Source organism: Akebia trifoliata, chromosome 9 (genome assembly GCF_017979445.1).
Source record: "Akebia trifoliata isolate Shusen 1 chromosome 9, ASM1797944v1, whole genome shotgun sequence".
Lineage (NCBI taxonomy): Eukaryota > Viridiplantae > Streptophyta > Magnoliopsida > Ranunculales > Lardizabalaceae > Akebia > Akebia trifoliata.
In genome coordinates this window covers 17,952,657-18,024,745 of record NC_141383.1, presented here as the reverse complement: position 1 = coordinate 18,024,745, position 72,089 = coordinate 17,952,657, and the positions used below count along the sequence as shown (strand labels likewise).

Genomic DNA, 72,089 nt, shown 5'->3' with positions numbered 1-72,089 from the left:
TTTGCAACTCCTTTGACAACGACACTCTTCTTCACTTCTACCCTAGAAGATGAGCCTATACTAACAAGGTGAAACTCCGAGTGTGACGATACCCTAAGTTACTCACTGATTTCTAATGGAGGATGAGGAAACGGACGTGAATGGTTTAACCAAGAGGGTAAGGTTGTAGCTATCGTCGTAACCGATAACTTTGTCTTCTTCGTCGAGCTTCAATGGTCATTCCTTCTTAATGAATCTTGACGTGAAGAGAAGAAATCCTAGGTTGAGAAAAGGGCTGATTTTTGGGTTCTTTAAAAAAGAAGAGAAATGAAATGAAATGAACGAAAGTCATATTTTTCTTTTATAACAAAGCTGATGGCATACTTGTAATTTCTTTACTATTTTTAATTTCGATCGTAACGTAATTATTTGGACTCGAAAAATGACAAACGAGTATACCATTTCGAATAATTTTTCGTTGTGGTCCTAATGGTGTGGTAGAATCTTCTTGATTCTCGCTCTAACGAAATTTCATTGTTTTGGGGTCCCACTTAACGCAGGATTTGTTAGCTTTTCTACCCGAACTTGAATTCAAGCTTGTTTACAGGCTAAAATATATATTTCGATCATTTTGAAACTAATGCCGAAGTCGATTTTCAATAAAAACGAACATAGCATAATCCGGGTAATTTACTCTAAGTTATCTTTTCAGAATATTCTTCGAATAAGTACTATATGATCTCCTCGAGATACGAGTAAAAAACACGAGGTGTTACATCATTGCTTCGTGGGTTTTCGAATACTTGATCTATCATTCACGAAGAGTTTGTCAAGGATGGACTTGCGACTAGGCCAGCCCTTTCAAGTTAGGAAAAAAATTATAAATATACTATTATCAAAACTAATCCTTTCAACACTTAGTATATAAAAATAAAATAATATGTAATATTATTAATTCTTAGGACATTAAATTACTCATTTTATCGTTAACTAGTTCAAATCTAGTTCAATCACCCATTTTGTCAAGCTTTTAAAACAACTCATGTAATTTTCATATATTTTTTTAAAACTACATCAAATTAATTTCTTAAAAAATTGATGATCTTGCACTTCTATGATTTTTTTTTTTTTTTTTGATTTATTGATGGTCATTTGAAGTCAAAAAGTTTCAATTGTGTTTTTGGTGATATCTCGATCAATGATCGAATTTTCTTTTAAATGGACACACCTCTTATTCGTCTAGTTAGGACATCTCTTTTGATTTTTTGGTTGTCTCTTAAGAGATACTTTTCTTTTTCTAAGAGACATTATGTATCTTAGAATCTTCTATTTTCAAGAGACACCATGTCTCTTACTATTTTATAAATAGGTCATTTCGACCTTAATTTTTTCATTTAAAAATTTTTTTTCTATTGTTTTAACTTGCTTACATTCTGATTTCTCTTCTGCATTCCTTGAGAATATAAACTTAGTGTTCGGATTGCTCGACATGTAGTTTGAAGTGTTACCTCCGCACTTGTGATCTTTGTATCTTGGGAGACAATCGTTCATTGATCTGTAGGCACCAAATTACGGGAACAAAATTGCCTAAGGACATTGTGTTCAACATAAGCCTTTATCAATCTTTATTTTGTTTGCTTCTCAGGTATATACCGAATAACAATTTTAAAATAATTTTTGTCAAATTTTTTAATTTTATGTTACAGTTTAAAAAAATGAATCACTAAGAAAAGCCCAAAAAATTTAATGGCTTGTATTTCAAACGTTGGCAACAGAAAATGTCATTTTAAGTTAGAGTTTTCGAATCAACGTTGTCTCAATAGATTTACCCTTGCTTGTTAAGGTTTTAATTATTTGTTATATGTTAATTATGTGATAATTTTCGACGAATATCAGTCTTTACTAAAATACTAAAACTATATTGCAAAATGATATCTAATTTCTAACGTTGGTATGATTACCTACAGATGTAATTGATGGTTGATTTCTTGTGATGTGTTCCCTTAGAGACTGGCAATGAGCATTTTTTTTGTTTGTATTACATATCTCCTAACTGGGATGAAAAGTCACCTAAGCTTTCGATTTGATTTTATGAAATCAACTTTATCACGTAAGTCTCCAAGAAGATTCTTGAGGTAACAATGTACTTCGCAATGGTTCTACTTAAGTATCAAACTCCTAAAATATAGGTTGTCGCCCTTAAAGGGATATGACTTACCTAGACATTAAGATGATTAAAAAGTACAGTCAGTATAATTTTTGGTTGTCTCCGTCTTAATGAGTTTATGAAATTTAGTTTATGTCTAATTAAGTTTAGATTGATTTATTTTGATTGACTAAGTGAGTTGAGATTGTGGGTCTTTGATAACGCTTTTTTAAAAGCGTTTGCGACTTTTACAATTATAAAATCCCTATTAAAAAGCAATTGTGTGTTTGATAAAACATTGCGGTGAGATATTGAGTTGATCTGCTACTATTTTGTGAAGCACCTAATAGGTGATTTTCATAATTGCGTCTAATGAACAAAAAAATGCCAAATTAGTAAACTACAAAATGACATATATGCCTTTCTACTTTAATCCATTTTCCACTCAATATCCCTCTTTAATTTGATTTCTCACTCTCTGTTAAGCCTTTTTTTCAGACCCTAAAATCAAACAAGAACTTTGAGGTGTGCATCATCAAATGACGATCGAAATTGTGCTTTAATTATCATTCGTTCCACTCATTTTTCTCTCCAAACAATAGGTTTGTTTCGAAAAAAAATTGGTTATTTTTTCATAGCTATTTCATTGGATAATTGACATCTCCTTTAGATATTGAATGAACCTCTTGGAATAACTAATCAAATTTGTCTGATTCATATCAATTTGTTATACCCGACTGATTTTCATGTCTATTATCTGTGATTTGTTCTACTTTTCTTGGATTGGATTTTTCAAGAATAATTGGAATCCAAGAATCATGAATCTTTTTGTCTTTCTCTGGTGATTAGATACCCTCATATTGAAATCCATGTCCAGACTCTTATAACCCATAAAACATCATAAATTGTGATTTCTCCATTAATCTATTTCCATCGAAATCCCAATAATTTTTACATCACAATATCATAATGGTAACACAAGAATATTTGAAATTAAATGCTAAATTATAGTAAAAAATCTTTTTCATATCACATTAAAGTATACAAGACCCATTTTTGTTATAATTTATTGTTTAACTTGAATTCTTCAATTTCAGTTTTGTATTACTCATTAATTTGTTAACCAACTTGATATAATGATGCTAATTAAAATATTTTACAAAATAAAATATTATGATGCTATTAAAATTCAAATAGATTTTGTCCAATTACCATCAAAATCTCCTATTTAATATTCGATTGTATTGTATGTAAGTTACACCCATTTTTTGATGTTTATTACAACATAAGCAACCACATTTAGTTATAATGTAATTTAATATCAGACTAACTTTCTCTTGGCTCATAAGTTAAATAGAAACTACTTCAAAAGATTCAAAGGCTACTTCTTCAAAAATCACAAAGAAAAACATAAATTGGACTAATCCTATGTATCACAAAATATGAATTGAAATAATTATAGATTTAATGAAAAGTGGTAGAAGGCAAAGTTCGACATTAAATAAGATCAAAAATGAAAGACTGGTAAAAGAATTCAACAAAAGAACTGGTCTAAATTATGATAGAAGTCAATTGAAGAGTCATTAGGATAGTATTAAGCAATTATGATCATGTTGGATTAAATTTGTTCGCATACTGCAATTGTCTAGGACATTCAAAAGAGAATGGTAGCCAGTGATGAATGGTGGATCACAGATTTAGATGTAGATTAGATTATTGTCATTTTATTTTATTATTTTTTATTTTTTAATTTAGTAAATAACTAATTTAATATTTTATTTATAATATAAAAAACCCAAATAACGAAATATGGTGATACAAAGGGTTGACACATGCAGAAGATTTGGACTCTATTTTTGACAATATAATGCCTTTTGGAGTTAAGGGTTAGAGTCCTACTATAGGCTCTTTACCTCTTTCGGCTCCTAATGCCCACTTAATGATGATATTGATGATAGGGCTTAAACGGGTCGGGTTCAGGCTGGATATGTGTCTACCTATATACATATCTGAATTTTTAATTCAGGTCCAAATCCAGATCTGGATCTGACTCAGATCCTACTAGCTCAAATCAATTCCGATTTTTTTTTTTTACTTTATTAAACCCATATTCGAATTTGATCTGGTTGAATTAATTGATTCAGGTTGGTCGAGTCAGATAATTTCAAATCATTATAAAGTAATTTATTAAAAAATGTTACTTAAATGTGATTTAAACTCAAGACCTCTCCCCTTTTGAAAAGAAGTTTGACCACTGCACCTAATACTCATTTGTTGATGAATGATAGACTAAAAAATATAACAAATAATATAAAAATTAATATATCATTCGGATATAGGTGGATATAAGGATGGATCCGTATGTCAAGAGACATCAACTCATATCTGACCTATATTTTAATTCGTATATGCTTGAAGAAACCAAATCCGTTAAAAATCATATTCAAATCATTTAGATTTCGGATAAAATTCGATCCATTTTAAGTCCTAATTAATGAGATTGATTTTGTACTTGAATCTTAACAAGTTGAAGTAAATGAAGATGTAAATGTAGCGAATGATAATGATTTATTACCTACTAAACCTTTAAAAATGAAAAATATATCTTAACCCGAACTTCTATCATGTCATCAAAAAATGAATAATGTCCATTTTTTTGAGACGACTCTTGATAGGCTTGTTGATTATGTTGAGTCGAAGAGTAATACAACTGATCATCAACAAGCTTATGTTGAACTTACCAATGTCAAAGAATGCATAGAAATACTAAATAAAATAGAATGATTCTCATTTAAAAACGACCTCTACAAGTTCGCTGTTAAGATGTTTAGGAAGAAGAAAAACTTCAAAGATGTCTTCTATGCCATGCAATCCGATGAACGTAGACTCAAATTTTTGGAGTTTGAGTTGATTTTTTTCAAGGAGTAGTTAGATATATTATTGTTATGTTATATAAACTTTTATTTCTTTTGATTTGTTTCTATTGTTGGTATATGACTTCTTTAAATATTTATTTGTGTTAGACTTGTTAGATGATGTAATATTTCTATTTTAAATTTATTATGATTTTAATATTTTTTTAGTTCATTAGATAGATGATGATGATGAATTTGAAGTGTTGGAAATGACGATAATATTATCATCTAAGTTATATTATGACACATCTATTGTTAAAGAATGATGTCAGGATAGATCATATAGGGGATCCAATTTTATTTATCGACTACTTAATGGGAGTTTTTTTATTATGCCATCAAATTCTTCAAATGGAAAGACATGCGCTTATTAATTTATACACCGTCTTGGAGGAGAAATAATTGTTGAAGAGATCAAGATATCTCTCAATATGTAAACAAGTAGCTATATTTATTATAATAGTCGTTTAGAATTCGATGAATAATACAGTTCAAGAACAATTCCAGTGTTCTAGACAAATGATTAGTGCATACTTTACAAAGTATTGACAACATTTTTACATGTCCATAGAATTGATTGTTTCTCATTTTGATGTCTTACCTTCACAGATCCATACTAATTGAAGATTTTTGCCATATTTTATGGTATCATTAGTTTTTATACTCATATAATAGATTAAAATATTGTTATTAATGTATGATTAATTAAAAAAAACACAAGATTGTATTGGTGCAATTGATGAAACACACATAAATGCTATCATTGCAAAATATGAACACACACCTTAGAAAGGATGTAAGGGAGGAAAAACTCAAAATGTCATAGTTTGGTGTTCGTTTGAGATATTATTCATGTATGTTTGTACTGATCAGAAGAGATTTGCAAATGATTCCCGTGTGTTTTTTTTTATCATGAATAATTCTTCGCCTAGATTCTCATATCCACTTCTAGGTTAAAATTAAAATATTATTAGCAATTTAATATGATTAATTTATTTCATATATTTTTTTCATTAGGAAAATTTTATTTGGTGGATGCTGATTACCCATAGATGGATGGATATTTGTTACCTTATCGATGTGTCCTTTACTATCTATAAGAATGTAGAATGCACAAGTGAATGGTAAGAAAGAACTATTTAATCATTTGCACTATTCTCTTTGTAATGTCATTGAACGTTCTTTCGGTGTAGTGAAAGCGAAGTGGTCAATGTTGAAGAATATGATTTTCTATAAGTTTGAAACACAATGTGACATCGTTGTTGCATGTATGACGTTACACAACTTCATCAGGAAGGAAACATTGTCAAATGTAGAGTTTACAATATAAGATAATGAGAACTATGTAGAAGTGGAATTCGAGGAAGTAATGAAAAAAATATTACCTATGATGGTAATATCCCTCCAACAATACCTAGACAATTGTGAGGGTGTATAGAAAGAAAGAAATGAAATACTAGATACAATCATGATAGGTCAAATTAGAAACAATGACATATAGTTGACATGTAATTTTAGAACACTGATTTATTGTGGAACAATAATTTTGTAAAACCAATTTTTATAGATTTGACTAATTATGTTTAATCTCGTTATCCAACTTCTCATATTTATTATTCTTTTTTAATTTTGAATGAATATAATACTATGACATCTTATGAGCATCGTTGTTCTTAAGGTTGGGTGATGAGCATAACCAATTATTAGTAATATTGTATTAGTTGTAGTCATTTTAGGTTTGTTCACCTTACTATTCTTTAGTATTTTGTTTAATTATAATATAATTTAGGATGAGTATGGATATGGATGATATTTGTATTTTAGAATTAAAATAGGTGACAATGAACATGTTGAGATTTTCATATTCTTTATTTAGAAAAGAGGTATTGTCAAAATTTGATTGATGTTTAGTTGTTGTAGCGCCCCGCCAAACGCTAACACAAATCCCCATGTCAGAACTCAATTTTGACATGGTCTCCTCTGTTTATGTTAGCATTCCAAGCCGTTCAACCTGCACCTGATAAACGACAATAATCCTACATATACATACATAATATAATACTAGCGGAAGCCTATATTCGTCTAATAATGTACGATAAATCAGAGTGCGGAAGAAGAAAATTTATACAAGATTATACAAAAGTCCTAACGCTCAGGACAAAATCAATAAGACTACCTATATGAGTTGACACCATTAGGGGAGTATAGCCCCAATACTTACTAAGTGACGAACTCTGGTTGTCTATCTGACCCACCAGATGATTCTCACTCATTTTCTACACCTGTCTCGCCAAGCTTTGGATCTGAAACTAAAAAAATAGAGAAGGAAATGATGAGTAACAATGATTACCTAGTAAGGAAACAAACAATTTCTGCCAATAACCCCTCCTAACATGAACGAATAAGCATACTGAATCATTTTAAAATAATCAAAGTTTTACAGAAGAAATTAAGATTAACTGGTATATATAGCTAGGGATGAGCAACTAAACGTTTTAAAACTCACATTACATCGATCAACAGTGCTCACTATAACATTTTTTTTTCATACAAATCTAATTGATCAAATGGAAACATTAAACATGCATTTCATTTTATATATCAAAATAAGACAACAGATACATAATACACAATGGTGGAGTATTGGAATTAGAGAGTTGAGATTTACGACTGGATCGCTCCCAGTCGAGACATGATGTTACAATTCTTCTCTGGCTTTTAGTTCCTGATTTTGTGGCTGGTCGCTGTTTACCACACTTAGTTGACTATTTATCTGGCTCAAGCTGGCCGTTTGACATAACCGTAAGCAATGGGTCTCTTTTCGATGTGTTAGAATGTTCGACTACTATAGATTATTAGTGATCACTGACTAATCATCTTCGTATATGCCTATCAGGCATGCATGTGATTCCCAAATATACAAACCATTCGTATACGACCACATTTACATTACAAGTTCACTGGTCAAGATAAAGAGGAATATCCCGGATTCCAGTTGTGATTCTATTCTCATACGCGTCCCATACCACGTATGAGCTTGGTGGTCCCTACCGTACATCCCAGGATAGTACACCACTCTAGATGATATGACGCACTATCCCTTCAGGCATTCACAAACTCTTTAACAGCTCATAAAATAGTTACATATATATTATATATATATATTTTTCATTTGAAAACAAAAAAGAAATTAACAATATAAGGTTGAGAATAGATATCCAGTTTCCTACAATGCAAGTGTGGCCACCCGACCTAAAATAAATAACAAAACGGAAACGTAAACAGCGCCTCACGCTAACAGAAATTTAAATAAACATGCAACCAACAATATTATCCCTAGATATCTGTTCACCAACCTGCACACAACACAACAACGTAAAGTGCAGACATCACCCCTCGGGTGTGACTCTGACATTTTACCGTTTCATACCCTTTTTTCGATTTTTACAGTTTTCAATCTCTTCAATAAAATATCAATTTTCTGATATTCATCAACTCAATATGAGTTCATTGAATATTAAATCACATTTTCCAACTATATAATTTATTTTTATTAATAATATTGAAAAATAATACAAATTTTATATCAAAACGGGGTCCGAGCAGTGCACAAGACCCAATTTATGGAAATAACCCGTTAAAATACCCTACCCACGTATAATTTGTTAAAAATACAGTTAAACATATCAATCATGCAATTTTTGGCGTGAATTTTTGAAATATTAAAAGAATTCTATATTTTAGAAATACATCCAAGTTTTTTTAATAAAATCCTAAATGCAATTTTCATAATCTACGATTATTAATAGAAATTGAGAGTTCCTTACAATGTCTAGGCAAAATGATCGATGCGTGTACGAGGAAATCGAGGCGATCGGCACGGGAATCGAGACGGATCGAACTTTGAAGCGGTTGATTTTTGAATCTGGCCTGGTGGTTTTGAAGATCTCGACGCCGTCGTCCTTTCTCCTTTCTGCGACGGAAGACAGTTTGACCCCGAAATCGATGAAATTCGAGGTCGAAGTTTTTGAAATCCACGTATATACGTATGACTGATTTTTGACGATACGGGTTGAAAAAATTGAGAAAACGGAAGGAATTTGGTTGGATTATGTAGAGAATGAGGCTGCAGACGTTTCTCCCTTCTGCGTCGGAAGACGATTTGACCCTGAAACGGACGAAATCCGAGGTCAAAGTTTCGAAATTCCCGTATATAAATACGGCTGATTTTTGACGATATTGGATGAAAAAGAAAGTAAAATGGAAAGAGGTTGGGTGGGTTTTGTAAAGAATGCAGCTGCGGATCTTTTTCTCTTCTGCGACAATCGTCGAAAATAGACCATTTGTGAGGGATCTGAGGTGGAAGATCGGAAGAAAAAACAAATTTTTCGTTTATTATCGCGGCTGTATGGACAAGTTTGGGGAAGATGAGATAAAAAAAAATTAAAATATTATTTATATAAAATTTGGGACGAATTCGACATTTTGTTAATTATTTTGATCGACGATAACTTGATCGTCCGGACTCCAAAACTGACAAATGAATACTCTATTTCGCCTAATTTTTCGTTCCGGATCTAATGGTATAATCAATTTCTACAAATTATGTCTCCATCAAAAATTTACATTTTTGACCTGAGGTGACCCCTAAACTTGATGTCGTTTTCGTTTTTAACGATAATTCGACTTCCTGATCTCCAAAAATGACAAATAAATAGTTTATATTCAATAATTTTTCGTTACGAATCCAATGGTATAATCGAATCTTAATAGTTCTTGCTCTAGCAAAAAATCACTATTTTAATTTTGTTCGACCCGGTAATCGATGATTTTGCAATTTTAATATTCAGACTCACATTTGATCGTGCTTACAGGCTAAAGTATGTTTTTCGATCATTTTGAATCCAATGGTGAGGTCAGATTCCATTAAACATGACCAGAACTAAATCCTTCAATTTTACCTTGAGTCCCATTTTCAAGATTTTCTCAAAATTTTAACTATTTATTTTCTCGAGATACGAATCAGAAATTCGGGGTTTTACAGTTATAATCTAATAATATTTAGATAATTTTTAATTTTTTATCTTTTATTTTACTTATTTAATTATAATTTAATATAATTTATTTACCTAATTTGATAAAAATAAATATAAGTTTCATAATTTATATGCAAGGGTATTCTGGTCAATTCATCATAATCTAATAATTACAATTGTTTTTATCAAAAACAAAACAACAATTTTGTCAATAACATAACAGTTTTTAATTACAGTTTATTAAGCTTAATTTTGACCATAACGTTTTTTGACAACAATTCTAACAACTAACAACTACAACTATCAACAATCGCAAAAGTTGATAAAGTTACCAAATAGAGCCTATCTTCTTGGGCAAGTAATCAGATTATCCTCTTTGGAAATGAATTAATAATGAAATCTGATCTTATGTTATTGATGCCATCTCGTTAGGGGTACCCTTACTAAAGTGGATTTGAAGTGTGTATACAATAAAAAAACAAAACAATCAAATCAACATGTCAATAATCAAAACATATATAAAACAATAAAAAACATACAAACAATCAAACACCATAATATATTTTAAGCACACTTTCTTCTTCTTTGAAGTCAACTAAAAATATATATATTTTCTTCAAAACTTAAACAGTTATTGAAAATCAAAATTTAAAAGAATTTGATAATTAAAAATTTTCAAAAATCTTTTTTTAAAATCCTATTTATTAAATTAAAACAAAAGAAAAGTAAAAGAATAAAAATAATTTTTCAAAAAAAAATATGATTTAAAAAAAAAATATGATTTTTTTTTTGGAAAATTGAAAATATGCCTACAAAAATATATATTTTTTACTTTTTGACTAAAATTAAGCTCTCTAAACAACCTTTTTTGAAGATACTAATTGTAAATTTTGTCGTTAATTTTCTTTTTTTTCGTCACCAAAAAGAGAAACCTAAATACCTAGCATTCATGAATCTTATATACATGCTAAATATCGTAGGAAACTAAAATACCAAGCTTTCATCAACGAGTTGACAGTAAAATTTAGGTTAATTTTGCAGTATACCAAGCACTCATAATAAAGTTATGGGTTTTTTTGGGGGGTGAAAATTAAAAACATACTAACAAAAGTATATTTTTTTACTTGGACTACAATTTGACCCTCTAAAAGATCTTTTCTTAAGATGCTTATTAGAACCAATATTGTAGATCTCATCTTTAACTTTCATAATTGATACTATATTAGATGTTATGACCAACAATGACAAAGTTACCAATTTTTTAATATAAAACAAGTTTTTTACTACTAAAAAGAGAAACTGAAATACCAAATACTCATAGATCTCACAAATATGGAAAAATCATAGGAAATTATAATACCAAGCATTCACCAATAATCTACTAATAAAATTTAGGCCAAATTTACAATATATCAATTATCAGAATTTTTAAGTTTGATCTTTAATGTTCACAGTGGAGTGATCACTAAAAGCATCTCGATTCATTTTAATTTTTTTTTATAAAATCTATTTTGTAAGATTTACAAATTTACCATCTAGTTTTACAGGTTAGGAATGAAAATTGACTCTAAGATGGATAAAGGGCTACGATCTATGAAAAAATCGGATTTAAATATTGTATTATGGGATTGGAAGGTGTTAGACATCAAATTCATCCAACGAAAGTCAATCTATACTAAAATTACATTGCAAAAAAAAAAAAAAACTTAATTCCCAGTATTGGTGTGATAACCTACATAAGTAGTTGATTGTTGGCAGTGTGCTCTCTTAAAGATTGACTGCAAGTCTTTCACTATTTATTTTTAGATCTGCTCTCGATTTCTAAGATGAAAGTTTTTTTTCGATCATATGTGAGTCTTTTTAGAGTCTTTGAGTATTCTTTTTGTTAGAAACTAAGGCTTAATGTATGTATATTGAGTTTAAGACTACAAATTTAAGGTTTTAGAGAAATTCTAAGTAGATTTTGACCACTTTTTCCCTAGTGTTTTTGAAAACATAGGAGATTTTGTGGTAGAGTTGTCTTTTTAAAGATGTTCTTGATAATCTTTGAGTTAGACTAGGTCTCTTTTAGATAAAGTGTATCTGTAATTAATCATTTGATAGTTTTAGATAAAATTTCAAGTGATTTTGATTTGGGTTCGATTTATTTGACTTACGTAGAATTAAATCTTTTAAATTTTAGAGACCCCCGTTGAGGGTTCTTTATTTACTTATTTGATATTTTTTGTGACCCTCCTATAGAGGGTTCTTTAATTAAATTTGATAAACACCACTCGAATAAATAGGTCGTCACTTGAAATTGGGCCGATACACTTAATAAATCATATTAATTTATTTAATATTTTTAATTTGATTTATTAAAAATTCTATTTTACATTTATTTGGATTTTTAAGTATGGGTTTTAGTTTTTTGTAATTTTAGAATTCAAAAATGATTGTTTTTTCCTTAAAGGGGACTTTTTCTTTGGGAAGTCATTTTTTAACGTCTTAAAATCAATTTTTTTTATGAGGAATTCAATGAAAATGTTAGCTTGTGTTATTTATGACCTTTTGACATGAAATGGGTACGAATTCCACAATGATCATTTTGGTAATTTTGTGAAAATTGACAAAAGAGTTTATTTGACTTCAGGTTATCATTTTATGTGTTCAAAAAGATTTTTCTAAACGCAATATGGGTTCTAAGGGTGTTTTAGAGTTAGGGGTATTTTGATAATTTGATCAATTTTGATAATTTTCTTATAAAACTTTCTTTAATTCTAGAATGATGATTTCTATATTTTAAATCACATTTTCCAAGTGCAGTATAGTTTTTAAAGTTTATTTGCGTGAAATATCTCATCCGAGCTTTGAAAAAATATCTATGACAAACAAAAACATTTAAAACATCAATCCATCATCGGGAATCACAACAATCAAGTTGAAAATTGATTAATTAAGCAAGTGAAAAAACAGTGTATTTACACTCGTCTGAAGGGTGGGAATACCCACGATAAACATAAAAATTATAATAATAAAAAAATTCAACAATAGGAGGGAAATATTTTTTCATGAAATATCCCAATTTTCCTTGTTTGATTTTAATTTTTTTATATGGAAAATAATCTTTATCCTTATACAAAAATTCAACAAAGGTTAGATTTCATTTTTTTCACCTATCCACATGAAAAAATGAAATTCACCCCAAATTAAATCATAATTTCCTCTTCTTCTTCTTTTTTTCACCACTATTACCTTAACCTCCACCATCACTGTCACCACAACATTATCTCTGACCACCTCTCCGTATTTCTTCTTCTTCCTCTTCCTACCACTTCCATGCAACCCTCTTTTTCTCTGTTTTTTTTTTTTTTTTCTTCTCTTTTATTTGTTCCCTGTTATTTTTTCAAGTACAATAAAATAATATAATTCATTTGTTAGGGATTTCTACTTTCTACCTAGCATTTTTCCAAGGAATTGAAAATTCATGAAAACCCATTTCCTATGCAATCAAACAAATCTTATCTTAAGGGTAAAATGATAATTTCACCTTAAGGTAGTATGATCATTTTGAATAATATTAGTATTACAAAGATAATTATCCATAATTATGTAACACCCCGGATTTTCAACTCATATCTCGAGAAAATTAAATGGTGAGATTTGGAAGAAAATATCGAAGGAGAGACTTAGAGTAAAATACTCAGATTTTGTTATGATTAATTTCGAGGAAAATCAAATTCGCCATTAGATTCAAAAGGATCAAAATATATACATTAGCCTGTAAGCATGTCCGAATTTGAATTCGGATAGAGAAGTTATAGAATCCTCGAATTTCGTGTTAAGTGGGACCCAAAACAATGGAATTTCGTTAGAGCGAGAATCGAAAAGATTTGATGACACCATTAGATCCGAAACGAAAAATTATTTGAAATAGTATATTCGTTTGTCACTTTCCGAGCCCGAATAGTTAAGTTATAATCGAAACTAGAAATGATGGGGAAATTACAAGTATACCCTCAGCCCTTTTATAAAAGAAAACTCACTTTCTTTTATTTCATTTCACTTCTTCATTCTTCTCCAAAGAACTCAACTCAGCCATTTTCTAGACCTAAGGTTTCAACCCATTCTCACCATGTTCTAGAGCGAACGAGTCCGAGTTGAACCTCGACGAAGAAGGCAAAGTTGTCGGCCACGACGAGGGCTACAACTTCACCACCTTTGGTTGTTCATTCTTGTTCGTTTTCTCCATCCTCCATCAAAACCAGCCGGGTAGCTCGAGTAAACCTCAACACATTCCATCCGAGGGCTTCATCGAGTTAGGAACTAGGTCTATACTTCATTGTAGAAGCGAAGGAGAACGTCATTGTCGGATACCTTGCAAACCCTCGCTCGTTTCGCATCCAAGTCAGTCCAACCTCGACTCTTGAACCATCCAACCTTGAGTTGTAGTGCTAGCTTGTACCCTTGGCGTTCACAATCAAGTAAGGGACTTCCAATTCTTATTGGTAGCTTTAGATTTCCGAAATGTGCATTTAGGATTTTGAAACAAACCTTATTGTTTGCATTTAAATCGTAGAAATTGGTGTTTGATTTCAAATTCATGGTAGAAGTAGGTATTTTGTTTATGCTTTATCGAATTTTGATAACAAAATCGTGGGTGGGTCGAATGGTTCGAAAAATGGAAGAAGAAATCGAAAAAAAGGGATCGAAAAACCCAAAAATCGCGAGTGAGGTTCAGGCTGTCGGCGGGAAGGGTCGGTGCCACCGGCACCTACCGAAGGCATTCTGTCGGTTCCACCGACAGAATGAAGCTTCTGCCACCGAAAATTTTCTTCTGTCGGCAGGAACCATTCTGCTGCCGACAGCACTGTTCTGAGTCAAATGAACCATTCTGCTGCCGACAGCACTGTTCTGAGTCAAAAACAGACTCTGACTCTTGGCTTGACCTCCTCACACCTTATACACTATTTCGCACCATTTATTTCATTAAAAATGTCCTCTTTAATTTTTACTTTCCATTTACTTTAAGTTCTTTAATAAAATTAAGGTTTTACCCCCCATTTCGGAACAATGGGAATGGTTTTAAGATCTAAATCTCAAAGGATCAAAATCCGAATTTTGGTTTCAAGAACAAAACATAATTTTCGACGTTTTCGGCAAGTTTTCAAAATGAAATAACTTTCGTGTTCCTTTGAATTAGATTACAAAAACTATATGGTGTCGAATCTCATGATCAAGACTTTCATTTCGAAAAACCCGTTTTTAATTTCGAGAACTTTGAAAAAATTGAGTTTCTGACACTTAGCCAAATTTTCACCAGCTTTCTCTATTTTTAACAGCTTTGGTCCCGAGCATCGCCGGGACCTTGTTTTTAAATAAACTTCGGTGGTTTTCAATGGAAAGACCAAACGAATGACTTTGAAAGATTGAAAATGAATGGTTGATTTGAAAGGATGAAAAGTGAGAATGTCGAGAGAATGGGAAAAGGGAATGAACGGTAAAATGTCAGAATCACACCCGAGGGGTGATGTCTACATTTTACATTGTATGTTATGTGTAGGTTGGTGAAAGGATATCCAGGTTATTAATAAAAGGGTTGCATGTTTATTTTCGATTATGTTAGCGCGTGCGCTGAGTACTGTTGTTTATTTTAGGCCGGGTGGCCACGGTTGCATGGTAGGAACTGGATATCCGTTCTCAACCCTGTTCTGTTAATTTCTCTTTTGTTTTAAATGAAAAACTATATATATATATATATATATATATATATACGTAACTATTTTGTGAGCTGTTAAAGGGTTTGTGAATGCCTAAAGGGATAGTGTGTCACATCATCCGGAGGGGTGCACTATCCTGGGATGTACGGTAGGGACCACCAAACTCATACGTGGTATGGGACGCGTATGAGAGTGGAGTCACAACTGGAATCCGGGTCCATTCCTTTCTTATCTTTACCAGTGAACGTGTATTGTAAAGGTGGTCGTATACGAGTGGAGTGTCATTTTGGGAATCACATGCACGCCTGATAGGCATAGACGAAGATGATTAGTCAGTGATCACTAACAATCTAGTAGTAGTCGAACGTTCTGACACATCGAAAAGAGACCCATTGCTTACGGTTACGTCAAACGGCCAGCCTGAGCCGGATAAATGGTTCCGCAAGCGTGGTAGACACGACCAGCCACAAAATCAGGAACTACGATGTGATTGAGGAATATCATGTCCTGACTGGGAGCGATTCAGTCGTGAATCCCAACTCTTTAATTCCAATACTCCACCATTTGTATTATGTACATGTTGTTATATTTTGAATTATAAATGAGAAGCATGTCTATTATTTCAATGTTGGCAATATTATTTGCATAAAATGAAAAATGTATGATGAGTATGGATGATTGATGCTATGTGTAATTTTTAAAACTGTTTAGTTGCTCATCCCTGGCTATATGTACCAGTTGATCGTATTTTATCTTGTAAAACCTTGCATGTATTAAAATGTTCAGTATGCTTTATTCGATCATGCTTAGGAAGGGTTATTAGTAGGAATTGGCTGTGGACTTATTGGGTAACCATTGTTACTCACCCTTTCCTTCCTATTTTTTTTTAGTTTCAGCATTTACAGCTACCGAGGCAGGCGTAGAGTCAATAATTGAGGAGTATCTAATCGATCAGATCGACAATCAGAGTTTATTGCCTGGTGAGCACTAGGGCCACATCCCTTAGCGTTGTCAGTTTCTCCTAGGATGTGTGTAGTTTTTGGATTGAGAGTTTATGCCTATGTTAGAGTGAGAATGTGTTTGGTAAGCCTGTATATTGATAAATCTTCCGTACTCTGATCTACTTACATGTTAGATGTAATTAGTCTTCCGCTGTTATTTTCCTGTATCTACATTTTATATACAGGTTTTGTTATAAATTGGTTTATCAGGTTTGAGTTCCGTGAAACGCTAACATAAACAGAGGAGACTATGCCGAAATTTCGAGGTGCCACCTAGTACCTTGGGATTTGGCCTTGGGATTTGTGTTAGCGTTTGGCGGGGCGCCACAAATTATGTGTTCGATGAAATCACGAACCCCAAAAGTTATAATTTAAAGAAAAAAAATCCCTCTTCCTTGACCATTTCAATTGAAGTTCAAAGGGAAATGATTTTCTATAATTATAGGAAGTCAAAGGGTCTTATTAAAAGTTTTTTCTTTCTTAATTTTAAATAGTTTTGAAACGTGGGAGAGAGTAAAAGGGGATGTACCATTCTTTTAAGAATTGGTTTAACATCAAACTCTATCTAGAATACCAAGATTTTTGTTTGATCTTTGGTTTATCATTTGAGAATGTTTCATCTTGAGTTTTATTTTATTTTAGTTTATTTTATCTTTGGTTTATTATTGAAGAATGTTTGATTCAGTATTTTTCTCAACTTGTTGGATTGAGCATTGAAAACTTTACAAAAATATTTATATGTATTAATAAACTAGATAGCGATTACTTGAATAGTAAAATTCAAGGAAAAAATATATTAGAATAAAGAAAAATAGACTTGTGAATCCTCTATGCATTGTTGCATGTAATGTGGGTAATTACAATGATCTTTGTTTCATTTTCTTTGTTATTTTTAATTGTTGACTGAAATAAAGTATTTTTTCACATTCATTTGGATGTTTCTAATTTTTACATTTTTATTTATGTTTATCTTATATCATTATCGAATTAATACTATATCAAATTATTTTTAGATATAAGTTTGTTATTCATGATCCTTACACTTACATCGACTTAGGACTGCAACTCAGGTGGATTGGACTATGTTGGGGATCATCCCAAGCTCAACCTATAAATGACAAACACCAACTTGCGCCTGGGCCAACCTAACCAAGGATGAAATGCTCAACCCGAGCTCAACCCAATTTGAGTTGGTCAGATTAGTCGAGTTAGTTCATTCTTTCTTAATATTAAATAATTTAATAACAATAAGGACTTATACAAAGATAAGTAGTATGTAAAAAAATATAGAATTTACCACTATTTGTCCTAAAAATATGTTTCAAAGTTTACCTATATTAATTTATAAACAAATTTAAAGAAGATAATAATAATTAACTTAAGTAATTACTTTTGTTTACTGTTAATTGCAATTTTTGACCAGATAAAAATTTAAAGTTTAGGATAACATAGAATTAGATAAACAAAATCATTAATATATATATATAAGCATACAAACAATGGAAATGTTCGGCACCTTAGAGATCATCTTCATAAAAAATCAGCCCATTCCAAAACTCCTAACCCATGTAGGACAAAACACGTAGGGCAAATAGTAGGGTGTCGAACATGACCCTACAAATAAAATATGGAGATTGTTGAAAGTCTGAAATGTGGATTGTGAATGAAAAAGAAACAAAGATTTTAGAAAATGCTTATAAAAAATATTCCTATTTTATTATTTTGATTGATATAAATTAATGTCATATTAGGTTAGGGTTTGAGCAAATCGGTTTGCCCGTTGCTTATGTCCAAACTCTACCTGACTTGAATCGGTCATTTTTTTCTTCCTTTAACCCAAGTCAAATCCAAGCTAATTGTGACCATAAATCCAAGGTTGGATTCAACTCAGAGGGTTCAAGTTTAGCTCACCCAAGTTGCAGTCCTACATTGATTGATTGACTTGGTCAAATAATTAGATTTTCAATTGTGTGAAGTTGGATTCAAGCGTAACCATGCATGAATTTCTCAGGTATATAGAAATCCCTTCAAGCTATGCCATAATGAGCAAAGATCAAGCATCATCTTCAAGCAAATGTGGGAACAAAAATCTTATCTTGTCTTTTTTATTTTGTTAAGTAAGTAAGAAGTATATTAATATGAAAAAAATTGAGGACTCAACCCTTATGTAAATTAGACGTACCCTCATCACTTCAACCTCTAGTAAACAAATCCTTGATTTTTCTCTTAAAAAAACATCATTTCCGAACTCTTTAATCTTTATGACAAATCATTTTTAATATTCAACCTTATCTTGAGTCCATCATTTTCAACATTGCATAATCCCATTTAGAAAATCCTTGAGTATTTTTATCCAAAATTTTATCCTCTACTTGCCCAAAAAATCCTACCTTACATTGAGATTTGAAGGTTGAAACACATAAAATTCTATGGTTGATGATGAAACTAAAGTTTCTACCCAAGAGATTTGGTTTCATGGAAAAAAAAAATCAAGATCTATATGTTTGCATATGAAAAATATGTGGGATTTAAAAATTTTTTTTTTTTTTGAAAAATGTATTTTTCACATTGGAGGGAAAAATAAATTCCCATCCCACTCCCACAATAATGATATTCCACCTCATAAACTAAAATCATAGTTCAAAAACTCAAAAGACTGGACTCAACTTTGATTTCCATCAAGTCACGTTGACATCCTGACTGATTTGATAAAGTCATATAAAAATATAATAAATTTTAAATATTTTAAATAAATAAAACATTTACTTATTTTTAAACCACAAAAAAATAATATATATTGCTTAATAATCAAGTTGATTTGACTAGTTGATCCCATCAAATGCAGGGATTGAATCACCTTCAAATCCAATTGATTAGAGTCAAATCAGTCAAGTTACAAGCAGACTCCATGAGTTTCAAAACTATATAAAAAACCAACTCTGTTTTAAAATTTTCTTGGGTGCAATCAAATAATGGTTTTCATTTTTCCTCACAATCTATTTTCTCATAATAATTTCCCTAAGGAATTGGAAATCCTTGAAATTCCCTGTAATTAATTAAAAATTGATGGCATTTAGGTCATTTTATATTAGTTTATTATAAGACGCTCAGTCAAGGGCATGTCATCCGTTTGAAAATGAGGGCTGATTTAATAAGCAAAAGTCTTCACTTGTTTAATACTCGGCTGATGTGGCACGTACATATAACCACAAATCTATACCTAATTGTACATCCCCATAAAAGTGTGCAGTTGTTTACCTGAGGAAATAGATCAAGGAAATTTCAACTATTCACCAAAATATGGAGGTTAGGTAACTGAGATTTGCTGAACCAATGGGACAACGCCATGTGTATTAAATGAGAAAAGTGATTATGGCAGAAAGAAAAGTTGGTCAGAAAATTTAGGACCAATTTAAGTGATTTATTTTTAATAACTTTTTCAGTACACATGGCGTCGTACCATTGGTTTTATCAGTTTACACATAACTTTAAAAACAGCAAATCTTTGTTCTAGGGTAGGTATATATCTCGAAACAAAAAGGTATGGTGACGTGTCTCTTCAACATTATCTAAGATTCCAATCTTAAATTCAACTCGTCCACTCAAATATTTGATAGTTTGGTTGTCTTCTAACCGTACACTTTCGTGAGTCAGATTCCATTTTTGTTTTTTTATGCAAAACAAAGCAAACTTTCTCTCTAAGATAGATTATAAATGCTCAAATTTCGGAAAGATTTGCGGGATACATCCATCATAAAACGGACCACCACATGCATCATCATCATCATCATCATCACATACCTGTAATGTACATGTATCACCATCATCATCATCATCGATCCTCTCTGTCATCTTCTACTCTATAATTGCGGAGATTTTCAATTTAGATTTGGAAGAACTCTGGCATTCTGTCAGATTTAGGGTTAGGGTTAGGGTTTTGAAGTAGAGGAGGAAGAACGATGCCTGCAAAGAGGATCGAAGGCATCGATGATGAGTTGCAGAAGATCATACATGCAAACATGGATAAGGCGCCTGCAAGGCGCCGTGCTCGTGAGGCCTTTAAAGAAATCCAGCTAGGAATCGATCATTGTTTGTTAAAGGTTTAGTTCAAATCTCAGTCTTTGATTTTCACTTATAGTTTTTCTTGTTTAAAATTGATGGAGAATGCGATTTTGATGTAAGATTTTAGTTTCAGTAATTGTTTATTACTATCTGCTTTCTAGCAATTGTTATGAAGCTTAATTTCAATTAAAAGTGGATATTTGTTTAAGTCTTATTTGCTTAGTATCGATTATGATCTATTGGAATATTACTTATTTTAGAGATTTTCAAAATTTAGCATGGACATGCTCACATTGGGTAAAATATATTAGATGGGTTATCTCGTGTATCACTATTTGGTTAGATATATTTGATACTCACTCGAACGAAACGACACTCTTTATTCTAAAACTCAATTTCTTTTGTAGAAAATAAATAAAATGGCCAAATCGTATGAAGAGGCTGATATGGAAATATGGGCCATATCAATCCCCAAAGAGACACATCCAACATTCTTCCACTTGATCTATATTGACATTAATTTTGAAAAAGATATTGGGCTTTAGATACTTTAGAAAAGATCCTGATGCTAAGGCCATACATTTTTCAAAAAGAAATTCCCTTTCTAGTTCTTTCTTAAGATGGAGATGTCACATTACTGCAAACATTTGTGCTGTCTGCAAGGCGGGTGGGAAATTTGTGGATCATGTTCTATCGCAAGTTGGCTAGTTAGATTTGGTCACATTTCCTTTGCTTGTTTGGTATCTATTTTTTATCCCTAAGTTGCTTTGATCCTTGATTGAGTGTTAGCACTTGACTTTTGCTTTTTGGCATTCAAGAGGAAATTAAGGTTGGACCCAGAATGGGCTCTGTGATCCTTACACTGAGACTCTTTGATTGAGAATACAGTTTCTTAAGAAAGAACTAGAAAGATAATGCTTGTTTTAAAAAAAATTATGGTCTTACTGTCAGGATCTTTTTTTAAAGTGTCTAAAACCCAATGAGTTTTTTCAAAAGAATTGTGTCTATATGGGCAAGTTGGAGAATGTTAGATGGATCTTTGGGAGACTGATATGGCTTACATTACCATGTCGGCCTCCTCATACAGTTAGGCCATAATTTGTTTATTTTCTTCTAAATAAATTGGGTTTTTGAATAAAAAGTGCTGTTCCTAAAGAAATTGAGTTGTTTTTTATTTGATTCTTTAATTCTTGCCTAGAGTAGATCTCTTTATTTTCTAAGAATCATAAAGCAAGAAAGACAACAAATAGGACGAAGAATGTGACGGTCAATATTTTGATGGATATAAACCCAAAAAAAAAAAAAACCAAATCTAATTATATTGTCTGAAGGTAAGTTTCTTTATTTTCCACATGTAATAATGGTTAATCTATCAGTCTCATCTACCTTATGTTGGTCTTGGGCTAGATGTTTATGGTTCGAGGTCATGAGTCGAATGTTTGCCAATTTTCCTTGGTGTGCTCTGGCTAGGTATATACATGATTCGATCAAGAAAGTTTCATCGTCTACAATTTGATAGGAATTGATTTTGTGCCTTACAGATATATATATTTTTTTTGATTGGTATTTTGTGCCTGACAGGTTACTTAAGCTTTGATTTATTTTTGGTGTATACAATTGTTGAAAAATTATCAGCTAAGTTTATGAAAGAAGAAAAAAAGCAATCAGCTACCCACTTTATCAAACTATAATCTTAGCAACAGCCCCATTACACTAACATGTCAAGTTTGAGGATCATGTACAACACTTGGCCTTTACATGCATGATGATCCCATTTTATTACTCTTTTGGCTCAATTCAAATGATTGAAACAGCCTACAATAACTCATGTTCCTTTTAAAACATGCTTGACATTCCACAGCAACTCAAGCTCAATTGCTCCAATTGCTCCAATTGCACATGCACATGGTGTGCTCCTATCTATCACTTAAGCTTACTTGTGTATCATTGAGCACCTTTTCCTAGTATATCTATATGATTCTTCTACACTTATTTGAATTATTTCATATCAAACAGAGGATGCTTCTGTGCCTTGTGGGACCTTTTGAAAGCTTTTATTTATTGCTTCAAGATTTTCACAGTAAAGCAGTCTCCTATCTATCACTTAAGCTTACTTGTGTATCATTGAGCACCTTTTCCTAGTATATCTATATGATTCTTCTACACTTATTTGAATTATTTCATATCAAACAGAGGATGCTTCTGTGCCTTGTGGGACCTTTTGAAAGCTTTTATTTATTGCTTCAAGATTTCCACAGTAAAGCAGTCTCAGTGCCATTCTTTACTGTTTAAATAATGCAACGGAATGATAATCATGATTTTGATAGTCGACCTTTCGTTTTTGGCTATTTTGCAGGTTCAATATGATGGGTTGAAAATGAAGGAGGTACACACCGTCTAATTTAATTCTTGTTTATACTATATGTTTGAGGTTCTTGTTTTGATAGTATATGATCATTTTCAGAAGTGTTCTTACATACATGAAACAATTTTATGTATTCTTTTGAAACATTGTTAGGGTTAATTTTATTTTAACATATCATACTGTCGTAAACATGTAACTTTGATAACATTCTTATCCTTAGAATTGCTTCTTCTTCTACTTCTTTTTTTCTGTTAATTTTCTGATTTTTCTTTTACTAGTGCAGTTAAAGTTTTCTAGGCTAGCACCTTACCTAGCCAGGACCCCTAGCGTTTGTAGCAGCCCCTATGTGGGAATCACTAGAAGATCTCTTAGTCTGTGGAACATTGGCCTATTCGTTGCATGGAACTTAATATATAGTGTATCTTCTAAGCACAAGTAAACTCTTTATAACATGAAGTATAAATAAATAGCCCCAATTTACTCATTTTATCCTATTCTTTCTTTTGTTCATGTTTTGGAACCCTTATTAAGCTAAATTCTTCTTCTTCTATTTGTATGAGGAATCTTTTGCTATGTAGAAACAATCCTCTCCTCTCTTTTTTCCTTGTGTATGAGAAGGATATGTTTGTGAAACACAAAAAAAATTTTCTCTTTCTCTCTTCCCCGATCTCTCTTTTTTGTTTTTAAGGTGGGAGTTGTGTCTCTAGATACTACTTTTTTCCCCTTGGTTCTCTTTCTTATTTTGTAACGAATCTCGATGACAACTTCAACTTTACTACATTTTTTCTTCTCCCTTTTTTCCAGACTAACCCTATAACTTTATTGCCATTCCTCTTCTAGCCCCCCTTTCCAAGAATAGCCCTTTAACCTTATATATTGCATTTCATCTTCTCCCCCTTGTTCAATAATACCCCTCCAACTTAATTGTCTTTGCTCTTCTACTCACATAACCCCAAACAATAGTGTGTGTTTGTATATCTTTATGGTGAGGAGATCAACACCACAAAAAATCAGCCCATTCTGAAACTTCTAACCCCATCAAAAGTGGTTTACAAGCTGAAGAATTGTGGACTGTCGATTTTTACTGTTAATTTGTAAACCACTTTTGATGGGGTTAGAACTTTCAGATTGGGATGATTTTTTGTGAGGATGATCTCCTCACCATAGAGATCGTTCTTCACAAAAAACCAGCCCATTCTGAAACTTCTAACCCATATAGGACAAAGCGTTGGCTGCCAAGCGGGACCCATATATGTGTGTCTGTGTGTCGGATCAGGTGACAACAGGTTGCAGTTGTCAGATCCATCTTAATCTAATGGTTGAAATATAAAAGGATAAAAACATAACATGATTTTTTCTCTCATGTTCAGCTCTCTCAGCCAAACCAGAAGAAAGTACTCTCTCGTGATTCCTATGTTCACGAACCAGATCTCCATTCGCCGCCCAATTATTTTCAACCTTAAGATTCAATCTGCTAAAGCCTTCAACCTTGAGAGTATATAGGATTTTTTGAGAAATAGAAAATGATGGAATTTTGGGTTGAAAAATCTGGAGTTATCAAACCCTTAATTAAAACAATGGATTGAAAGGGTTGTGCCGTTTTAGTTCTGTAATGGTTAGGGATTTCCCTCTGGCATTGCAAATTTTTTATCTGAGATGGCTGTGTGGAAAGTGGGAGAACCAATTGTGTGCTTTTAAGCTATATGGTCAGTAGAGAAACTAGAATCTTAGTAAAGGTCTTTGAATGTGTGATTGGTTACTTGGAGTTGGAGTACCAATACTGTGTTTTAGCTTTAGGCCCAGTTGAAAGATAAAATTTCATCTTGGTTTGTGATTTGTGATCTAAGTTAGTTACTTGCAGCTTAGAATTTGATCAATTTGAATAACGCACATTTATTGTTCAATAACATGCCCAAGTCATGAGTTTTTATCTGTTTTGTTGTTTCTCTTCATGTATAATTATTTTTCACCCATTCTATGATTGTAGTTTGATTGAATTGAGAAGGTAAGAGAACCAGCATTGGAGATAGAAACTAAGAAGAACGATTTTGCATCAAGGATGAAATCTAGATTTATACAAGTTTAGGAGGATTGATAGTATTTATGATGCTCTTCGAACACAAATATTTGCGTTTGCCTTCCATATTTTCATGTATTTTGGAATACCATGGAGCAAGACCTGGATTAGTAGAGTACCATCCATAGATCCATTTGTAACCAACGGTTTATAACATGGAGCAAGACTTCTATCTCATCTTTTCCCCTCCCTGAACCCACGAGAATTCCTTCCAGGGTTGGTTGAATAACTTAGATATGTATATCCCCTTTTCTTATAGTTAGAACATCCAACCAAAAAAATTATTTTCATGGTAGTTCACGATCAAGTTATGTAAGCTATTTTGACTATATGTTCTACAATCTTTGGGTATGTGTTTTGTTACTTCTCCTTCGAGCTTTGTTGCTTATTATTCTTATCCTTTAATTCTTATGAGTTAAACCAATGAAGAAATGAATGATAATAAATGTCACTGGGGATTTTGTTTAGGTAAGGGGGTGATGAAGGTTGGAATTTGATGCCAGATCGGTGGTATTACCACTTAGACTCTACTAAGTCACCAAATTGCCAGTTAGGCTTTTTGTAGGTGTCACCTTGCCTATAAACTCCATAGATTCAGTTATATATCAATCAGGCCAAATGCTTCAAAATTTCAAAATTAAATGCACTTGCAAATTGCCATAGACACGAAACTTCCTACCCCTACTTCTCTTTATTCATATATTTGAATTTTACATTCAATTATATTAACCGATTTCCTATAGAAATCATCCGTTCATTTTGGTAGCTGCTAGCATTTGATTAAGGCCATGGATGCTTTTTATGAGCTTTGTGATGTCCATACAATTTTCAAGTGAAGATAATAATTTATTATGCTTTTGTACAGTCGTATGAGGTGAACTCTAGAGGATTGGAAATTTTCTCTAAAAGTTGGCTTCCCAAAACTTCTCCAATAAAAGCAGTGATTTGTATTTGTCATGGTTATGGAGACAGTTGCACTTTTTTTCTTGAAGGCATGTAGCTATTGACAATTATATTTGGGCAAGTGAAAACTTGTATTTCTTTTCTAGTTTTACTATGGAAATATTTTCAACTTATTTTATCATATATACTATCTTCAGGAATTGCCAGGAAGTTAGCATCATATGGATATGGTGTTTTTGCAATGGATTACCCTGGATTTGGTCTTTCGGAAGGTCTTCATGGCTATGTTCCCAGCTTTGATAAGCTTGTTGACGATGTTATTGAGCATTTCTCCAAAATCAAAGGTGTGATACCACCTCTTTTAAATGTGACAATATAATGTAAATGCCTCATATGCATATCCTAAATGATTATATTTCTTGATAATCAACATCGCATAGTTTTCTTTCCATCAATATGGAAATCTTATTGGAAAAAGGGACAATTAGGGAATAAGATAGGGTACAAATAATATACATCTTATTAATATCTTTATCCTGTCAAGCATTATCTTGGATGTTGGTTTGTCGTTCTGTACAATTGAACAGAGAAATTTCTATTTCAAGGTGTAACTTAGACTGTGTTCTCGGGGTTTGACACTGTGCCAAAGAAAACCCCTCTATTTTCCTTAGAACCATCTGTAGGAAAACAATGGAGAAGAACACATTTTACCGGTATGGGTACCAAAATTTTCACTTATTCTCATCCGTTTATAGGATACATCATGATTTATAATTTAATAGAGAAACTCTATGTGAACATCCAGTATAATTCCTCGAGAAGTATCTGGACTAGGGGAGGCTTTGTTGTGAAGAATCAACCTTCTTGGCAACAAGTACCATATAGAGATCATCAGACTTGATGCCATCTAGGTTCAAGAGATAACCTCTTGACAGCATATTACCAAATGGAACCTTTCCCAACAGAAAATATATATAAATTTAGAAAGCTGAGAGAGAGAATGTGGTGTAAATTATATTCAAGCTTCAATTGGTGGATTTTTTTGGCCTATTCATGACCCTTTCCATAGATAGCCTCTGAAACTGTTTTTGGTAGAGAACCACATATGCAAGGACTTGTTTCCATTTATTTTGTCTGGTGACTCCATTTATATTAGTTTGCATAGAAATATTAAAAATGCTATTTTTTGTCTTCTTTTTGTTGTTGCATCTGCATCACAATCCTTTGATTTTGAGTGTGAATCCCAAGGATTTCGAGGTGTTAAACCTCGAAGCATGGGACCTGGGCCTTATTGTCTCTAAGCAGAATTAGGCATTTAACAATTGTATTATTGAATACAAAATTGGTCTATCATATTTGCCGACATCTTGCATGTCGGGCCCTTTTAATAAGACTATAGAAAGACTCAACGGAAGACTACAATTATGGAGAGAAGTGTTGGAGTCCAAGAGCTTTAGACTAAGTAGAACCAAGATCGATTATGTGGAGCGTAAATTTAGTATTGACTCCCTTGAATAGGAATGTCTAGTAAAACTTTTTGATTAGGAATATTCCAAACCAACCATTTTTGGTTTCTTGGGTCTATTATACATAGGAATGGAAAGATTGAAGAAGATGTTGCTCATAGAGTCAAAGCTAGATGGTTCAAGATAGTGCTTTCTGGAGTCACGTTTGCACATACCAATCAAATTTAAAGAAAAATTTTATAAGACAACCATAAGACCAGCTATACTTTATTAGAGCTGAATGTTGGGTGGTCAAGAAGCATCATGTTAATAGATTGAGCATAGTTGAGATTAGGATGTTGAGATGGATGAGTGGAAAGACTATGAAAGATAAAATTAGAAATGAACACATTCTAGAAATCTAGGATTAGCTCCAATTAGCGATAAACCAAGAGAGAGTCAATTGAGATGTTTGGACATGTTCAACAAAAGCTGACTACTACCCCAATTAGAAGGAACACTTAAATTTAAGGGTTCTAAGAAAATGAGAGGAAGGCCTAAAAGATTGTGGATTGAGATAGTTAAAGCAGATATGACCACAAGACAAAAGAATGTGGATTGAGATAGTTAAAGAAGATATGACCACAAGATTCTTTTAGCTGATGCCAAATTTTTGGGATAAGGCTTGGATGATGATGATAGAGTATGCTACTTGGTTAATTGTGATTTCCAATTAAACAGTTACAGATGAGGACATCTTTAAATACTAGAATAATTTCTAATTCTAATATCAAAATCTCTGTGTTTATTTTGGATCAATTTGGATGACAGAAAACCCAGATTACCAAAATGTCCCAAGCTTCCTGTTTGGAGAGAGTATGGGTGGGGCAGTTGCTCTAAAGGTTCACCTAAAACAACCTGATGCATGGGATGGGGCAGTTCTTGTTGCGCCTATGTGCAAAGTATTCTCCTAAACCTGAAATTTTATTGATGCCTTATTTGTTGGTGACATGTGCATTTTATTAACTGAAATCTTTATGATAGATTGCAGACAATATGATTCCACCTTGGTTAGTGGTGCAACTTCTGTATGGTTTAGCTAGGTTTCTTCCCAAAGCAAAGTTAGTTCCAGAAAAGGATATGGGAGACATGGCCTTTAGAGACGGGAAAAAGAAGAAGCTGGTTGTTTTCTACTCTTAACAGACTATTTCAAAGTTTAAAGTTTCAGAAAATGCTGGTTTGTATGACAGAACTCTGAATGCTGGATGCCTTCATGTTAGGGCATAAAATGAGTCGGATTTTATCTGAAATCCGAGTGAGCTGAATCTGAATTTAGAGGGTTTGGACCTTGGAGTAGACCCGAATAAAAAAAATTGGTTGATGTCCCGAGTCGGATCCGGGTCAGGTACGGATCCATCCCTACATCTGCCTTTATTGGAATGATATATTACTTTGAAAAAATATATTTTTTCTAGTACTTTAATATAACACGAATATAAAAGAATTATAATAGTAAATTCGAGTAATATGGCAATTAGAAAAGAAATATAGAAGGAAAATGTTGAATGGTCCAAAATTATCCGACCTGACCAATCCGAATCAAGTAATTTGGTCAGGTCAGATCTGGATTTAGTGAATGAAAAATGGATGGATATGGTTTTAGCTGATAGGATCCGAGTTGCATACGGATTCGGATGGGTGTGTTAATATGGATATACTCAGATCCGTCCCAAACCCGACCATTTTACCCTACTTCATGTTAAATATAAGAGGCATTTTGGTTCTGTCATGCAATCGCTAGCTGGGTGTGTTAATTTGCATATTGGAATTGCAATATGAAATTAACCCATATAATTTCTTGTCGTAAGTTTGTGATTTTTCTAATTACTTAAAATATGGCTTTGTTCTGTGATGGATGCAGTTGCCTTATAATGTTTTAGCATACAGGGATAAACCACGATTGCGTACTGCTGTTCAGCTACTTAGAACCACTGAAGAAATAGAACGTCGACTGAAAGAAGTATGAACTTGGCGTGCTCTTTTTAATTTTTAATTTTTAATTTCTACTTAAAATGGTCAGCATGGTAATTTAGAGTAGAAGTTTCTTCTTTAAAAACATTTAAAACTGACATACGCTTACACTGATTCTAAAAGAGGGCCGGTGTCATCCTCCTAAGCTATTTTATTAAGTTGTTAGACAGAACTATAATTTTTGATAAGCTTAAATTTTATTAAGAAAAAGGAGTCGAGGTGACCCCGAATTTACAAAAATTTAACAAAAGCGAGCAAGGAATGGAAAGAAAAGAGAAAATGGGTGATCCGTTCACCTCCAAGTTACAAACTGCATCCCAATGAAAAACAAAGTCCCTTTGAACTCTATGAACGCTCTTCCTCAGAAAAATAAAAGACCCAAAATAGACAGAATGAGGTCATTTAAAGATAATTCCTTTCCCTCGAAAATAAGTCTATTCCTCTCTTTCCATAATCCCCAACAAATAGCAAACGGTAGAAGACTCCACAAAAATGCGTTTCGAAGACTGCAAGTAGAAGACCCCAAGACCCAAAAAGCTCATTAATTGTCCCCAGAAAGCACCCAACTATCCCAAAAAGGCCTAGGAAGTGCCCCCACAATGCCCGTGCTAAAGCACATTGCAAGAGTATGTAGTCGGCCATCTCACCATCTTTTATGCAAAGAAGGCAACAATTAGGAGTTCGAAGTCCTCTTACAATCAGCTTGCCCAAGGTTGTAATTCTGCCCAATGCCTCTTGCCAAATAAAAATCGACACTTTGGATGGTACTTTGGCCCCCCCCAAATAAAAGATGCTGGAAAAACGAGTCGAAACCCCCAAGCTATCCTTGTACATAGAGCGTACAAAGAATTTCCCATCTTTTGTGGCTGCCCAACACCATGAGTCCTCTACCCCTGTCCCAACTGTAGTGTCCTCGATTACCTCCAACAAGTGCGCCTCATTACTTAACTCCCAATCATTGAAGTTTCTTCTAAAACCAAAATCCCAAGCCCTTTCACTAATGCCACCAACCAAGAAAGACTCGATTGGGCCTACCTTTCTTCAACGATAAAACATATAAGTCCGGGAAAAGCTCCATAAGAGTAGAATCTCCACACTACCTATCTTCTCAAAATCTAGTTCTATTACCCTTCCCCACCTTGAACTTAATATTTTTACCAAACAAGGGAATTCTTTTGGGGATGCCTCTCCACACTTCACTACCGTAGCCCCATTTTGCTTCCATACTCTCCCACCCACAATTCTGAGTTCCAAACTTTTGTTCAATCATTTTCCTCCACGAACTATGATCTTCTTCCTCGAACCTCCAAAGCCACTTAGCTAATAATGCCGTGTTCGTCTTCGAAAAGCTTCTAAAGCCCGGCCTTCCTTGCCTTTTTGATAAACACATTCTCTTCCAATTCACCATGTGGTACTTTCACCAATTATCCTTGTCGTGCCAAAGAAGTCTCTACAAATCTTGTCCATTCTCAATTTCACACTGCGAGGTAAACATAACAAGGAGAGATAGTAATTGGGAATACTTGCCAAGGAACTCTTGATTAAAGTTATCTTCCCCCCTTTAGACAAGTTCCTTGCTTTCCACGCGCTTAACCTCTTCCCCATTTTCCCAACGTATCCAACGAGCCTCGAAGCCCATTCTCCCCATCAAGTACTCCAAGAGAGACCAACTTACATTGTCATAGGCTTTTTCCAAATTAATTTTGCACACAAGTCCTGCTTCCTTTGATTAGTAAAATCTAGTCTTCAAGATGGACCAATCTTTTTTAATTGTTTTTCTAACTTCTCTGTTTCACTAATAGACTTGACCGCTTCAAAAGCCTTAACTATAGGTGATCAAACACAAGGGTTTAATATGCCAAATGCCGAAAATATAGTTTTAGTTTATCGAATTTACTACAAAGTTATGAATCCAATAATTCCCTAATATAACCTATACTAAGCAAACCCATGGGTTAACTACATTATTCTTAAGAAATTTTAAAAACACCGTTATAACTCCTAAACCAATCCAATGGGATGATATTAATCTTAAATCCACCTGGAAAATAGACGATGCTCAAAAATCTGAACAAAAGGAAAATGATTAAATAGAAACTATAGTTGAATTTCCAGACATAATTGTTGAAATTCGTTTCTCTCCAAATATACCAAATGACTATTTTATTTCCCGACCTTCGACTAGCTCTCGAAAATCAGAAGATTCACCCTCAAACATCACAAAATCCTTCAAATCAGTCCTGACTCATCTCTCCTATCCTGTGTATCCAACTAATAAACGACCAAGAGACAAAGATACAGAGTATGATCTTATTGAATCAGACTTCGGTAGTTTTTCAATTCAAATCAATGTACTTACCTCAACCATTCCTGAAAATACCTCTTAACACCTTTCAAATAGATAAAAAATTATTAAAAGAAAATCTAATTGCCCATCCCCTTAAAAATTGGTTTTTTTTAACAATTTTACTCTAATTGAGGAACAAAAAATTAAACAAAAGTGGTTTCAAGAAATGGGAGCAAATTGAGAAATTATTTTTCTCTTTGATTGGCTCAAAACATATATTAATCCCAAACAATCAAATTCAATATTTATGTTAAAAATAGAAATTAGGACTTGGGATACCACAAGAAATGAAAAAATAACACAAACACTTCCGCCATTGCGATCTCTCAAATTCTTTGAAACAGTTGCATCCCCATTAAAAAATGAAAAATTATTCAATAACGAAACTCCCTGCACTCAGAAAGATCTTTCCCATGTTATTGAGCAAAATAACTATACAAATTTATATCTACATACTTCAGGACAACAACTTCAAAATTGTACCTTAACTACTCCTTAAAGTCAAAAGCTTCAAAATAGAGAACATCCTCCTCTTCAACAAAAACAAAAAACTGATTAAAACCTCTTTTCTAATGTACCAACACTAACATTAAAACCTGTTTCAAATATTTCCAAAGAATTTATTGAAGAATTGCTAAATTCAACAACAGTCTCATCAAATAGAGGAAAAAAAAATATAAATGTACTTTCTACAACTACCAAAGATCTCAAAGAAGTTTCAATCCAAACCTCAAACTTTTTTGATAATCCATCCCATAATACTCAATGTTGTTCTCCACCTGAACTCAACAACTTTACTAGGCGCTCATTCTCTACAAAACCTTATTATCAACGATCTACGCTTGTAGATCTTCAATTCGAAGACACGCCTCCCTCCTACTAAAAAGTTTGATGGAAATACAATATATGAATGGAATATCGATGGACTATCCAAACTATAATTGTTTGACAATCTTAACTCTTATAGAAAGCATCAAAGCCTTATCCCGAATACCTAGTCTCAGCCTGAAGAACCTTGTTTGGTCGTCCAACCTTATCTTATTCCTTTGGTTAATTTACTTATATTAATAAATGAAAGTTGTTATTGGCATCCCAAGTTTTACTTATTGCACTCCAATTTTTTTTAATTATTTATCACACCCTAATCAAAGTTTAAAACACACCATTCAAACATTACAAAAGTTTGGTTCAAGTTATTACCTCAATATTACAAAGAACTATGACACATTCAAACAACTTCAGCAGCAGTTGTTTACAAGTAGGATTAGGCTCTATAAAATCCTAAATCTAACGAATAGAAATCTAAACGACAAAAGAGAGAGTCTTTTTATTTTTATTTTTTTTTATATATAGGTAAATCTGTTGAGTTTAGTCCCACATTGGACACTCATTGCCTTGTCTCTCTCCTTATAAGCTCTTGGGTCTCTCCACTCATTGCCAATTGATTTTGAGTTGGACCCCCAAACTTATCATGGTATCAGAGTGGGTTGTTTCTCCTCCACATCACCCGGTTCATATCTCCATGTGTTGTGGCTTGGTCCGGTCCACACGTGTGGGGGCGTGTTGAGTTTAGTCCCATACTGGAAACTCATTGCTACCTCTCTCCTTATGAGCTCTTGGGCCTCTCTACTCATTGCCAATTGGTTTTGAGTTGGACCCCCAAACTTAATAAAATCAACTGACCAGTTGAGATGATCAGCCACATTACAAGAACCAAAACAAAATACATAAAATTATGATGCTAGTTAGACCATAAAGCATCCTATCTAAATACAAAATCTTCAAAGAATACTCCTTTGAAGTCCAGATCCAATTTACTCCAAAAGAAGAGAAAGCCTAGTAGTGTTTCCAAAATTAAATGATGAAATCCCGAATCAATCCCATTAAACACTACGATTTCTTTCTCGCCAAGCTACCCAGCAAACGGTGAATGGGGTAATGTACCACAACAAAAATTTCTACCCGAGAAGATATTATGGTTCCACTCTTGAAAAAGCAACAAGATCGACATAGGAAACACCCAAGAGAAACTAAATAGACCCAAGAAATGTACCCAATTTTTTTGCACTAGTGGGCAATGAATCAAGATATGAGAAACCGATTCCCCATTCCCTCTACACATAAAACAAAAGTTTGGGCCAATAAAGCCCTTGATCATAAGATTATCAAAGGTAAGGATTTTGCCAGAGGCTGCCAGCTAAATAAAGGACACTTTCGATGGTATTTTGTGTCCCCAAATGGGACTCACTGGAAGGAAGATAAGTCTTGGATAGCCAACGACTCACGGAATGAGCTTATCGAGAATTTTTGTCCTTTATGCAAGTCCACACCCTCTTATCAATACCCAACCACTCCACGGAAGTTTGTTCAAGCATGGAAGTTAACTCTGCCAACTCCTAAATCTCCCAATCATTAAAACTTCTTCTGAAGCCAAGATCCCAAGAAATCCCAAGAGTCGAATTGTTCAAAAAATCGACAATCAGATTTTCCTTTTTCAAGGATAATGCATAAGCCTTGGGAAATGAATAGATAATGGAGAACTACCACACCACCCATAATCAAATTCTCTATTAATTAGTAAATAGCTCCGTTGTCATCATCAAAGCCTTATCTCAAATATCTGAGGTAGGCTAAATGAATTATGTTCCTCCAGTCAATTCTATCTTAGATTCATGTTATTGTTAATCCAAGGATCTTCAAATCTGCTCTACTTCATTCCACATCATTTTTGGTCTTGCTCTCTTTCTTTTAGAACCGTATGTCCCCATGTTCCTTTTAAGTGGGCTTGTTATCGATCTTCGTTGCAGATCTCCATCTACTTCACCTTCGTTTATAACCAAATGGGGCTACTACTACATTTTCATGAATATTTTCACTTATGATTGTATCTTTCTTAATGTTTCTTTCCCCATATATTTAATTTTTTATAAGTTCTCCATGTATTTATTATTCTTATTAGTTTATTTTTTTTAATTTGTTAAAACTTTATGATGTAACAAAAGACAATTGGGTTTCAACCCAAAGACGCTGCATCAGACATTCCACTTCTATATCTGCATCATCACACATGTCCCTATTAGTTTTACATTAGTTTTGGACCTTTCCTTGATAACTTAGAGATGGTATGATATGTTACAGGTTTCTCTGCCATTGTTGATCCTACACGGAGAGGCTGATGTGATAACTGACCCATCAGTCAGTAAGGCTTTGTATGAGAAAGCATGTGCTTCAGACAAGAAGCTCCTCCTTTACAAAGATGCTCATCATAGTCTTCTTGAAGGTGAACCAGATGAACAGATATCTCGTGTTTTTGAAGATATAATATCTTGGCTAGATGAGCGCAGCATCAGAAGCACTCTTTGTTGATCAATTGTGGCTTTTCATTTGTTCTATGAGTCTTTATTTTTATGAAGATGCAAGACAAAATACGTTACTATTATACAACATTTTCATTGTCACTGATCTATCAATAAATTAACTTAATTAATATATAATTGTAGTGATTTGTTTGATGTATGCGTGGCATTTCTAGATACCCATTAATTAGCCTTGTTAGCATGGTCTCCTTTACAATACTTGTTTCTGGTTGACCTCTAGTTGTTGCCCATCCAATAGGTGATGAGTAGGATTTCAAGTTTCTTAGATGCAACAGATTCAAGGCTTGGAGGCACATAAATCTCTTGAGATCAATCAGGCCATCCATCGTAATTGATTGAGCGTTGGAATTTTATATATGATCTGATAATATGTTTTGGGTTCTAGATTTTAAAAATGCATCTTTCCATCTTAGATTTTAGAAGTGTCCAACTTTGCATGAGGAATACGGTTATAAGTTGCATTGTCATCAACCTCTAGTCGAATTTCTCCTCAAAATCAGTCATCTTCAGTCCAGATTTTTTTCTCCAAAACCAATTTATTTTCAATTATTGAAGTTTTTTACCCCTATTTTCAAGTTTAAGATCCTATCTTCCTCAACCTTCGAGTTACAAGAACAGAACATGATTTTTTTTGAAGATTGATGGAATTTCAGATAGCAAAATCGAGGATTTCTACAGTCCATTGAAGATGACATTGAATCGGTTAAAAATAATGATTATAGAGTTTAGTAATGATTGAAGATTTTTACCTTCTTTCTCAATCCAAACATTCTATTTCCTTTCACCTTCAAACCCTAAGAACAAGCAGTCTATTTCCTTTCACCTTCAAACCCTAAGAACAAGCAGGGGCAGAATCAGGATTTTCTTGTAGTGGGGGCAAATTATGGTTAGTTGAATAGTTGAAGAATTTGAAGATAAATGGTTTTAGGGAGAAATTCAAAGGCTCCCTAAAAGTTGAAGAAAATGATATTTAAATCATTTCTAATTAGTATATAAGAAGGCTCAGTCAAGAGGCAATGTCATCAACAAAAAATTGAAGGGAGGGGGCAAAAATTGGAGGGAGGTGAGGGTGTGGGAGCAAATGGGGAAAGAGGTGAGGGAGTGAAAACAAATGGGAAATGTAATTAGTTGAAAATATATGAGTGTCTCAAAGTTCTGTGGGAGCAATTGCCTCACCAGCTCTTTACTAACTCCGCCCCTAAGAACAAGGATAGGATTTTTGGAGGAGAAGGATGAACTTTGGGATAGAAAAAAAATCAAGGATTTCTACATTTGATTGACGAAATAAATTGAAGATGAGGTTCAATAAGTTGAATCTAGAAGATAAAGGTTGAAGTTGAGCTCGTTAAGTTGAAAATGACAAAAATTTTATCTGAAAAAGGGTAATTAAGAGATGTTATTGGCACCCTTACTTTTGCTTATTACACCCCAATTTCTTAAATTATTCATCACACCCTATTTAAAGACTAAAACACACCATTCAAACGTTATAAAAATTTGGTTCGATCTCTCATCTATTCTCCACTCAACTCTTCACTTACAGTGGAGCTTGTGAAGTCGAACCACCAGCTTCATCTTCTTCTCCAGCGACGACAAAGCACCTTCTCCGGTAAGTTCCTCTTTCTCTCATCTTCAACCGTTGGCCTTTAGCCAAAAAAATCCTTGATTTTTTTTTCTCTCTCCAAATCATCATCTTCAAGTTCTTTAATTTTCGGTAAATCCATTTTAGTCTAATCAACCTCATCATTTTCAACCCTCTCTTAACCCTATCTAGATATTCATTGGTTTTTTTAAACCAAAATCCCATAGTTTTCTACTTCCCTAAAACCCTTTATTGCTTTGAGTTTTGAAGGTTGAAGTAAATAGAACACTAAAGTTGAAGATGATTAGTTTTGAAAAATGAGAAATCAAAGGGTTGAAGTAGTTTTGAGGTCATTTTTTTTTTTTTGTGTTTATTTTTATTATTGAAAAACCCCAAATTTCAGATTTCTTTCCCCGGGTCCAGTGATGGTAGTTCTTCAACTCCAGTACCAAATCGGATATTATTGAATATCCGCTAAGTTTATTGGATTGGATATTTGGATTTTGGATATTGAATTTGTTATGTGCCTAATTGTAGGGACGGGAGTAGAGTAGTTTTGAGTACATATGATGTATAGAATATATTCCTAATAAGTGGTAGAATACTTAAAATAGGTTGGGTGCATGGGATTATAATCTGTATTGTGGGAGAAGTTGAGCTGTGGGTAGTTAGGGTAGTGTTTCTCTTGTATTTAAATTCATTGTGAGATTAATGAAAATATGCAGAGAATTATTATTATTAAAAGTCCTTTGGGATTTGGAGATTCATCATCTCGAATTGGTCGCTTAGGAGGTCTGATCTCCCTCGAACGAGATCAATATCAATCTTTTTCTTCTTTTTATTATTTTTTGTGATCCGATTTAATTAGGTATGTAACATAATTTTTTTTTGTAAATTATAAATCAAACTTTTATTAACAAGAAAATAAGATGGAATATTATTTTGAATATCCATCGGATTCCGATTCAAATTCGGATACTGAATTTTTTTTAGGATTCGAATTCAGATGTGCCTATATGTTCTTCAAACCTTTTGATCGTGACTTAAAAAAGTTTTATTTTTTTATTTTTTTGAATTTTCTATTTTTAAAACTGATTTATGTCATGAAATCTAGAGGATTGAGGCGTTATTGATTTTTAAAGTGACTCTATCTTGTCCGTCCAAATTCATGGTAGGGAGCTATAAGGAAAAAAAATTACCACAGGGAATCCTGTCCTGCAAGCAAGCAAGTAAAACACCCCTTTAAAGAGAGATGTCTTGAGACGAAGAAATCACAAGATTATTCAGAATCAGATGAACAGTGATGCAAATGTTGAAGGATCGGGGATACCTAATTGGAGATCTTGAGATCAACATGACGAGAGCCGATTTCCTAACCAAATTTTTGCGAGAATTGCAAAAGGGAGGATCTTGTCATCAACAGGACCAAACGTGGCGATGATTCTGATCAGGTCTCAAATTCAGTCATTTATTCATAGATTTTTGGGGTTCAAAGAAGTGAAATTGAAACATTAGTATTAGATGCTAGAATAAGATATTTTTATTTTAAGGATGATTTGAATCAAGTATTTTGCAGAATTTTGATTGATGGATGGTCATCAAGTCAGAGTACAAGGTTTCGAATTAACACACAATGGAAAAAAATTAACTACCTTAAAATCAGGACATTACCATCAAATCCCACATTAAATTATATTCACGAATCACCAAATGACAAACAACCATAAGGCCAAAAAATAAAATAAAAATCAATGGCTAGGTTATGTAAAAATGCATTTTTTGCACGTTTTATTTGCTTAATGTTTTAAATGTGACCTTTTTCGAAAAAAGACAACAATGTGGTTTTTAGGACTGTGGCAGATATGGTACATTTACTATTTTCTTACTCATGGTTTGACCATGAAATGTACAAGATCGGTAGCTTTCTTTCATTCCTTTTGTTGGTTACTCAAGCACATTTACTTTATGTTTAGTGACTTTGTTAACTTTCCCTAGTTTCTGTTCTTGTTTTTTTATTCCTTCATTGAACAAGTATGTTATTATTTACTCTCAAACAGGAGGGATAAAACTATTTTTTTCCCTAGTTTCTGTTGTTATTTTATTCCTTCATTGAACAAGTACGCTATTATTTACTCTCAAACAGGAGGGATAAAACTATGAATGTGTTTTATGGATTTTTTTGCAATAAACCGTTGCTGCTCACACCTTATGTTTTTAATTTGAAAAGAAGAGGATGAAAGAAAATATATGTATTCTAATAAGCTCGATACAGGAGGCAGAGCTGCTGGTCAACATCAAAGAGCACGTTCTAGTTCCCGAACATCAGGTGCTAACTGCTGAAGAAAAGAAGGCTTTGCCAGAGCGGTATACTCTAAAAGAAACACAGGTGCTAACTGCTGAAGAAAAGAAGGCTTTGCCAGAGCGGTATACTCTAAAAGAAACACAGGTTAGTGCTGAGCTAGCATAATATTATTGATTCATTTTACCTGGTACATTTCGTTTATTTCATTTTTGATTTGATACATATGTCTATTAACTATTAACACATCATTCTATTGATGTTATCGTCCTGTTTACTGTGAGTAAAATTATAAGCTTATTGTGTAACGAGAAAAATGATGGTTAAATATCATGATGCTTATTAGCTGGGTAAGTGATGAGTATAAATCTCTCTTCTAGTCAACTCAAAAAGTGATGCTGGGCAATAGGACAACTTTTTTTTCCTCTTAATCTCTTGATTGATGGGGACTACAGCTAGGGTTTGGAATGTGGTGTAAGACTAACTTAGGGCTTGGGTTTAGGTTTTGGATTTTCAGATAGCCTAGACTACTGGAAAAAGATCCTAAATAGTGCTGTTCACATGTTTGGACAGTGGGATTTAGGTTATGTAGGAAGTGGCTCAAATAAGAAAGAAGGAAAAAGAGGAACATTTTCTTTACTAACCTAGTAAAGATTTTAAGCCTTACTAAGGGTCATTTTTTGCTCCGATGGATTTCCATATCAGTAATCCAACACCACAGCCCTCTAAGTTCCATTGAAAAATTTGGATATAAAAAAAAAAAAAAAACAATTTTCAAAAAACAATTTATTTTGAGCTTGATCCAAGGTTTTGAAAATGGATAGTTACCGAACTTCCTGTTCCCCCTCCTTTTGGCTCTATTTCGACTCGGAACAAATTCCAGGAAGCATTCTAAATTTCAGGACAGCCATAGAGAGAGACATTAAACCTGAGTCCTCTATCTCATTCCCACCACAAGGAGAAGAGATCGGAGTTTTGATGTCGCAAGTGATGAGGAGGTTAGTTCCAATTTGGATTCAATCATTTCGACTTGTATGGAAAGAAAAATTAAATGGTATTATATAACTTTTTGTAATATTTTGTGTTTGTTCTACTGTTTTGATTACATAATCACAAGAATATTTTATTGAGGCATGATTGTCGATTTCATTTGATTTAAATTTTTGGTATATCCCAATTTTTTAAGGATTGGGTTATATCTTCAAAAACAAATTCTTCTGTGTTTTTATAAAAATTTGTTCATCATTTTTAGGGATCTTTGAAACTCTAATTTAATTGGTGGCTGGTCAACAACTTACTGTTAGATTTACCTTACTCGTACTAGCCTTACTGTGCGACTAGGAAACCTCGAACCTAATTTCAAAAAGAGTTTTAAAAGAAGATTAAAAATTTGGCAAATTTTTACAAAGATTATAGGCAAAATCAAAAGATAATCTTTGCAAGCAAACAGTTCAAATAGTGAATAGTGAATAGTAATTTTGACTTTTGAATGGTATTTTTGTAGAATCAAAGAGAAAAACCAAGAGGCTATCTCAGACTATCGTATAGATAATCGGTCGGAAAGCTTTGGTCCTAAGGTGAAGGAGCCTTGTGTTTTCTATCTTTGACTATACAAAGTACAAAAATTTACACGAAGTGTGTGCTTGTGGTGTGTACAAAAACTATATTCATATATATGGCAAAATATTACAAAAGGTTATATAATACCTTAATTGTTTAGTGTTGGTCAAAATTTAGGAGTAGAGGGTTGTTTAGTGTTGGTCAAATTTGCTTAAGATATTTATTTTTTGAGTGAGGATATTCGATTTTGTCTATTAATTCTAGCATTAATTCCTCATTTGCTGTGAGGACACTTATTTTTGGATTTGAAAAAGATGATGATAAACTATTAGGTAGATGTCAGGGGCAAGGACAATTGTCATCAGAGGTTTCAGTGATATTTGATTGTTTTTCATTATCTGAATTTTCAGAGAATCTGATTTCGTTTACTTTTCTTTTAAAAGTTTTTAAATGGCATTTGTTGGCAAAGTGCCCGGGTTGACCACATTTATATCAATTTCTTGATTTTTCCCTAGATTGGTGAGTTTTTTGGAAGAAAGGTATTCTTTTTAAAAAGGGTTTATTTTAGTAATAAGGAGCATCATTTTTTTTTTTTTTTTTTTTTTTTTGAAAGGTTAGCAGGGTTAAGGCAGACCCAGACCAGTATAAGAAGGGGTTCAAGGGGTTTGAACCTAAGACCTTGGGAACAACCTCCACAAAATCTTACCACTGAGCTAAGTGGTCCTTCTTTTAATAAGGAGCATCATTGGTTGTTCTTTGAAATTGTTTTCTCTTGGTGTATGACCTTTCGGTTTTATTTTTTCTCCTTGAAGGGGTTACAATTGGATCAAATCCAAATTGATAGCAAAAATCTCCTAATTCTTTGCGAGATTTTAATTTCATGTCTGTACATAATTTTAATCCTGTTATATTTATGTGTTGAATAATTTCTCCCATGGTGAATTGATCATAGTCTAAGATCCCATGAGCTGATGATAGGGTTAGGGATTCTTTTACCTTTTCTACAAACAAGGGAGGAAGACCAAGATAAATTTTTCTTTCCAAAAAGTTTCATATGGATTATCTACTTTGTAAAGTTTTGAAAAGAAAACTTCTTTGTACCATCGGAAATCACTTAAAGTATGACATTTTAGATTCATTAGTTCTCTTATTTTTCTATCAATATCATCTACGTTTCCTATAAAATAAAGTATTATGTTCATAATAAGAGAGGAGGTAGTCAGGTTCAGGTTTTTCATATGTGTTTAACATGACTACATCTTCTTTATTTGTTTTGACAGCGTTTAGGATTTGATTTCGTTGGATTTCTAAACAATATAGATTCCACCAGCCGAATAATTGGCCAGTAAACCCAGAGGTTATAGCTAGGCAAATGTTTCTTTGAAATTGTTATGCATGTAGCAGGTACTAGCATGTCATTAATGAGCTACATGTATTTAAAATTTGATATTCAGACATAGCATCTATATTCCATTCATATATGGTGTTACCATCATATTTTTTGGTTGGGTTTGTAGATCCTTCAAATTGAAGGTCAACCGGGGTTGGTCTTCTATAATAATTTTTGTTTGATTTATAGCGTTTTATATTGAGATGGAACTATTCTATTTATTGCAGGAGGACAACGAGTGTCTCTTATGTCGGATGAACTATCAGATTCTGATTCAGAAGACTGTGTTTGGTGTAAAGAGGAGCTGTCATTTATAGGATTTGAAAGAACATTTACGATTTTTGAAGAATCTGTTGATTTTGTCCTATTAAGAAGTTCAACAAATTCTTTAGAAAGTTGTGTAGGAGGGGTCTATGTTTTTTGCAAAGGGACATTTGAGAAAGGGTTTTGACTTATCCTATTAGGTTGGGTTTTAGCAATTTGAGCGTTATGATTTGGATTATTCTTTTGGGGAAATTGAGGTATTTGTATAGAATTTAGGTTACAACTTTGGAGTTGCTGTCTTAAAGTATGCAAATAGAAATTGGTATAATTGTTTTGTTCGATTATATGAGATAGATCTTTCTGTGAGGTAGGTTCTTTTTTGAACATTTTTTTTTTATTTGATTGGGGTAGCTATTATTTTTAAATGTTTCAAAGATCTGAAAGGGGGTAATGTTGAAATGATTTTCTCAATTTTTATTGTTTTCCATGTTTTTACATTATTTTTTAACATGCAAACTAAGTTAGCATGATTTAGGTCTGTTTTAGTTTAACCAGTCAAATAGATATATATGGTTTTGGGTATTTTCTATTTCTGTAAACCAATGTTGTTCTTTTTGGGAGAAGTTTGAAAAGAACCGTGTACTCAAGGGATGAGACAGTAGGTCATTTTTTAATAAAGTTTTATCTATTTGGAATGTATTTTCTTCTATAAGGGAGAGTACATTGATTTGTTTGGGTGGACTTCTGAAGTCTGACTCTGTTGGATTTTATTCAAATTCTCTTTCTCTATTTTTGTCAGTGGAGTAAACTGGGTATGAAATGTGGGAGGGAACAGTTCGATATGTTTTGTTATCTATAGACCTAGGGTTTTCGGAGGATGTAGAAGGTCTTGAAGTTGATGGTTTGGATATGAGATGAGAATCATTATTATCTTGTCTAGAGAAATTTATTTCAATTGATCCATCTAGTTTTTCTATTATGGTTTCTACTTGTTCATTTTCTTTTGGTTTTGGTTCTTGGGCTGTTTTTATTTTCCAATTGGATTCTACGTCCATTTCATTCCAAGTGATTGGTTTTTAAGGTAGCACTTTGTTTCTAAAATTTGTGAGGAATAGTGTTGTAGTTCCTGATATTTGTCCTATATAAGCAACATCAGGGACTATTGTGTCCATTACTTTGTAATAGATTCTATAGATGAGAGCTATGTTTTCTGAATGAGGCATGTCGAAGTCTTTGGTGTTTATTCCTATGGTTAAGGCTTTGGCTGTTGTACGATCTGTTAAAGAGAGTGAAGTATGGGAGACAATTGAAGAAGGCTGGGCCATCATGGAGGTTTGCTTCTACCATTCCTATGAGTTGGTCTTTGAATTTTCTATGTCGTTTATCACAGACATAAACAAGGGAGGTTGTATTCAGGCCAAACCTTGTTAGGGGTTTTAAAGCAACTTGAATACATTCAAAATGGATATATTTATGTTTTTGTTTGAGTTTGTCTATAATCTGTTGGGAAAATATTTGAATATTTTCAGCATCGTCTAACATTTTGTGTTTGTTCTATTGTCTTGATTACATAATCACAAGAATATTTTATTGAGGCATGATTGTAGATTTCATTTGATTTAATTTTTGGTATATCCCAATTTTTTAAGGATTGGGTTATATCTTCGAAAACAAATTCTTCCGTGTTTTTTAGGGATATTGTTTGAACAGTGTTATCGTTTGAAGAAGAATCATTTGATTTTTTCTTAAATTTTTGTAAAAATTTATTCATCATTTTTAGGGATCTTTGAAAACTCTAATTTAATTAGTGGCTGACCAACAACTTATTGCTAAATTTTAAAAAGAATTTTGAAAGAAGATTAAAAATTATAGGCAAAATCAAAAGATAATCTTTGCAAGCAAACAGTTCAAATAGTGAATAGTGAATAATAATTTTGACTTTTGAATAGTATTTTTGTAAAATTAAGGAGAAAAATCCAAAGGCTATCTTTGACTATCAAATAGATGGTCGGAGAAGGAGGCTATCTCAGATTATCATATGAAACAAATAACATGGAGTTAAAAAAGGTCAGCTTTGATATCGTGATAAATTTGGGGGTCCAACTCAAAATCAATTGGGAATGAGTAGAGAGACTCAGGAGCTTATTAGGAGAGGGACAAGGCAATTTTAGGAGAGGGACAAGGCAATTTGTGTTTGATGTGGGATTAAACTCAACAAAAAGAATGCCATGTGTTACAGACACAAAAGTCCTTTTGAACATATTGATATTGACCTGATAATTGACACCTATACTCAGTACTTCAACAACATTGGTTTTTTTTTTTTTTCCTTTTTTAAACCCTTTCTTTACTTGGTAAGATTTTGAGTCTTACTAGGGAGCGGATCCTCTATTCCCTGTAGTGCAAATAGACAGTTGAAAAGTGATAAATTTGGGGGTCCAAGTCAATCAATTGAGAGTAAACTCACAACACACGTTGGTCGAATTGGGCTAAGCACGTGGATATATGAACTAGGTAACATGGAGGAAAAAAAGGCCAGCTCTATTATCATGATAAATTTAGGAGTCCAACTCCAAACTAATTGGCAATGAGTGGAGAGGCCCAGGAACTTATAAGGAGAGAGACAAGGCAATTTGTATCTGACGTGGATCTAAACTCAATAAAAAGAATGCCACGTGTTACAGGCATAAAAATCCTTTTGAAACTTTGGGTTTCAGTGATTGTTATTTTTGAAGTCATTGATCAAGTTTAAAAAGATTGTTTTTTTCAAATATAATCTAAATCATGATCATCACATGAATGATGTATTAAATTTTATTTTTAATTATAGTCTCTTCATTATTGAGAGATTACTACATAGAACTGGAAAAAAAAAAAAAGTTATAGAGGATCTACTCTTGCCTTACTAAGGGTCGTTTTGCTTAGATGGATTACCACGACAACAATCCAACACCACAACCATCTAAATTCATCGAAAAATTCAGACAAAAGAAAAATAAAAAAATAAAAAATAAAAAAATTGAGTCTACCTAACCTTACCAAGTTGGGATTTCACCCTCACTAAGGGCTCTTGGGCTAACCTTGTGGCATCCAAAAACACAATCTGATACTTCAAGGTTGTAGAGGAAAAAATTCTATAAACTTAAAAAAGGAAAATTATTTTTTACGTTCGAATTTCAATTTTAAGTTTAGGAATTAAGTGGAATTTCGGTAGTTGTCCATTTTCAAAATCTTGTATCAAGCTCAAATAATAATAATAATAATAATAATAATAATAATAATAATAATTTTTTTTACTTGAGTTTTTCCAAGAAACTTAGAGGGTTGTGGTGTTGGATTGCTGCAAAACACCTCTTAGTAAGGCTGAAAATTTTATTAAGTTAGTAAGAAAAGATTTCTAAAAAAAAAATGCTTTTTTTTATTCAAAATTTTTTAAATGGATGGTCACCAAACTCCCAAACTTAAAATTAAAATTTAATGGTGAAAATTAACTTTATTCATAAATTTTTTTTCAAAGTTAATAAAATTTTGTTCTCTACAACCTTTGAAGCATCGATCATGTTTTTGGATGCCACAAGGTCAGTCCAAAGACCCTTAGTAAACGTTAAATCCTTACTTAGTAAGGCTAGGCAAACTCTTTATTTTAAGGTAATTTAGACATAATATCCCTCTACAAACCACATTTTGATCAATATTAGAGTATTCCTCAAACTTATGACCTAGGTTTTATATGATAAACTAATATAAAATAACCTAAATGCCCTTCTTCCACCTCTAGTTAGAACCCATGATTTCATTCTTAGAAAATCTCTCTCCTTCAAGGTGTTAACCTTTGGGCTAAACCTTTGTTTTTTTAACCTACTCAATCTTGTCTTCAATTAACCATAGTCAATTCAATATCTTATAAAAAGAGAGTTTCTATTGGCAAATCGACTTTTACGAGCACCCAATATGTGTGATAAGTGTTTGATGGTATCATATGAATTGGTGTGCTATTGGTAAAAGGTACTATGGCAATAGAATTACTCTATATATGTATATATATATATATATATAAAGAAAAAAAACCTTTGACAATTCTATCAAGATATTCATTATTTTACGTTTCTAAAAGTCATATCTTATTCTTGATCTTTGAAGGTTGAAAAAGATGAAATCCAAAGATTGAAGATGGATTTAACTTAGATATCCATCATCTTCAAGTTGTTAACTTTTGAAGTAAATTACTTTCAATATATTCAACCAACCTCGTCTTTGATTGCTAGATATTTTCTCGTGTACTTAGTTTATTATTTTTTATCTTTTACCCTTTTAACCTCTAATTTTTTTTAATAATATCCTATCAATTTTATTTATTTTTCACTTTTACCCTTTTAACATCGTCATGAAATTATAGTTTTGTTGGATCCACTTTATTTTTTTTACATTTCGCCTTCTATAATATTTTTATATTTTCTCTTTTACCCGTACAACTTATAATACATCTCCAACTTTAATTTTTACACTCTTACTCTCTTAACCTGAGAGAGAATGTCCGTGTCGTATACACAAGCGAACTCTAGTTATTTTAATAAGTCAAGTTGAATCACTTTTGAGGTCCACATTTGCTTTTATTTTAACAAACCTCGTGGTCTTGTTTTACACGTTTCAAGGTCTCTTTTGATAGTGGATGAGGATTGGTAAAGCCTTTTCTTCTCACTATCTTTGTATGGAAAGGGCTTCTCTTTATTTTATGCATAGATAGATTATACATCTCTACAAGACTTGCTTTTGCTTTGGTTAGTTGTGTCCCTTCTTACACGGTACGTTCTATCTAAACTCTACCCTACACTTTGGTCCACTATGAAATTCAAGTTTGATGAGTGATTGCTAACCATACGATTCTAGCTGCTTTTTTTTTTCTGTCATCATAGACTTGGGCTTTCCGCTTTCAATTTATGGGCCTCTTTCAACGATTAGGCTTGTGCTAGGTTTAAATATGTTCAAAACGAAGATGATTTTTGAGATATAATTTATTAGTATTTTGGCCCATATAAATTTTCAATAAGGTGGTCCCTAATTATAATAATACTTACTAGATAACATCCGAGAAACTTCTTAATTTACTATAATTTTGGGAATCGTCCAATTATTATCAGTAGATGGTTAAACCTATTTTTAATGAATTCAGTGATTCGGTGTCGGCCGGATTTGAACCACATCATCCAAAGACGTTACCAACTAAATTAGTTGGTACTCGAAGAATCATCGAAATTATGTTTTATGGAACTAAATGTTGTTCATGATAAGGAAATGAATGAGCCTAAGAAAAAGGGAAATATACTTAGAAATGAATGTATTCATGATAAACTAAGTTAATGTCGATTTAAAACTGCCACGGCAACTCATATTGGAATGAACATGGAAACACAAAATAAGTCAAATAAATTTATTAAAGCAATTCTTACCACCAAGTGGAGATACTTCTACACAGTGAGCCTTCATTCTAAAGAAATTTCAAAAGATGACAATTTCCAATATATATATATATATATATTCTCTTTTTAATGTCATATATTTTAATCTAATTAGTCCACAAAAACACTATAAAAGAGAAGTTCGGCTTAGTTGGATTTCAAAAGGTAGCAATTTACTTTTCAAATGAGATACACAACTGAAAAGCATCTATGGTTCTGTCTGCACTTCCACATTAGCAAAGTGTGCATTTAAGTCATTCCAGCAAGTCTCCACTTTGATTAGTCAAGTCAGATAACATGTTATTTAGTCGGTCGTGGCTCACAACTTTTCTTTTGAAAGGCATCTTGACTCACGGGTGACGAGGACTTAAGAGTTCAGATACAACAATTTCCTTTTCATCGAGATACACGACTGAAAAGCATCTATGGTTCTGTTTGCACTTCCACATTAGCAAAGTGTGTATTTAAGTCATTGCAGCAAGTCTCGTCTTTGTTTAGAAAAGTCAGACAACTTGTTATTTAGTCAGTTGTGTCTCACAACTTTTCTTTTGAAAGACATCTTAACTCGCGGGTGACGAAGACTTGAGAGTTCAGATACAACAATTTCCTTTTCATCGAGATACACGACTGAAAAGCATCTATGGTTCTGTTTGCACTTCCACATTAGCAAAGTGTGTATTTAAGTCATTGCAGCAAGTCTCGTCTTTGTTTAGAAAAGTCAGACAACTTGTTATTTAGTCAGTTGTGTCTCACAACTTTTCTTTTGAAAGACATCTTAACTCGCGGGTGACGAAGACTTGAGAGTTCAGATACAACAATTTCCTTTTCATCGAGATACACGACTGAAAAGCATCTATGGTTCTGTTTGCACTTCCACATTAGCAAAGTGTGTATTTAAGTCATTGCAGCAAGTCTCGTCTTTGTTTAGAAAAGTCAGACAACTTGTTATTTAGTCAGTTGTGTCTCACAACTTTTCTTTTGAAAGACATCTTAACTCGCGGGTGACGAAGACTTGAGAGTTCAGATACAACAATTTTCTTTTCACCGAGATACACGTCTGAAAAGCATCTATGGTTCTGTCCGCACTTCCACATTAGCAAAGTGTGTATTTAAGTCATTCCAGCAAGTCTCGTCTTTGTTTAGAAAAGTCAGACAACTTGTTATTTAGTCAGTTGTGTCTCACAACTTTTCTTTTGAAAGACATCTTAACTCGCGGGTGACGAAGACTTGAGAGTTCAGATACAACAATTTCCTTTTCATCGAGATACACGACTGAAAAGCATCTATGGTTCTGTTTGCACTTCCACATTAGCAAAGTGTGTATTTAAGTCATTGCAGCAAGTCTCGTCTTTGTTTAGAAAAGTCAGACAACTTGTTATTTAGTCAGTTGTGTCTCACAACTTTTCTTTTGAAAGACATCTTAACTCGCGGGTGACGAAGACTTGAGAGTTCAGATACAACAATTTTCTTTTCACCGAGATACACGTCTGAAAAGCATCTATGGTTCTGTCTGCACTTCCACATTAGCAAAGTGTGTATTTAAGTCATTCCAGCAAGTCTCTACTTTGTTTAGTCAAGTCAGACAACTTGTTATTTAGTCAGTTGTGTCTCACAACCTTTCTTTTGAAAGGCATCTTGACTCGCGGGTGACGATGACTAGAGTGTTCAGATACAACAATTTCCTTTTCATCGAGATACACGACTGAAAAGCATCTATTATTCTGTTTGCACCTCCATGTCAGCAAAGTGTGTATTGAGGTCATTCCATCAAGTCTCGACTTTGTTTAGTCAAATCACACAACTTGTTATTTAGTTAATCTATCTCATAACTTTTCTTTTGGAAGGTATTGTGATCCACGGATGACGACAACTTGAGAGTTTCTAATTCAGCAATTTCCTTTTCATCGAGATACAAGACTGAAAAACATCTATGGTTCTATGGGTACATCCATGTCAGAAAAGTGTGTATTGATGTCACTCGAGCAAAGATTCTACTTTGTTTAGTCAAGTTGCAAAACTTGTTATTTAATTGAGTATCGATAATCTGACACCCCCACGTGACATATTCAAAATACTCTCCTAACATGGCATGAGCCAGAACCATGTATTTTTTTCATCAAGATACACAACTGCACATATCTATGGGGATGTGCATAGATATGTGCAATTGTGTATATCCCAAGGCATAAAGTCTATGGTTCTGACATGTGCCCACATGGGGGAGTCAGATTATCATGACTCTATTTAGTTAGTCGTGTCTCATAACTTTTCTTTGAGTCATGGTAATCTGACTCCCCCACATTGCACACTCAAAACACTCTCCTAACATGGCATGTGCTAGAATCATAGATTTTATAGTTGTTTTTTACTCACAGACTCCTTAGTGCTCGCCACGTCAAGCATGCAAGGGTAGTTTTGTAACTAACAAACGTACTTTGGAAAATTATGAATGCCATTCAATACACATGGGTACATGTGATTGGTGGATTCCAGATTTGTGTGACCTCTATGAGCAAATGTTTTTCTAGATTTTATGTCTCGGGATACACATCTGCATAGATTTTATGGGGATGTGCAGATGTGTATCTAGAGCCTTAAAATCTATGGTTCTAGCACACGCCATGTCAGGAGAGTATTTTGATTACGCCACTTGGGGGAGTTAGAAAATCATTACCCCTTTTGAGTAATGATAACATGACTCCCCTATGTGGCATATTCAATTGACTCTCTTGATGTGACATGTACAAGAATTGTAGATATGTACTCCTCGAGATACAAAATTACAAAGCCCCATAAAAAGTGTAGTTGTGTATCTCGAGAAGTACATATCTATTGTTCAAGCCTGTCACGTCAGGGGGAATCAATTGAGTGTGCCACATGGGAAAGTCATGTTATCATGATTCTACAACAATATCCATCTTCTAAAACATGGGCTAGTTTCCCCCTCAAAAACACTATAAAAAGGGAAGTTGGGTTTAGTTAGATTTCAAGTTAAAATTTAGTGTCTGTCTATCATCATGGAGTGGACGAGGAGGTCTTCTCTCATGTTGTGTTGTTTGTGGGTTTTGTGGGAATTGATTCAGTTTGAGGGTTTAGGTTGTTTGGGATGCTTAGAAAAAGAGAGGTCTGCTTTACTGAATATCAAAGCTGCATTCAATAACCCAAATAGCTCTTATTTTATTTCATGGGAGAAAGAGAGTGATTGTTGTGTGTGGGAGGGAGTTAAGTGTAACAACAACAACATGAGGAGAGTCATCAATCTTTCTCTTAGGGATATTAGGGGCTATCAGTTACCAGGCTGGTATTTGAATGCCTCCTTGTTTCTTCCCTTTGGGGAACTCATTAGGCTCGACTTATCAAACAATTCGCTACTTGGTTGGATTGAAAACGAAGGCACTCTCTCTCTCTGTCTCATTTTTCTAGTATTTTAAAAATAACCGTATTATTGGGTTGTTTTACAATTCTAGAAGACTATTATTTAAAATAATAATAATAATAATAATCTCTTTCTAACACTAATTTTCTTATTTTAAAAAAAATGTTTTTACCATTATCTAATTTAAAATTCATGAACGTGGTTTAATATTATATACGGCAAGGTTAACATCATGATTGCCACACGTTGATGTAGTTATAAATTATAAACCTCAAGGTTTTGCAATTTGTGTGTAATGATATTTTTATGTATTTTGATAATATGACACCCTTTTTCTTGCATGCCCCTTTCTCTCTCCTATCCATGAAAAAAAGAAAACTTTCTTATCTCATCATCTTGTGATTTTCAAATACATTATTTGATGCAATGGCGTTGTAGAGGACAAAATTATATGAATTTAAAAAAGAAAATAGTTATTTACATCGTTGAATTTTATTTTTAAATTTGGGTGTTTCGTGGCCATCCATTTTCAACTCATTGGATCAGGTTCGAAAAATAATTTTTTTTAAATATATTTTTTTCATGAATATGAATATTTTCATGAAATCTAAAAGGCTGTGTTGTTAAATTGTCAATGTGGGCCCAATGACTCTTTTTAAGATTTGAAATCTAAAAAATAAATATGTGGGCAGAGTACGTGCGAGCAAGAGGGAGAAGACTTATCTCTATTGCTGATGTTATTCGTGCCACATGTCAAACGTTTGTTGGGCTGTGAGCATACATGTCAGGGGCATGTGCCAAAAAAGGCGTTATCAACACTCTATTTTTATAAAGAATTTTAGATAGATTATTAAGATTTGATGATATTTTGAAGAAGAGTGATTATATTTCCACAATGACTTTTACTAACGCCACCCCCCAAGATGTGTACTAAATCTTTAATGATTAATTTACTTATGAATTGGAGTGGCATTAGCAAAAGTTGGTGTGTAAATATAATCTAATTTTTTTAAAGAAAATAAAGAATATCATTAGAAAATGACAAATGACATCCCTTACTACTATTGTAATTAAAGGATCATATTTTTTAGAGGTATTTTTGATAAGATCTGATTTTTAAGTTTGCAAAAATTATATAACCAAGGGAATAAGGATTAAAGTCTATGATATATAAATTGGAATACTACATTAACATTGACAAAAACATGTATCTGATCATTGCGCATTCTCTCCTGTTTGTATACTAAGGCTTCGAAAAATTATCGAGAGTCAACAAATTACAAGTCCTTCGGCTGGGTTATAACTTCTTTACGAGTCTAACATCTTTGGGTCAACTTTCATCTCTTAAGTCTCTGACTCTCATGAATAATGAATTACGAGGAGCAGTTCCAATTCAAGGTATGTTTAGGTCTTGATGCCCTAATAACATTTGTTTGTAGTTTTATCTCTCAATTTGAATTAGATAATACCATTTTTATTTTCTTTTGTAGAGTTCAATTCATTGAGGAAATTGGAGATTTTGAATCTGAGATCTAATAATTTCAATGGCTCCCTACCAATTCAAGGTAAAGAAGGTTTCCTAAGATGACGTGGGCTTTTATTTATGTATTTTTTTTTCAAAGCAATTAATTTATCTATTTTTTCCTTTTTTTTTTTTTGTAGAGTTCACCACTTGGAGCAAATTGGGATGGTTGCAGCTAGGTCATAATAATTTCAGTGGGAGCATTCCTTCATTTATTGGGAATCTGACTTCTCTTCGGATATTAGATTTGTCCGAAAACAAACTCAATGGCGCCGTACCAATCCAAGGTCTATCTGTCTCTCTTTCTCTAGTGCACATGCACACACCCGTGTAAATACAAAATTCAACGGTTAAGATTTTATGCATATCTCAACAATACATATCTTGATAATACTTATCTTAAAAATAACTTTCAACCAGTGGATTTTGTGTTTACGATCAATTTCTTGTGTCATATGGTGAGTCATATTTCTTGAGTCGACGGAATCTATATATATACATATATATATATAGGGTGGGGTTCCATAGACACATAAAGCTATAATATTTTTGTCTTATATGATTAAAAAAATTCTAAATGGACTGATTTTTTGTGAGGATGATCTCTATGATGAGGAGATCATCATTGCAAAAATCATTCCATTCTAAAACTTCTAACCCTATCAAAAGTGATTTACAAAAATTGGACAGTCTAAAATTTTTCGACTTGTAAACATGGGACTAGAAGTTTCATAATGGGTTGATTTTTGGCAAGGATGATCTTCTCACCATAGAGATCATCCTCACAAAAAATCTGCCCATTCCAAATATTTTTGCGCATATAAGACAAAACACATTGTAGCTTTATGAGTAATTTCATGTGTATACGGATCCTAATCCATATATATATATATAGGGTCGGGTTATTACGACCCCCTTGCCGACACACCATTTTGTCTTATATGGGCAAAAATGTTTGGAATGGGCTGATTTTTTGTGAGGATGATCTCTATGGTGAGGAGATCATCCTTGCCAAAAATCAGCTCATTGTGAAACTTCTCGACCGTTCAATTTTTGTTGAAAAATTATAGACCGTCCAATTTTTGTAAATCAATTTTGATGGGGTTAGAAGTTTTGGAATAGGATGATTTTTTGCCAGGATGATCCCCTCATCACAGAGATCATCCTGCCCATTCCAAACATTTTTGCCCATATAAGACAAAATGGTGTGTCGCAAAGAGGGTCGTAATAACGCCATCCATATATATATATATAGGGTCGGGTTCCGTAGACACATTGCAACTCACATTGCGACACACCATTTTATCTTATAGATAGATAAATGAACAACCCATATATGGCCCCAAATAGGTTGAAACAAAGAACGTCAGGCAAATCCAAAGACCATGCTGCTCCCGCCAAAGCAAGAAAAGCTGCCAGAATAGCTGATCCAGTCCCGAATACTTGCTGCCATCGTAATGGCGATACGCGAATAAGAAAGGGAAACAACAACGTAGCAAAGCGATTCATAATCAACTTAGAAATCTATTTTTCAACTTGTAAACATGGGGCTAGAAGTTTCATAATGCGCTGATTTTTGGCAAGGATGATAATCCTCACAAAAAATCAGCTCATTCCAAACATTTTTGCCCATATAAGACAAACGGTATGTCGCAATGTGAGTCGTAATGGGGGTCGTAGGAACCCCACCCACATATATATATATATATATATATATATATATATATGGGTAGCGTTCAATGGCTAACTTTTTGGCAAAACATTTTTCAAAACATGAGTTAGAAGTTTTGGAATGGGCTGATTTTTGGTGAGGATGATCTCTACGGTGAGGAGATCATCTTCACGAAAAATCAGCCCATTCCAAAACTTCTAACCCATGTTTACAAGTTGAAAATTGTGGACTGTCCATTTTTTGTAAATTGTTTTTGATGGTGTTAGAAGTTTTGGAATGGGCTAATTTTTGATGATGATGATCTCCTCACTGTAGAGATCATCCTCACAAAAAATCAGCCCATTCCAAAACTTGTAACTCATGTTTTGAAAAATGTTTTGCCAAAAAGTTTGCCATTGAACGTGACCCGATATATATATATGGGTGAGGTTCCTACGACCCCCATTACGACTCACATTGCGACACACCGTTTGTCTTATATGGGCAAAAATGTTAGGAATGAGCTGATTTTTTGTAAGGATGATCTCTATGATGAGGGGATCATCCTCGCAAAAAATCATCCCATTCCAAAACTTCTAACCCCATCAAAATTGATTTACAAAAATTGGACGGTCTAAAATTTTTCAACTTGTAAACATGGGGCTAGAAGTTTCATAATGAGCTGATTTTTGGCAAGGATGATCTCCTCACCATAGAGATAATCCTCACAAAAAATCAGCCCATTCCAAACATTTTTGCCCATATAAGACAAAACGATGTGTCGCAATGTGAGTCGTAATGGGGGTCTACGGAACCCGACCCTATATGTATATATATATATATATATATATATATATATATATATATATATATACATACATATGGATTAGGATCCGTATACACATATAACTACTCATAAAGCTACAACGTGTTTTGTCTTAGATGGGCAAAAAAGTTCGGAATGGGCTGATTTATTGTGAGGATAATCTTTATGGTAAGGAGATCATCTTTGCCAAAAATCAGCCCATTCTAAAACTTCTAGCCCCATGTTTGCAAGTTGAAGAATTTTGAACCGTCCATTTTTTGTAAACCACATTTGATGGGGTTAGAAGTTTTGGAATGGACTGATTTTTTGCAAGGGTGATCGCCTCACCATAGAGATTATCCTCATGAAAAATCAGCCCATTCTAAACCTTTTTGCCCATATAAGACAAAAATGTTGTAGCTTTATGAGCAGCTTTATGTGTCTACGGAACCCCACCCATATATATATGGTTTAAAAGGTTTGGAATGGACTGATTTTTTGTGAGGATGATCTCTGTGGTGAGGGGATCATCCTTGCGAAAAATCATTCCATTCCAAAACTTCTAACCCCATCAAAAGTGATTTATAAAAATTGGACGGTCTAAAATTTTTCAACTGGTAAAAATATGGCTAGAAGTTTCATAATGGACTGATTTTTGGCAAGGATGATCTCCTCATCATAGAGATCATTCTCACCAAAAATTAGCTCATTCCAAACATTTTTGCCCATATAAGACAAAACATGTTGTAGCTTTATGTGTATACGGATCCTAATCCTATATATATATATATATATATAATAGGGGTGCAACTTGATCCGGTTCAAAGCAAAAACCGAACCAAACCGATAGCTTTGGGGTGGTTTTGTTCGGTTTGGAACAAATTGCGGTTCGGTTCTGGGTTACGAAAATGGAAAATCGATCAGTTTGGTTTGGTTCTTGGATCAAGTTTGTATAGAACCAAATCAAACCGGGAATCGAACCCCTATGCAATAAATAAATATATGTGTATATAATAATTATTAAAAATTATTTTAAGAGTTAGTACATAGATTAGTGCTTTTTTATAGATAAACTAATGACTTTTTATAAATAGATTTGTGATTTATTATATGAAATTTTATGTTTATTTTTTCATTAAAAAATATTACTTAAAATTTATAAAATATTTGCAATTCGTGGAACCGAACCAAACCAAACCGACTTTAATTCGGTTTGGTTTGGTTTGGTTCCAAGGGAATTTGGTTCAGTTTTGGTTCTTATTTAGTAGAATCGACCTATGTCAGTTCGGTTCTACTTTGACCTCAAACCGAACTGAACTGAACCAAGTTGCACCCCTAATATATAAGATGACATTTAGAGGCCATAAAGAGAGCCAAACATTTTTTCCATCAATGGGTTAGAAGGTTTGGAATGGGCTGATTTGTTATGATGATGATCTTTATGATGAGGAGATCACCCTCACCAAAAATCAGCCCAATCTGAAACTTCTAACCCCATCAAAAGTGATTTACAAATTAACAATAAAAATCGATGATCCACAATTCTAATCCACGTTTGATGGGATTAGAAGTTTCAAACTTCGCTGCTTTTTTGTGAGGACGATGTCAGATTTAGTATAAAACACAGACTTCATTGTCACTCTGCAATAATATTTTTCTAATGAATAATGCTGAAGTGAACATGCTACAATAAATTAACGCCTTTAGAGAAATTAAATTGTCCGTGCAACTTTGAAAATGAGTTGAACCACTAATCCCTTCCATGCTTAGCCAAAAATAATCCTGACCGTGAAAATAAAATTCAATGGTGGAGTTTTATCATAGGGATGTGAAAACAAAAAATCCATTGAGTCATTTTTCATGATTTACCTGATCTTGAATAAATTACATATATAATGGGATGTGGCATATCTGAATCAGATCAAGTTTACGGACCATTAAGAAGGAGATTTATTATGCATCGTGCTATCCATTATCTTAGATGTGAGATAATGCATTCTCAATTACTTTAAGAGCGTCTTTATCATACATTGTGTGCATCACAATAGCCCCCTTCACTAGTGTTTAAATATATATATATATATATATTCAACTAACACTTTCTTCATTTATTGCTCTAGGTTTGTGCAAATTGAAAATCCTTCAAATGTTACAACTCAGTTCGAATGGACTTGAGGGAAATCTTCCAACATGTCTCAGCAACTTGACATCTCTTCGTTACATGGACGTCTCTTATAACCAATTGGAAGGAGAGATTCCTTCATCTCTGATCCTTGGTCTCACATCGCTTCAGTTTCTTTATCTTTCTCAAAATCAATTTAAGGGTCTACTATCATTTAGTTTATTTGCCAACAACTCTAAGCTCGAGTTCTTCAGTCTTACTAATGGAAATAACCAACTTGAGGTGCAAACTGAAAATCCACCTTGGATACCTCAATTTCAACTTAAACTTCTTGAGTTATCAAATTGTAACCTAAGAAACCCAATTGGTTCCATTCCTAGCTTTTTGTACAACCAATACAATTTGAGACAAGTTTTACTATCCCGGAATAACTTGAAAGGAAAGTTCCCATCATGGATATTGGGGAACAATACAAGGTTGGAAGTTTTAGATCTTAGCCATAACTCCTTCATAGGTCCCCTTCATTTGCCATCCAATTCCAACAACACTGACATGCGTGTACTCGACATTTCCTCCAACCAAATTCACACAAAACTTCCTTCCAACATTGGTGAAATCCTTCCAAATTTGCGTGTCTTAAAACTGGCCGAAAATTCTTTGCAAGGTGGTCTACCTCAGTCGCTTGGTGACATGAGAAGCTTGTTACTATTGGACCTATCGAAAAATAAATTCTCGGGTAAAGTTCCATATTGGATTGGAAATTTGTCGGACTTGAGGTCACTTGTCATGCCTAAAAATTATTTTGAAGGTCATATTCCAATTGGTTTGTGCAAACTCAACAAACTTCACTTCCTTGACCTTTCTCAAAATAATCTTGATGGGATCGTACCTTCTTTCACCAATTTATCATCTTTGAAATACTTACATTTGCAAAAGAACGGTTTTACTGGACCACTATCAAATGTTTGGACCCTAAATTCCTCCATGTTGTCATTAGATATGAGAGAGAACAATTTGTTTGGTAGCATTCCGAATTGGATCAATACTCTTTCAAATTTGAGAATTCTTCTCTTGAAAGGAAATCTTCTTCAAGGTCCCATTCCAGTTGAGTTATGTCAACTAGTCGAGTTAGGTATCATGGACCTTTCTCAAAACAAACTTTCTGGATCAATACCTTCTTGCTTGAGCAACGTATCATTTGGTAAAGCAAGGAGTATTGATGATGTTTTTAGTCCGGATAACTATACAGAAACATCATATTCGACACAAATGATGTTTCAAATTCTTGACTCTATTATTATACAAGTTGCGTTTGAATCTTCAACGTCCAGCGCGCAAGAAGAAGTGGAGTTTATAACAAAAAGTAGGTCCGAATCTTACCATGGTAACATTCTTTACTTCATGTCAGGCATGGACCTATCATGGAATAGACTAACAGGTCATATTCCATCAGAAATTGGAGATTTAAGTGAGATTTTTTTTTTTTTTTTTTGAAAGGTTAGCAGGGTTAAGGCAGACCCAGACCAGTATAAGAAGGGGTTCAAGGGGTTTGAACCTAAGACCTTGGGAACAACCTCCACAAAGTCTTACCACTGAGCTAAGTGGTCCTTCTTTCGATTTAAGTGAGATTCATTCGTTGAATCTATCCCACAATTATTTAACAGGGTCAATTCCAGAATCATTTTCCAACCTGAAGCAAGTAGAGAGCCTAGATCTTTCTCACAACAGATTGAGTGGGACACTCCCTCCACAGTTGACAGATCTGACTTTTTTGGCAGTCTTCACGGTGGCTCACAACAATTTATCTGGTATGACACCAGGGACAAAGAATCAGTTTGGGACATTTAATGAAACTAGCTACGAAGGAAACTCTCTTCTTTGTGGACCTCCATTGCAAAAAAGTTGCAACACTACTGGAACACAAGCATTGGTGCCGATATCTGCAGAAGCAGGAGAACATGACACAAGCAATTTCTATATTAGTTTTGCAATATCATATATAGTTGGGTTGCTGGGATACTTTGCACTTCTCTACTTCAATCCCCGTTGGCGAGAAATGTGGTTTGATTACATAGATGCATGTATTGCTTCCTTTCATCATTGTATTACATGATGTCGTTCTTTCTTCGTAAACTACATGGCCATGTACTAAAATAACTTCAATGTTACTGCTAGAATGTATTTTATTCTATATATTTTTGTTCCCTTCTTTGAATCAAAATCAAGGTATCCTCATCATATTTACATGAAATTTTGTCTTGCCTTCCAAAACACCAGTGACCCACTAAAATTATTGGGAAGTTAGTCGCACAGGTTGATGACTTCAAGTAGATTATGTTGAGATCATATTTAATGAAAACATAGTTCTAGCCCATATAACTAATTTGTTGCGTGGAGAATGCTTCGATTGTTGTGATGCATAAAGTAATTTATAAATTAAATATTGATACAACATTTGTAGGATATTAAGACATAGACAAATGATAAAAATGTATTAAACTTATTATTGAAAATAATCGCATCACATCCTTTTATAGAGAGAATATAGAATCAGAAGTTGACAATGTGCATGTGGCTGAATTGCTTATTCTAATTGAAAAGGGTCTCTCTCTCTCTCTCTCTCTATCTCTCTTTCTCTCAATATATGGACTAGAAGTTTGGGAATGGGCTGATTTTTGCGAAGATGGTCACTGTGGTGAGGAGATCATCCTCACAAAAAATCCAGCCCATTTCGAAACTTATAACCACATCAAAGGGGATTTACAAATAATTAACGGTTCATTATTCTTAAATTTGTAAAATGAGGTTAGAAGTTTTAGAATGGGCTGATTTTTTGAGAGGATGATCTCCTCATCATAGAGATTATCCTCACAAAAATCAGCCTAACCCATATATTGAAAAATGTTTAGCTCTCTTTAGGGCCTCCAAACGCTCCCCTATCTATATATATAGGGTCGCGTTCCGTGTACACATAAAGCAACAAATCAACACAGCTGTTGGATTAAAAGATGATCCAACGGCTCATGTTATAAAATAGAGAAATTAAAACACAGGATTCTAATAAAAACACGTATAATTTTAACTATTTGTAACTACCTCCCCCACACCCACAAAATCAGTCTCTTAACGACAACCAAAGCTCTGGAAATCGTAAAGCAGCACCACTAAAGCCACCAGAACAATCCTCAAAATGCCCTTGCTGTGATTCTACCAATACAAAATTCTGTTCCTACAACAATTACAGCCTCACACAACCAAGTCACTTCTGCAAGACATGTAGAAGGTATTGGACTAAAGGTGGTGCTTTACGCAACGTTCCCATTGGCAGTGGTTGTCGTAAAAACAAGAAGACGAAATCAAATTCAAGACTCACCGATGATCCAAAAGACTTTACTGCATCGTCGAACATTGGTGGATTGAAGTTCTTTCATGGTCTCTCACCATCATTGGATTTTCAACAAGTGGTGTTTTATAATCCTTATGTTTCAGGTGCTACTAATCCTCCAATTTTCGATGTCGAAGCTTCAACAAGCAATGGTTCTTTAATGGGTTTTAATGGAGGGATTCAGGAGACGAGTTAGAGAGAGAGTGAGTGATGAGGAAAAAACCTGATGAAAGAGAGAGAGAAAGAGAGATCGATTTCGATGAGGAATCTGTCGTCGTTGTCTTCGTTAGCAGAGATAAGAGAGAAGAAGACGAAGTTCAAATCTGAGATCTGTTTTTACAGGGAGCTATTTGCAATTTTGAAAATTTCATTTGCTTAGAAACGATTGTAAACTTACAATCGATCTGAACTGTAGATCTGCTGTATATCAGACGGCTTATACGGTTTGTAGAGATGAGAGTCCAAATGTTTGTACACCGAACGCGACTCATATATTGAGTCAAAGACTATCAATGATTTCATATTGAATCAATTCCATAACGGTTCCAAACTAGAGGAATGTTATGGTAAAACTTCATTTAAAATGATGTGGTAGAAAGCAACGTGCGACTTGAAGGACATGATCAGTCTTGGATTATTACATCCACCATTTGATTATATATATAATATAGGATATAGGAACGAAGGTGCTCTTGGCTCAACATAGTTTGTTATGTTCAACTAGAACGTCCATTTTGTTGGGTTATAATGGAAATAGTTCATGATGAAGCTCGAAAAGAAAATATTACACACACAAATAGCTATATATATTATTGATTTTCCACCACCCAACATTTGATAATAATGAAAAGAAATAGCATTTTTAACATTTCTTGTAAAAGTTAAATACAATTTATATCCTCCCGTAAAATTTAAAAAAGAAATTGTTGAAATATTACCTTTTGAACTTTGTTAATAAACTCACTCGATAATAGTATTTATTGTTTAGTGATTCAAAATGAGTTCATATTCCATTCCTTCCATTTATGTTCTTTAGTGTATGATTCTAACTCTTTTAAGATCTTCAAGTTGAATATTTCTTCTAACTGAAATTATAATCGACCTTCATTAAATATTGCCAAACCATCTTAGTCAAACTACTTCATTATTTTTTCAAATGTGCTCATTTTAAATTTAATTTGTCCTATTATTTCCACTAATCTATTTTAAGGGGCATTTGGTTCAGTTCTAGAATCTACTTCTTCCTCATAATCTGATGTTACATTTGGTTTGGATTATAAAAATAATTTCCCCCCGTAATCAGGAATCAACTAAAATAGGAACAATATTGAGTTTGTTTATTGTGATTTTGGAATTTGTTTCTTGCTTGTGTGTAAGTAACATATATATATTTTTTTCGTTTGCATATCTAATATTTCATGTCACAATTGTAGAAACATGACAAATAGAATGAGGTTTTGAATTTAGATTCTGAAATCAATTTCTAAAAGAGTGTAGCCAAATGAGATTCTGGATTCTGAAAATCAATATCAACAATTCGACTTTAAAATCAAAATCTAGCAAACTGAATCAATTTATTGATTTCCAATAGTAGCTTAAACCATTATCCTTTTAACAAAATAGAAACCAATATGGGTTTTGGGAAAACAGTGAATCCCTATTATACCACAACTTTTAACATCTCTAACACAAGGAATAGTGAATTTTATGGCCATTATTTGTACACTCACATGTGTTGCCAAACGTTGTCATGATCGACACTAGGTCAAAAATGAAAAACGACTGCTCAAGGATTTTTTCATACACTCTGGATTTCTAGTCTTCCCAATCCTTACATTTATCAAATTACAATATTAGTTTGAGAGGTCAATCACCTTTGAAATCTAAACCAATTTTGTTCCCTCTTCCCTCTCAATTCTCACACTTTTCTTAGTTATTCCCTCCCAATTGAGAAATGGAATTTTCCTCCTCCCATCTTCTTCCCTTCTCCTCTTCTCTTAAGATATGAAAATAAAGTTTCTCAACACCAACATGAACAAGTTCTGGCAATGGGGTTTTACAAAATACCCATCCCTTCTCCTCTTCTCTTAAGATAAGAAAATAAAGTTTCTCAACACCAACATGAACAAGTTTTTGCAATGGGGTTTTACTAAATCCCCACCTATACCTCTCCTAAATCTAAATCCTAATGTTGTAATGTAAACAAACAAATCAAAATATACATATATCTTCATGTTCTTATCTCCACATCAATGAAAAAAAACCCAAAGATAAGGAAAACTACATTTAGAACTCCATTATTTCTAATGGATTAAATGATTGGGGAAGGGGGGGTGTTCTTTAAAATCTAAAAGTCAGAAAATGATGGATAACATAGATCAAAGCAACCCCCAACATGATCTGAAATTCTTCATTACACCCTAAATGCACATCCCCAAGCACTGGATGCAACAATAGCCTTTAAAACTTGCAGAAGAGACTCAAAATTGGTGCTCCTCTGTTTGTTTTAAATCACTAGTTTCTCCTAATTTTCACTAAAATTTCCATTATTTTTCTTTCATCCCTAAATCCAGCTCAAGAACACAAGAACATAATTAAAACAAGACAAACTTAGAATCAATTTAAGAGCTTGAGACGCTAACCTGGTGAGGTTTCGGATGCTCTAAATATAGTGTTTTTTTTTTCTTCCCAAATTCAATCGAGTGCAATGTCCTTGAAGATGTAGAGACACAGAATCGTTTTGTCTCTATTTTGGCATATTATCTCATTATTGAGAAGATTCATATAATAAAAAATAATAAACTTGTCACTAGCAACCGAACTGTACACTCCAATTTAAATAAAAATCCCCCAATGAAAAACAGTGAAATATAAAAATATAAATATATACATTTAAATTAATTTCATTTATTTCAACAAATAAATTCAATATTTATGATCAAACTTATTTTTTATTACAATTTTTGTCGAATTTGGTCCAACAATGGATTAAATCTGAATTTTAAAATATTTAATAAAAAAATTAAAAATATTGAATAATAATAATTGAAAATATATAAAAGGTCAAAAATTATATTAAAAACATATTTTTATTGAAAAAGGGAATTAAAAATTGTATTTATGTAAGATAATGGGAACACAATTGGTATTTGTACAAGATGGATAGTGAAATACAGTGTGTTAGAAATTAAGAGACCAGAAGAAAGGGCTACTGCTAGGCGCTCTGGAGATTTGCACCTTTCTTAATTAAGAGTTTTATCAAAAGAGATCCAAGAGGTTGTTCGTTTCAATCTTTGAATTGATATTAGAATAATCTGCAAATCTCTGTGTATAAGATTCGAACTGTTAGAATGGGTGAATCGTCTACTGGAATCTCTTGGAGAAATCTGTTTAAAGGTGGAGATTCCTCCATGGATAGATCCCTTGAAGTAAAACCAGACTTAAAAGGTAAAAAGGTAATCTCTATTCCAATGAGAAAGTCCAAAAAAAAATCGATCGATGGGAAAATACGTTGGTAGGATATGTGCTAGGTAAGAGACCTTATTTTTTGGGTCTAAAGGCTGCGATTACTAAACTCTGGAAAATCAAAGGATCAGTTGAGATCATCTCTTTGGATGATGGTTTCTTTTTGTTCAAGTTCAGTATTCGGAAGATTGTGCATATATTCTAAACTTTGCGATCTGGACTATTGGGGGCCGTCCATTAATTCTTAGAAGATGGCAACCAGATTTATCTCTGTCAAGGGAGTTGTTAAAATCGATTCCAATTTGGATTTGATTGCCAAAACTTCCACTCCAGTTTTGGGGGGCTGAGTGTCTGGGTTCAATTGGAAGTACATTTGGTATGCCACTGCATATGGATGAACGTATAACAAAGAGAACTCGGTTATCCTATGCGAGGATCTGTGCTGAGATTGAGCCGGATTGCTGTTTTCCGGATTCAATTGGATTGTATAGGGAATCAGGTTCAGATTTTGTGCAAAAGATTCATTATGAATGGAAACCGAAGTGTTGTGATGTTTGTATGACATTCGAACATTCGAAGGATCAGTGCCCGAGCGTCAAACATCAAACTAATCGTAAAAATCAATTAAAAGAGGTGTTGGACTAGAGAGTTAAATCAACACAGAATGATGTTAGCCCAAAGGAAACAAACATGGAACTTGCATTGGTTGCTGGTGGTAGCAATAATGGTGGAGAAGATGATGGTACAGTTAAATTGGTAAGTTGTTTGGAAAAAGAAGGTAATTCAAAAGAAAATTGTGTTGTCATTTGTAGCTCCCCAAGAATGGAAACTATTCCAACAATGCAGTAGCGTTGGGACAGATTTGAGGGAGATTTCAGTTAACGTTAGCAACCTTTCTGGTGAAGAAGAACTTGATTATCAGGTTGACAAAAATCAATTTTCTGCTCTAGCCTACAGTACGGATGAAAACATCACCTCGGACGTGGAGGATTTGGAGGACCTTGAGTCAAAGGCTACATATAGTGGTTTTTTGGAAAAGGATGTTAACATACCTGGAAAATGTAAGGGTAGAAAGTATAAGAAAGGTTCGAATGGCAAGTCGAAGAAATCCAAGAAGAAGGCTAAGTCGAAGCAGATTTCAAAATTTTTAACTCGCTCGAAAGGTGTGTCTACCATGGAAGACACAAAAACTGGTAACCGTCTATGATTGTGGGTTGTTGGAACATTAGGGGTCTGAATCATATAAGTAAGAGGAGAGTTATTAAGGACCTGATATGTTCAGAAAAATTTGATTTGTTAGTGCTGAATGAAATTAAAGTTGAAAATTTTCGAGCAGCGGGATTTCATAGGAGCATTCATAAGAGTTGGAATTTTTTAGATAACTATAATTTAAATGAGTCTGGTAGAATTTGGGTGGGATGGAATCCAACGAAGCTTAGAGTAAACAAAATTGCAGAATCAACCCAATTTATTCACTGCCAAGTGCATCGATTAAACAATAATTCTTCGTTCTTGTTCACCTGTATTTATGCAGCTAACTTTCGTTATGAAAGAGTTGAGCTTTGGAATTCGTTGATGTCTATGGCTACAAGCATTGTAGACCCGTGGATTGTCATTGGGGATTTCAACACGGTGTGTTTTCGTAATGAGAAAATAGGGGAAAACCTTGCACCTCTCTGGAACTTGGAAGAATTTAATGAGTGCATTAATGCTTGTGGCTTGCAAGACATGATCACAACTGATCATTTTCTCTCTTAGAGTAATAAGGCTACAAATGATAGACGAATAGTGTGTAGGTTGGATAGAGCCTTAGTGAACGTATATTGGGTTCAAAGACGGGCAAATGTGCGGCTAAACTATCTCTCACCAGGAATTTTCAGACCACTCTCCATTGAGGTTTAACTTGGAAGATATTGTTAGCCATCACAAGAAGAATTTTAAATTCTTTACTTCGTGGATCAATCAAGATGGTTTTTGTGAGTTGGTAAGTAATGCATGGAATACTCGAGTAGCCGGAAATCCATATTTTGTTCTAGTGTCTAAACTTCGGAGGGTAAAGATGGCTATAAAGAGTTGGAATCAACATGTTAATGGTAATGTTTCTAGCAGGAAAAATGAGGCAGAATCCAAGCTCAAGCTTATCCAGCATAGAATTCAGGTCAATCCCCTTAATACGAATCTTGCTTATCAGGAAAAGGTAGCGGTTTGTGAGGTAACGAAAGAAATTGGGGCAGAAGAGGCCATGATTAAGCAAAAGTCTCAGATTCAATAGTTGAAAGATGGGGATGCAAACACCAAATTCTTTTATGCTTCCGTGCCTTCGAATATTGCGAGAAATGGGATTCATGAGCTTATTGATGAGTCAGGTGCTTCTATTAGAGGTGAGGATCATATCGGAGACCATGCTATTAAGTATTTTGAGAAGGTATTTTCCTCTTCCTCTAATGCTCCTTGTCCTTCTATTCCCTTTAAAAATATATTATCTTTAGACCAAGCTAAGAGTTTATCTGATCCCATGACTAGGGAAGAAATTAAGTCTGTTGTATTCCAATCCCCTCTTAATAAAGCTCATGGTCCTGATGGGTTTTGTGCGGAATTTTTTACCTCCTTTTGGGATATTGTAGAGGAGGATTTTGTTCGAGCTAACCTGAATTTTTTTACTCATGGGAAGGTTCTTAGGGAGTTGAATTCCATTCTTATTGTCCTTATCCCCAAAGATAAAGATGCTAATTGTTTGGATAGATTCAGACCTATTTCGTTGTGTAATTTTGTTTACAAAGTGATCACTAAAATCATGGCTAATCGACTTTCGACTTTCTTACCTTCCATCATTAGTCTTAACCAACCAGCTTTTATTAGAGGGAGAAATATTTTTGACAATATTTTATTAGCCTATGAGATTTTTCGTAATTCCCATATTGATTCGAGTATGCCTTTTTTCTCAGTCAAAGTTGACTTAAAAAAAGCTTATAATAAAGTTTGATGGGACTTTATGTTGAATATTCTCAACCAACTGGGGTGTGATCAAATTTGGATTTCATGGATTAAGGAATGTATTTCGACTCCTAGATTTTCAATTGTTATTCATGGAGCATCGTGTGGGTATTTCCCAAGTAACTGTGGTTTAAGACAAGGGGATCCTATTTCCCCTTGTCTTTTTACTATAGTTATGAAAGCATTTTCTTGTCTTCTTGAAGAGAGAATTAGGAAAAAATTGATTTTTGTACCTAGTAGGAATAATCTTTATCTTATTTCTCATCTTATGTTTGCTGATGATATTGTTGTTTTTTCTAAAGATAATATTCAGTCTACAAATAATATCAAAGTTCTCCTTGATGATTTCTTTGATATCTCTGGTTTTCAAACCAATGTTGAGAAGAGTAATTTATTATTTAGCAAAGCTTGTTCGAATAAAAATCTCATGCTTTAAGCCTTGTCATTTAGAGAAGGTAATCAATCTCTCAATTCGTTATCTTGGACTTCCTTTGTTTTCATCTCGGTTGACTTTATCCATGTGTTATCCTTTGATTGAGAAAATCCAAAAGCGTATCGAGGTTGGAAATCAAAGTTCTTATCTTTTGCAGGGAGGATTGAACTCAATAAGTCAGTCCTATCTTCTTTTCAATTGTACTGGTCCTCTTGTTTCTCCTTGCCTATAGGGGTTATTAATAAAATTGAATCTCTACTCCATTTCTTTATACGGTCAAGGTTGAAAGCAAACAAGATTATATTTTCCATCTAGTATAATTCATTCAACTAAATTATTTCAGTTAATTCATTGTGATATTTGGGGTAGTTTTTCTCAATCTTCTTTATCTGGGACTCATTATTTTCTCACCATTATAAACGATTTTTCTCGATGTACTTGACTTTATCTCACGCGTTTTAAATATGAAACTAAACAACTTCAAAAAAAACAAAAAAAAATAACATGATTCAAACTCAGTACCATTGCCATCTTAAAGAACTTCATTCGGTTAATGAAATTCAATTCCTTCCCAATGATTCTCACCAATACAAAAGATTCGTTCCAACAACAATACTGAATTTCTGTCAAATGACAAGCAAACCTTTTTTTTTTAAACATGGTATTATACATCAACGAAATTGTATTGCCACATCCGAACAACATAGTGTGGTCAAATATAAACATCGTCACCTTCTTAATGTTGTGCGTATTTTATGTTTTCAATCACATTTGCCTTTGGGGGGAATGCGGTCTTACAGCCGTTTATCTTATTAATAAAATCCCCACCCTAATTTTGTCTGACAAATCTCCACATGAAGTTTTATTCCAATCAAAACCAAACTATTCTAATATTAGAGTTTTTGGTTGCTTATGATTTGCACACAATCATGATGTCAAACACAAATTCAACCAACGTGTGAAACTTGGAATATTTATTGGCTATCCTTATGCCCAGAAAGGGTATCGTGTTTATGACATTGCTACTAAATCTATTCATACTTCATGAAATGTAGTCTTCTGTGAAACTATATTTCATTTTCTTGATGTCCATCTCATTCCTAGATCTCAATCAGTGTTGCCTCTTCCTATAGTCGATGCCTCTCAATTTGACTATTCACCACATCAATCGCTATCGGTCTTACTATCTCAATTGGATGTCCCACCAACCTCACTCCCTATTATTACCTCTTGACTAACCCGAGAGTGTCATCCACCAACATATCTCAAGGATTATAGTTGCTCTGCCTTACATCATTACATTACCAATACTTTATGCTCTTCTCCAAAGACAGGTACTCCATACCCTTTACATCATTATATCTCTTATGATAAATTCTCTATTTCTCATAAAGCATTTCTTGTAACCATTTCATCTACAGTTGAACCAAAAACATTTTGACAAGCCATGAAATTTTCTCATTGGCACAATGCCATGGTTGTTAAAATAACTGCATTGGAATAGAATGACACTTGGACTCTTACCAAGCTTCCCCCTAACAAAAAGCCAATTAGATGCAAATGGGTATACAAGGTGAAGTATAATTTTGATGGTACAATTGAATGATACAAAGCTCGTCTAGTGGCCAAAGACTTCACTCAAATAGAGGGTCTTGACTATCATGAAACATTTGTGCCAGTGGCTAAACTCGTTACTATCCACGTTTTTCTATCTGTTGTCTCTATTAAAAATTGGTTCATCAACCATCTTGACGTGCACAATGCTTTCCTACATGGGGATCTCCATGAAGAGGTATATATGACTATCCCTCCAGGTTTTTCACATCAAGGGAATGATCAAGTATGTAAGCTCAAAAAAATTTATGTGGGTTGAAACAGGCACTACGAAATTGGTTTGCAAAGTTCTCTACAACTCTTCTTGAAGCTGGTTTTCTCAATCAAAAGCCGACTACTCCCTCTTTACGAAAATAAATGGACTTTCATCTACTTTTGTCTTGGTTTATGCCGATGATATCAATATTACTAGCAATGACAACAATATAATTCAATCTTTCAAGAAGTTCTTGGAAAGCAAATTTAATATCAAAGACATTGGACGACTAAAATATTTCCTTGGTATTGAAGCCGTTCACTCTCAAAAAGGTATTTTTGGTGCCAACACAAATATACCTTAGATATTTTCCAAGAAATGGGCATGCTTGGTGCATGGGTTTCTTCATTTCCAATGGAATAACATCTTCATCTCACTCCCTTCAATGGAGAGTTACTATATGATCCATCACAATATCGACAATTAGTAGAGCATTTGATTTATTTAAGCATCACCTGCCCTGATATCATCTTTTTTGTTCACACTTTGAGCCAGTTCATGCATTTACCTCATACTTGTCACATGAACGTTGCATTCAAACTACTCAGCTACCTTAAGAGTTTTCTTGACAAAGGCTTTCTTTCATCCTCAAGTAATCTACATCTTCAAGGGTTTTGTGATTTTGATTGCGCAAGTTTTCCTCCTACTCGACGCTCCACGATAGAGTTTTGTACTATACTTGACTCTAATCCAATCTCATGGAAAAGTAAAAAAGCAATCTACCGTTGCTCGATCACCTGTTGAGGCTAAATATTGAGCTCTTGTCACACTCACGTGTGAACTTCAATGGCTAAAGTATCTTCTTAATGATCTCGATATTGCTCATCCAGAATCTATCTCATTATTATGCGATAATCAAGTTGCTCTTCATAGTGCTAATAATTCAATATTTCATGAACAGACCAAACATATTGAGCTTGATTACCCTTTTGTTCGCGAAAAGATTCAATCTAAGTTACTTTCACCAATGTACATTATTACATCTTAACAAATTGATGATGTCTTCACCAAACCATTGGGCAAAGAACCATTTCATCATTTAATAAGGAAGTTGGGTGTTGTAGATCTCCACACTCCAACTTGAGGGAGACTATTAAAATCTTAAGAGTACTATATTATTGTAACACTAAAGCATGCGATCATCATCTCAACTAATTACATGAGAATACATCTTTATTGTTAAAGTCTTGCATTCTCATTCGACGTGTACAACCACATTTCCTTTATTCATGGGATTTTATCTTTGTAAATATTTGTAACTATTGTTCTAGATGTAGAAAGAATTCTCATGGCTTCTCTAGACTTAAATTTAATACGTACACTATTAGTTTTAGGTGATGTTTGTTTGCGCTATTTTTCAGCGCTTATTGCTGAAAAAAATTAAATTCAGCACTTTTGTCAAAATAGCGCGTTTGTTTACTCTATATTTTCAGCGCTTATTGCTGAAAATAAGTGAAAAAAATTCAGCACTATTTTGATGCTGAAAAAAAGTGTTGAAGCGGTAAGCACTTCGCTTTTTTCAACACGGACAAGCATGCCCTTTGTTTTTTTGAACATGGATAAGTATGCCCTTATTCTTAAAAGGATGTTACCTCTTATATCCCATGGATAAGTATATAAACACCCCACAAATTAATAAACCCACACCATAGCTAAATTATTTTGTCTTATATGGGTTAAAAGTTTTGGAATGAGTTGATTTTTGGTGAGGATGATCTCTACAATGAGGAGATCATCCTCATAAAAAATCAGCATATCTTGAAACTTCTAACCCCATCAAAACAAGTTCAAGAACCATAAATTGTCCATTTTTTTTTTTTTTTGAAAACTATTTTTGACGAGTTAGAAGTTTCAAAATAGACTGATTTTTGGTGAGGGTGATCTCTAGATCATATAGGCCATCCTCACTAAAAATTTGCTCGTTCCAAAAACTTTAACCTATATAAAACAAAACAAAAAATGGCTATAGTGTGTGTTGCCCTTATTAATTCATAGGGTGCTTTTATAATTACACATCCTTCATTTCCATAGAAAATTATTCATCCAAAATTAAGTTCTTTTAAAGTTGATTTCAAATTTTGGTGACTTGTATGACATTATTATTTTTAATTTGAAATTTGTGGGCTTTTATAAATAGAAAGTATTATTTATAAATTGAAGATTTGAGTATTATTTATTATTTAAAAATAAATTGTATTTTAATTTTATAAGAAATAATATATTTTATTGTGTTTGATAATAAATAAGCATTTGAAACATGTAAACAATGTATAATATGATTGTAAGGGTAACAAAGACAATATACCAGTTTCAGCAATGTGTAACAAACATGATTCAACATCTAAACAAACAACTTTTTCAGCACTTAAATTCACAGCTTATAAGTTTCAGCGTTTAATGCTATTCAGCACTTATTTTTTTCAGTTTAACAAACAGCACCTTAGTTTTGAAATCGATAATTTATCAATTTTGAAATTGAAATATTTTATGAAATAGGTAAGATTTGTTAAACTTCTTTTGGAAATTACTTAA

General features: G+C 33.4%; 1 protein-coding gene and 1 long non-coding RNA gene across 9 annotated transcripts; both read left to right on the top strand.

Annotated features, from left to right (window-relative positions):
• The first annotated feature begins 20,531 nt into the window (after positions 1-20,531).
• LOC147394474 (alpha/beta-Hydrolases superfamily protein) lies at positions 20,532-35,579 on the top strand. The gene is made up of 8 exons (XM_086453434.1): positions 20,532-20,876; positions 23,195-23,224; positions 26,146-26,272; positions 26,381-26,527; positions 28,460-28,590; positions 28,673-28,810; positions 29,550-29,648; positions 35,145-35,579. The coding sequence occupies exons 1-8, from the start codon at positions 20,736-20,738 to the stop codon at positions 35,370-35,372; spliced, it is 1,041 nt and encodes a 346-aa protein (XP_086309560.1). The 5' UTR covers positions 20,532-20,735; the 3' UTR covers positions 35,373-35,579.
• A 1,276-nt stretch (positions 35,580-36,855) lies between these two features.
• Positions 36,856-42,822, top strand: LOC147394473 (uncharacterized). Of its 8 annotated transcripts, none has more exons than XR_015181490.1 (5): positions 36,856-36,992; positions 38,141-38,416; positions 39,238-39,351; positions 40,167-40,262; positions 42,442-42,822. It is a non-coding gene; the product is annotated as an uncharacterized LOC147394473 (long non-coding RNA). The 8 variants fall into 8 exon arrangements; XR_015181487.1 differs by having other exon boundaries at positions 40,148-40,262; XR_015181485.1 differs by having other exon boundaries at positions 40,089-40,262.
• The last annotated feature ends 29,267 nt before the right edge of the window (positions 42,823-72,089 follow it).

What these genes read in the sequence shown, in the direction of transcription:
- LOC147394474 (XM_086453434.1), top strand. Translation starts at nt 20,736, where the DNA reads ATGCCTGCAAAGAGGATCGAAGGCATCGATGATGAGTTGCAGAAGATC. An exon ending in GCATTTCTCCAAAATCAAAG is followed by an intron (nt 26,528 to 28,459) that starts GTGTGATACCAC and finishes TTTGGATGACAG; the next exon opens with AAAACCCAGATTACCAAAAT. An exon ending in ACGGGAAAAAGAAGAAGCTG is followed by an intron (nt 28,811 to 29,549) that starts GTTGTTTTCTAC and finishes TGATGGATGCAG; the next exon opens with TTGCCTTATAATGTTTTAGC.